The sequence below is a fragment of the Pinus tabuliformis genome, chromosome 6, assembly GCF_031772625.1.
Source record: "Pinus tabuliformis cultivar Carrire ecotype Pingquan chromosome 6, CPIR1, whole genome shotgun sequence".
Classification (NCBI taxonomy): Eukaryota; Viridiplantae; Streptophyta; class Pinopsida; order Pinales; family Pinaceae; genus Pinus; species Pinus tabuliformis.
Genome location: NC_142292.1, coordinates 700750463 through 700822551, shown reverse-complemented (window position 1 = coordinate 700822551; position 72089 = coordinate 700750463). Strand labels below are relative to the sequence as shown.

The 72089-nt window shown below is 36.2% G+C and overlaps 1 non-coding gene and 1 pseudogene across 1 annotated transcript; both read right to left on the bottom strand.

The window, feature by feature from the left end:
• Positions 1-35706: 35706 nt before the first annotated feature.
• On the bottom strand, positions 35707-35779 carry TRNAK-UUU (transfer RNA lysine (anticodon UUU)). Its single transcript has one exon. It is a non-coding gene; the product is annotated as a tRNA-Lys (tRNA).
• A 17976-nt stretch (positions 35780-53755) lies between these two features.
• Positions 53756-56619, bottom strand: LOC149260606 (protein TORNADO 1 pseudogene; annotated as a pseudogene).
• Between the last annotated feature and the right edge of the window lie 15470 nt (positions 56620-72089).

The following is a 72089-nucleotide window of genomic DNA, read 5'->3' as shown; positions in this document are numbered from 1 at the left end:
AACAACCCGATAGACTACTAATTGTTAGGTTTGACCCCTTCAACTCTTAACTATAGTTACACTATGGACTCTTCTAGAGTCTTATTCATCATGATCACATGGATAACCCATCTTCCATGAGTAATGGGGCCTAATGTAACATTCTCTCGAATTATGGTTGTCAAAATAGGAAGGTCAACTTATGAGTGGTATAACATTTACATAAAGACTTTAGTTGAGGCTATATTTGCACCATTGGAGAGGTTTATGTGTGTAGAATAGATAAAAAGGGTGCTTCATTATAGTGACAAAGTGTTACCCCCCAAAAAAATCCATTTGATGCCTCAAAATGCTCTCAGGAGGTTTTAAACCCCAATTTGCTAAATTGCGTTCTACTGTAGAAATGGTCTTGTGAGTTGATTCCTCCACTTTTTTCACTCTAAAAGCAGAAAGATGGATGATAAAAAATATAATGATCCAATCTAAATCACCCTCCTAAGACCCCTCCATCCATGTCATCATGTTCTTCTATTTCAAGTGAGTTTTTATCCTAAGAAGCATTTTAAGAACATTGTCTAATCTTCCTTTGTTGAAACTGTTGGAAATAATACTGAGAGGGGGGGGTGAATCAGTATTATCAGATCAATAAAACTTTTTCAATTTCATACTCAGAAACATATACGCTACTTCAGTTAAGTGAACCAGCGTGTACACGCTACTGTGTCTAAAGCAACCAGCGTATAACCAGAAATCTTATGATTCAGTTAGCTTATCTTCAGTAAATGCATCAGGACATTATTAACCATATTAATAGTAAACAGGTGCAGTATAACAGAACAGATCATCACACAAAAGCCACACACATGAACACCATGATATAAGGTGGAAACCCAATGTGGGTGAAAACCACCTGCTGCAAGTCGTCTCTATCTTTCTTTAATAAGAAACTTCAGTTTACAATCTTTTGTACTGGTGCAGCCTTATACCAGTACGCAGGCTACAACCTGCAGAAGGCTACAACCTTCTCTCGTTTTCCAGACTCTCCTGGAAGGGAGCTCCAACCCCCTTTGCTCTTGTACTAGCTAAGATACTAGTACGTAGGTGCTGGCCTACAATCTTCTTTCCTTCAGGTACCACTTTTCATACATTTTCAGACTGGATATTCCTGAAGCACAACATTACAATCTGAAGACCACAATTCATCCAATTTTCATAACAGATCATTGAAGCACAAAACAACCAATACTAGCATCATCAATCTTTGAATCACTGAACCACTGAAACCCTGTCAAGACCCAGTCACCAGAACACAGAGCAGACTACAGAACTCTGCAATAACAGTCAGACCCAACTGCAACCCCAAAAATTAAGCTTCAAAAGATATACGCTACTTCAATGAAACCAACCCGCGTATACACGCACTTTTACCAAAGACAACCTGCGTACAGATCTAAAAATGATTTCTCATAACTTGCAGCTGTACCAGACATCAGTCATACTCAGAACATAACATTGCGTCAGTATGCAGATCTAAAAATACGCATAATCAACCATATAATGATAGTTCATTTCAAACCATTTGATCCCGATCTATCCTTAGATCTAGTCTTCCATCAACCGGTGTGATCTCTCCTTAGCTTAGAATACTCAGAACATAACATTGCGTCAGTATGCAGATCTAAAAATACGCATAATCAACCATATAATGATAGTTCATTTCAAACCATTTGATCCCGATCTATCCTTAGATCTAGTCTTCCATCAACCGGTGTGATCTCTCCTTAGCTTAGATCAAGCAACCCAGAACCTGCATACTAGATCTCTTTCTTTATCAGATATTCAAGACTTTTTCAATACACTTGCCTAATGATCTTCTTCTCCTTATATAACCTTAGGCCCTTCACAATACCACGGTCCAAAACCATAGTAACACAATACCATCAACTTCAAAACTAGGGATCAACACGTCTGTCGAGATACCTTGGTCCAAAAACATAGGCTCAAGTACCGAGGACTAACTACCACGGACCAAAAGAAAGCTTCTCGACATGTACGCTCTTTTCTGTTCATGAAACTGCGTGTATACGCGACTTCGTATATAGCGAGCCTGCGTATCCGCGACTTAGTATATAGCGTACCAGCGTGTATACGCAACTTGGGCTTAATGAACCTGCGTATATGAAATTTCTCTTCATTCTTGTAGTCTGGACTGAGATCTGTCATCAAAGAGAGTTTCCATCAAGGACAACACCTGTACCGTAGCGCCACACCTGTGCCAAAATGCCAACAATCTCCCCCTTTGGACTTGATGGCAACCCCAAGATGCTTAGAATCATTCTCCCCCTTTGTCATCAAGGGCAAAGGGCTGTGCTCCCAATCAAGAGGGGATACATCAGAAATTTACATATAACAACCAATTACATTACATCATTCATCCTAGGCATAGTGGGGAAACCAACATAGGCCGTTACATGACCTTGACACCATAAAAGAGATATCACAAAAGAGATACATGACATTGAGACGAAAAGTCTAGACCAAGACTTATGAAAGTCACCAGCAGCATCTAATAATCATCTTTTAGATCAGCAACCAAGATTTCCTTCTGTGCTCCTTCTCCTGAAACCAACAACAGTTGTGAACTAGAACCAAAAGCATCTAAATGCCAACAATGCTTTATTAGACTTTAAGCTGCTCCCCCTGAAACTGTGCCTGCTGCACCCCCTAAAACTGTGCCTGAAGGACTCTGGCATACCCATCTCAGACCTTCTCCAACCAGAGTCTGCCCTTGCTGTTCAGAACTCCATATACGCGACTTTACCTGCATAAATCAGCGTATGTACGCGGATATCCCTTATACAACATGCGTACACCAACTTTTCTTTAGAACAGACAAGCTTCAACAGCAGGATGAAGCATCAACTACTCCCAGCTTTTGTCTGAGATATTCAAAAGTCTCCCTGGGCAGTGGTTTTGTGAGAATATCAGCAACTTGTTCTTTAGAAGAAACATACTCCAACTTGACCTTTTGTTCAAGCACTTGTTCCCGGAGGAAGTGATACTTGATTGGTATATGCTTGGTCTTTGAATGCATGACTGGATTCTTTGAAATGCTGATTGCACTTGTATTATCACATAAGATAGAGACAGGTGGAGTGCAAGTGATTTGAAAATCCTGCAAGGTTTGCATCATCCAAAGAAGTTGTGTGCAACAAGATGCCGCAGCCACATATTCTGCTTCAGCTGTAGATAAAAATCGAACTCTGTTTCTTGCTGAACCAAGATACTAATCTGGAACCCATGAAGAATGCACCACCACTTGTGCTTTTCCTGTCATCCACACTTCCGGCCCAATCTGCATCTGTGTAAGCATGAAGAGTGAGATCTGTATCTCTAGGATACCATAAGCCATATTTTTGAGTCCCTTGAAGATACTTGAAGATTCTTTTGACTGCCTGAAGATGAGTTTCCTTTGGGTTGGCTTAAAATCTTCCAACAATTCCTACTGCATGCATAATATCTGGTCGGGTACCTGTCAAATAAAGCAAACTCCCAATCATGGATCTATAAGTTGGTTGATGAACTGTTGCTGATTCATCATTTGCACTGAGGCTGCATCCTGTAACCATGGGGTACATACTGGCTTTGAATCTTCCATGCCATACTTCTTCAAGATCTGCTTGAGGTACTTGGTTTGAGACAAGAAAATACCTCCTTCATTTTGTTGGATTTGCAATCCAAGAAAGTATGTCAATTCTCCAAGTAATGACATTTCGAATTCTTTCTGCATAACCAAGGCAAAGTTTTGACTCATAGCCTCTTCATTGCTACCAAAGATAATATCATCTACATACACAACAAGTATTAGCAATTTTTTATTTTCAACTTTTATATAGAGATTGTTATCTGCTGATCCTTTTGAAAAGCCTTGTTGGTGAAGATATTTGTCCAAACGATAGTACCAAGCCCTTGGAGCTTGTTTGAGACCATAGAGAGCCTTTTTCAATCTGCATACAAGGTTTGGATCATTCCCAAGAATGAAACCATCTGGCTGCTCAATATATACTTCTTCTTCTAAGTCTCCATTCAGAAAGGTTGATTTCACGTCCATTTGAAATACCTTGAAGTTTTGAAAGCTTGAGAGAGCAAGGAACATTCGGATGGCCTCAAGTCTTGCAACGGGAGCAAAGGTCTCTTCAAAATCTATTCCTTCTTGCTGCGCATACCCTTTACAAAAAAGTCTGGCCTTGTTTCTAATTACTTCTCCATTTTCATTCAATTTATTTTTGAAGACCCATTTTGTCCCTATGACATTCTTATCTTTTGGTCTAGGAACTAATTCCCAAGTGTTGTTCTTTTCGATCTGCTCAAGTTCTTCATCCATTGCTTTAACCCAACATTCATCTTTGCATGCCTCTTTCACATTTTGTGGTTCAGTGGAAGAGAGTAATGCCAAATAGCTTGAAGCTTCTGCAATTGTTCTTCTTGTTTGTACTCCTGCTTCTTTCTGCCCCACAATCTGAGATTCTGGATGATTCTTCTGAACATATCTGGATGGAGTCTTATCTTCTATTCTTGTCTGCTCCTCTGGTTCTTCTTGAGATTCTTCTTCTTCTTGAGGTTCTTCTTCTTCATCATTCTGTCTTTGAGGGTAGCCTTCATCTTCTTCGATGTCTTCATGATGAACTTGCCTAGGAATGTATCCCTTCTCATCAACCACAACATTAATGCTATCAACAATTCTGCCAAGTCTTTTATTGTAGCACTTGTATGCTTTGCTATGTGGAGAATAACCAAGAAGTATGCCTTCATCTGCTCTTGGTTCAAGTTTGCCAAGTTGCTCATCAGTATTCTTAATATAACATTTGCTCCCAAAGATTTTGAAGTGCTTCACCGAAGGAGTCTCACCACACCAGAGCTCATGAGGGGTTTGAGTGTTGTTTACTCGGACATTTGTTTTGTTGAGAATAATAACCGCAGCATGTGCAGCTTCACCCCAGAAAGTTGCGGGAGTACCTGATTCATCAAGCATAGCACGAGCCATTTGTTGGACTGTTCTGTTCGTTCTTTCCACAACTCCATTTTGCTGAGGAGTTCTAGCTGTAGAAAATTCTCTTCTTATCCCATGTTCTTCACAGAAATCGAAAAATTCATTCGAGGTAAACTCCCCACCTCTGTCAGATCTGAGGCACTTAATTTTGTGTCCTGATTCATTTTCAACCAAGGCTTTGAAGGATTTGAATTTTTCGAATGCTTCATCTTTGTGCTTCATAAGTCCTAACCAGACAAACCTGGAGAAATCGTCAATGAATAATATCAAATATTCTTCTCCTCGAGGTGTTCTTTTTCTGAATGGACCACATGTATCTGTATGTACTAGCTCAAGAGGCATGCTAGCTGATCCTTCCTTCTCAGGAAAATTAGTTCTGGTTTGCTTTCCAAACTGACATGATTTGCATATGGTGTTGTCTGGAATTTTGATATCTGGAAGATCACGAACTGCCTGATATTTGCATGCTTTCCTTATTTGTGAAAAGCTTAGATGCCCCAACCTCCGATGCCATAGCCAGTGTTCATCATCCTTGCTCAAATAGCATTGTTGTTGTCTTTCTTCAAATATGTATAGATTATTTGGAGTCCTTCTTCCTTTGATCACTGTTTCACCTGTATCAAGATCACGAACACAACATCCATTTGATCTAAATATTACCTCTGTTCCTTGATCGCACATCTGACTGACACTCAAAAGATTATGCTTCAATCCATCAACATACAAAACATTTCCAGCTTTGACCTTCTCTTTCAACGAAGCAACGCCTTTTCCTTTTATGGCTGCAAAGATATCGTTTCCAAAAGAAACTTTCTTTCCCTTTTCTAATGCGGTATATGATTCAAGTTTTTCTTTTTCCCCTGTCATATGCTTCGAACATCTGCTGTCAATGTACCATAGACTTTCTTGACCTTCTGCATAAAAGGCTATCCCACATCTTTCTGGTTGCGGTTCCTTTATTCTCCATGTTCTGACATTTGAGGTTTGTTCCTTCTGAGTTGTCTTCCAGAACCTGCTCCTGCATTCAGAGTCTTCATGACCAAAGTTATTACAAATAGAGCATTCAACTTCATTTTCAAGAACCGAAAAGTTGTTATAAGTCCTTTTCATGGTTCCAGTCATACTTCTTTGCTTTTGAGCTTCTCTAGTCATGATTGTCTTGTAGGCAACACATTGAGCTGCTTTGTGACCGAAGTTATGGCAAGAAAAACATTGGCCATTAAAGAAATTTCTGCGATAATCAGATCTATCATCCAACCGATTGTAGCTTCCATTGACATCCATTCTTGGGGCAAATTGGGAAGATTTTACATGTGGCTGATTGTAGCTTCTGTTTGTCCTTAAGGCAGCTTGTCCCCGAATTTCTTGATAGTCTTTATTTGTTCTTGAGGTAAACTGTCCCTGATTCACCTGATGACTTTTATTTGGCCTTTGCTCGCTCCTCCTTGCTGCATCAAGATAACTTTTGGAGGTAGAAGCTTGAGATGTTTCTCCATTATATCCCAGACCTGTCTTGATCAGAGGAGAACGCTGCACATTGATAATCTCATCCAAGGTTTCAGATCCTTTAACAAATTTAAGATTAATCGCTTTTGTTTTCTCAATCTCCTTTCTAAGACAAACAATCTCACATTCCAATTCTTCAAGATGTTTTTCCTTTTCAGCCAGTTGACATTGTAGAGAATCAATAATAGCACTTTTCTCTTCTAAGCAAACTTTGAGATTATTCATTTCTTCACAAAAGCCTTCTACATCTATAGCATCCATGTAGTCATCATCTTCAAAAGCCATTAAAAGTTTATATCTATTACCTTGTTCATCTTCGTCACTATTTGAAAGACCATCACTATCTTCATGAGTGTAATAGCTTTTCTTCTTTTCATTATGTTTCTTGTTCCATTTAACAGGTTCCTTTCCCTTGTCATTCTTATCTTTGTGAGGACATTTGGTAGCATAATGACCTACTCTTCCACAAGCAAAGCATTTAAAAGGTAACTTACCTCTGAACCTTCCAGAACCCCTTTGAAGATTTCTGAAAAAATTTGATTCTTCTTCTTCATCTACGTGACTTGCTTCATAATAATCTTCTTTGCCTGAAGCCTTGAAAGCAGCTTCTCTTCTGTCTGATGGACCTCCCTTTCTCATTTCATAAGCAGTTAGAATTCCGTGAAGCTGAGACATAGTAAGAGTTCGTAGATTTTCTTTTTCTTCTATTGCAGACACTTTAGATTTAAATTTGGGGGACAATGATCTTAGAACCTTTTCAACCACAATAGCCTCTTTTATTTCTTCACCCAAGTTTTTCATGCAATTAACAATCTCATCTACCCTAAGGAAATAGTTAGCCACACTTTCATCATTATACATTCTGAGAGTCTCATACTTAATCCTGAGAGTTTGAAGTTTAGCACGCTTTACCTGTTCGTCTCCTTCATAGCTCGTGACAATTTTGTCCCATATTTCTTTTGCGGATTTATAGTGCATTACCTTCATGAATTCCGATTGGGATATACATCCCAATAGAGTACTGACTGCTTTCGCATTTGTTTCATATTTCTTTTTCTCGGCTGAATCTATAGGAGTAGCTGAAGGAAAAGTGTAGCCTGTCTCTACGATGTCCCAAACTTCTGTACCAAGAGATTGAAGATAGGCAGTAACTCTTACCTTCCAATAATTGAAGTTTTTCCCATCAAAAACCGGTGGCCTGATTGATGCTTCTCTCTCGTAGTTGCTCATGATGAACGGTCTACCTTCAAGCGATCAAGCTTCTCTGAAGGACCTGCTCTGATACCAATTGTTGGAAATAATACTGAGAGGGGGGGGGTGAATCAGTATTATCAGATCAATAAAACTTTTTCAATTTCATACTCAGAAACATATACGCTACTTCAGTTAAGTGAACCAGCGTGTACACGCTACTGTGTCTAAAGCAACCAGCATATAACCAGAAATCTTATGATTCAGTTAGCTTATCTTCAGTAAATCCATCAGGACATTATTAACCATATTAATAGTAAACAGGTGCAGTATCATCACACAAAAGCCACACACATGAACACCATGATATAAGGTGGAAACCCAATGTGGGTGAAAACCACCTGCTGCAAGTCGTCTCTATCTTTCTTTAATAAGAAACTTCAGTTTACAATCTTTTGTACTAGTGCAGCCTTATACCAGTACGCAGGCTACAACCTGCAGAAGGCTACAACCTTCTCTCGTTTTCCAGACTCTCCTGGAAGGGAGCTCCAACCCCCTTTGCTCTTGTACTAGCTAAGATACTAGTACGTAGGTGCTAGCCTACAATCTTCTTTCCTTCAGGTACCACTTTTCATACATTTTCAGACTGGATATTCCTGAAGCACAACATTACAATCTGAAGACCACAATTCATCCAATTTTCATAACAAATCATTGAAGCACAAAACAACCAATACTAGCATCATCAATCTTTGAATCACTGAACCACTGAAACCCTGTCAACACCCAGTCACCAGAACACAGAGCAGACTACAGAACTCTGCAATAACAGTCAGACCCAACTGCAACCCCAAAAATTAAGCTTCAAAAGATATACGCTACTTCAATGAAACCAACCCGCGTATACACGCGCTTTTACCAAAGACAACCTGCGTACAGATCTAAAAATAATTTCTCATAACTTGCAGCTGTACCAGACATCAGTCATACTCAGAACATAACATTGCGTCAGTATGCAGATCTAAAAATACGCATAATCAACCATATAATGATAGTTCATTTCAAACCATTTGATCCCGATCTATCCTTAGATCTAGTCTTCCATCAACCGGTGTGATCTCTCCTTAGCTTAGATCAAGCAACCCAGAACCTGCATACTAGATCTCTTTCTTTATCAAATATTCAAGACTTTTTCAATACACTTGCCTAATGATCTTCTTCTCCTTATATAGCCTTAGGCCCTTCACAATACCACGGTCCAAAACCATAGTAACACAATACCATCAACTTCAAAACTAGGGATCAACACGTCTGTCGAGATACCTTGGTCCAAAAACATAGGCTCAAGTACCGAGGACTAACTACCACGGACCAAAAGAAAGCTTCTCGACATGTACGCTCTTTTCTGTTCATGAAACTGCGTGTATACGCGACTTCGTATATAGCGAGCCTGCGTATCCGCGACTTAGTATATAGCGTACCAGCGTGTATACGCAACTTGGGCTTAATGAACCTGCGTATATGAAATTTCTCTTCATTCTTGTAGTCTGGACTAAGATCTGTCATCAAAGAGAGTTGCCATCAAGGATAACAACTGTACCGTAGCGCCACACCTGTGCCAAAATGCCAACAGAAACTAGATGTTAAGTTTGATTTTCGAATGTATGATGGTGAAATTAATGAAAAAAATGGATAATTGGATCAAACAACACAAATTCTATTGCGGGATTCATATGATTGTTGATGGAAATGAAAATATCCAACTAGTCACTCTTTGAATGGGAGACACGCAATTAATCTTGTGAAAGAGTATAACTTAAGAAGATCTCATTTGGAACAATAATAACTTCTTCTTGGTAGATTTCATAGTTGTGTTAATGAAACAATTTTATCCATTAGGATATTTGGAAAAATAATAATGGATTGGAAAAACTTAACGCAAGCTAAAGAATAAAGCATTTGGGGTTAAAGAAGGTACTAGTCAAAAGGGTACAATGTTGGGTTGTGTTATATTCTTTCCACGACTAACCTACGTAGTGAACTGGGGGGTTAGAGGGGGGGAGGAGCGCCCCCTTTGTTGTGCCGATTGTGTAGCGGGAGGGTCACAGGGGGGGCGGCAACCCCCCCTGTCCGGGGGGTTTGACGGGGGTGGGTAGCCCCCCTCTACGAGGTCCGGGCAATGCCCCGGGAAACTTTTTTTTAGACCCTATATTACATTGGGCGAACCTACCAATGGTTTTCAGTCCATGGTGTTGGACACGATGGTTTTCGGTCCATGGTATTGGATGCTTTGGCATGTATAAAGATGTATTGTAACATTGAAAGGAACATAATGAAAAATCAAGCTGGTAGTCCCGGTTTTGGGATCCAGGGGAAATCTCTGTGTATATGTGTTTTATGTGTTATGCTCTCACATTTTTTATTTTTTATGTTTTAGAATTCATATGAAAGTAATTTCTGTATGGGGTTAAAACCTACATTTGGTATCAGAGTTGTTTTGGCTTCAAGGGGACGCCTTTGTTGCTGAGGGGTTTCACTCGGGCCTGTGGTAGACCCTGTTCAATGGGAGATCTGCGAGATCGATTTTGGTGGTGAAAGAATATGGCAAGCAGTGGAAAGATAGAGATCGAGAAATTTAATGGTCAGAGTTTTGAGTTGTGGAAACTGAAGATGGAAGATCTGTTGGTGGATAAATATCAATGGATCGCGGTAGATCCAGGTACTAAACCAACAGGTGTGTCCGATGAAGAATGGAAGAAGTTAGATCGGAAGGAAAAGAGCACAATATGATTGTGTGTCTCAAATTCAGTCTTGTTGAATGTATCAGGGGAGGCTACAGCAAAGGCTTTGTGGGACAAGTTAGGGACTTTGTACCAATGTAAGTCTCTAGTGAATAAATTGTTCCTGTGGAAAAAGTTGTATAACCTGAGGATGAAAGATGGAGACTCGGTGACAGAGCATCTGAACGCATTTAATACTGTGGTAAGTCAGTTAGCATCTGTTGATATTAAAATTTCAGATGAAGATAAGTGCATCAGTTTGTTGTGTTCTTTACCAGATTCGTGGGATAGTCTGGTTATTGCAATAGGTAGCAATGCAACTACCTTGCAATATGATGAAATAGTTTCATCCTTGCTGACGGAGGAGACGAGACGAAAAAACATGGAGAGCCAGAATGGTGATGCCTTGTCTGTATGAGGACGGTCTCAGAATAGAAACAAAAATAAGTCATCAAGTGGGAGATCTAAATCTAGGGGGAGATCTAAATCTCTAGGAAAACCTCTAAAGGTGGTGTGTTGGAAATGCGTAAAGGAATGGCACTACAAAAGGGACTGTAAATCTAAAGCTCCTGATAAAGGAAAGGGATCTGATGAAGCTCCTTCTGTAGAGGCGAAAACCACCTCAGATGAAGGTGGGGATGTGTACTTGGCCTCTTCAAGTACACATGTAGATCATGAGGCATGGTTGATTGACTCAAGTGCATCCTTTCACTTCACTCCCCATAGAGAGTGGTTCTACGAGTATGAGAAATACGATGGTGGTGATGTCTTCTTAGGGGATGATAGGAAGGCTAGAATCGTTGATCGTGGAAAAGTAAAGTTGAAGTTGCAAGGTGGAAGAGTTAGAACACTTCTGAGTGTTCTGCATATTCCTGCATTAGCGAGAAATCTAATTTCTGTAAGCAAGCTGGATGATGCAGGTGTAAAAACAGTGTTCGAGAAGGATACCTACAAGATGGTTCGGGGAGCACTGGTATTGATGCGGGGAGTTCGGACTGGAACTCTGTACAAGATGCAAGGTAGCACTATTGTTGATGGGTGCAACAGTTCTATGGTTCCTGAAAGTGGAGTAGAAAATCTAGTGGTCTCTGGAGAGAAGATCATGTTGTGGCATCAAAGGCTTGGACATATTGGAGAGAAGGGCCTTCGAATACTTCATGGTAAAGGTATGGTAGAAGGTATGAGTAATAGCTCTCCGGATTTTGTTTTATGTGAAAATTGTGTATATGGGAAGAAGAATCGAGTGAGTTTCCCCTCTGGTGGTAAGAGGGCGAAACAGATATTAGAGCTTGTGCACAGTGATATGTTTGGACCTGTGAAGGTTCCATCACTAGGTAAGTCTGTGTACTATGTATCATTTATAGATGACTTCTCAAGGAATACATGGATATATTTCCTTAAGAAGAAATCTGAAGTCTTTGATAGGTTTAAAGAATTTAAGGCTCTGGTGGAAAACCAGACAGAGAAGAAGATAAAGGTGTTGAGGACAGATAACGGTGGAGAGTTTTGCAGTAAGGAATTTGGAGAATTATGTGAGAAGTGTGGTATAGCACAGCAGAAGACTACTCCATATACACCTCAGCAAAATGGAGTTGCAGAAAGAATGAACAAGACGTTGATGGAAAGGGCAAGAAGCATGCTCAATGGTGTCGGGTTAGGACAGGAATTCTAGGCAGAGGCGGTGGAGACAGCATGTTACCTAGTCAACAGATCACCTTCATCAGCGTTGGAGGATAAGACTCCACAAGAGGTATGGACTGGTAAGAAACCCTCTCTTTCACATCTGAGGGTATTTGGATGTGATACATATGTACATGTTCCAAAGGAGAAACAAACCAAGTTGGATAGTAAATCTGAAAAGTGCATCTTTATTGGGTATAAGGATGGTTTAAAGGGTTATAAGCTTTGGAACCCAGCAACAAGGAAGGTTGTATACAGTCGAGATGTGGTGTTCAGAGAGGTGAAAGATGTTATTAAACATGAAGTCCAACCAAAGGAACCTGAGAAGATAGAGTTTGAGCTAAAGGAGGAAGAATCAGACTCTACAGCAAAGGAGGAATCAAAAGATGAAGAGCCACAAACTCTGGTGGTAAGAAGATCAGTTCGAGAAAGAAGGCAACCAGAAAGGTATAGTCCATATGCTTTCTATTCAAATTTTGCTTTATCTATTACTGATGATGATCCCAAAACTGTGAAGGAAGCAGTAGATTCAAAGGATGGAAAACTCTAGAAAGAGGCCATGGTTGACGAAATGGAATTTTTGCACAAAAATGAGGCTTGGGATCTGGTGGAGTTTCCAGCTGGAAGGAAACCCATTGGCAGCAAATGGGTGTTCAAGAAGAAGACAAATGCAGAAAGAAAGGTGGAGAAATACAAAGCTCGGTTGGTAGCAAAAGGTTATTCCCAGGTGCCGGGAATTGATTTTGGTGATATTTTTTCTCCTGTTGCCAAGGTAACTTCTATTAGGTTACTTTTATCTGTTGTTGCTGCTTTTGATTTTGAGGTAGAACAGATGGATGTGAAGACAGCATTTCTTCATGGGGATCTGGAAGAGGAGATCTACATGAAGCAACCTGAAGGCTTTGCGGTGAAGGGTAAGAAAGAACTGGTATGCAAGTTAAAGAAGTCTTTGTATGGGTTAAAACAGTCACCAAGGATGTGGTATCAAAAATTTGATACATTTATACGAGGACTTGGCTTCACCAGAAGCAAAGCAGATCATTGTGTGTATTTTAAATTAATTGGTGACCATGTTATTTATTTGGTCTTATATGTGGATGATATGTGGCTGGTTGGAAATGACAAAGAAATTATCCAGGATTTGAAGACCCAATTATCCTCCAAATTCGACATGAAAGATCTTGGTGCTGCAAACTATATTTTGGGCATGGAAATTAAAAGAGATTGGTCAAAGAGGAAGCTCTAGTTAAACCAAAGGAAGTATGTCGAGACAATACTGCAGAGGTTTAATATGCAGGATAGTAAACTGGTGAAGGTTCCTATTCCTGTAGGTGTAAAGCTATATGTTGAAAAATGTCCCAAGACACAAGAAGAGAAAGAGGATATGTCCCGTGTTCCATATGTAAGTGCAGTCGGTAGCCTGATGTATGCAATGGTCTATACTAGACCAGACATTGCACATGCAGTGGGAGTATTGAGCAGGTTTATGTCAAAACCAAGGAAGGAGCATTGGACAGCAATGAAGCGGGTTTTCAGGTATTTGCGTGGCACCAGTGATTATGGTTTGTGCTACCAAGGAAGACCAGGATTGGATAGATTTTTGGATATCCGTGGCTTTGTTGATGCAGACTGGGCTGGAGATTTGGATCAGAGAAGATCTCCAAGTGGGTATGTGTTTAACCTATTTGGAGGAGGAATCAGTTGGATGAGAAAGAAACAATCTGTAGTGGCACTATCAACTACAGAGGCAGAATACATGGTAGCCACTCATGCAAGCAAGGAAGCAGTTTGGTTGCAAAGATTGTGTTTAAGTATGGGGTTAGTAAAGGGAGCTATAAGAATAGACTGTGACAACCAAAGTGCAATTTTCTTGGCAAAGAACTCTGCTTATCATTCAAAGACAAAGCACATTTATGTTCAGTATCACTTTGTGAGGGATATGATAGAAGACAAAAAGGTGTTGCTGGTAAAGGTGGACACTTTGAAGAATACTGCAGATGCATTGACAAAATCTGTGAGCTCCGAGAAGTTCTCTTGGTGTAGAGAAACAATGGGCGTTTTAGGGCTGAAAAAATGACTAAGCTCTCCTGTGGCCCCCTGTGGAAAGGAAACAACAAGTGGGAGAATGTTGGGTTGTGTTATATTCTTTCCACGACTAACCTACTTAGTGAATCGGGGGGTTAGAGGGGGGGCGGAGTCCCCCCTTCATTGCACCAATTGCGCAGTGGGGGGGTCACAGGGGGGTTTGAGGTGGGCGGGTAGCCCCCCTCTACGGGTTCTGGGGCAGCGCCCTGGGAAAAAAAAATTTGGACCCTTTATTAGGTTGGGCGAACCTACCTATGGTTTTCGATCCATGGTTTGGACGCGATGGTTTTCGGTCCATGGTATTGGATGCTTCAGCATGTATAAATATGTATTGTAACATTGAAAGGAACATAATGAAAAATCAAGATGGTATTCCCGGTTTTGGGATCCAGGGGAAAATCTCTATGTATATGTGTTTTATGTGTTATTCTCTCGCATTTTTTTATTTTCTGTGTTTTAGAATTCGTATGCAGGTAATTTCTGTACGGGGTTAAAACCTACATACAATAATATACTCACGAGTTTAGAAAAAGGGCACTAACATTGAACATTCCTCTTCATACATAAGAAACTTTTTTAAAATACATTAGTGAGTCAAATACTCATTTTAAGCATACTATTCTTATGTTTAATATTACTAATATTAATGAATTTTGTGTACAGGAAATTCACCTTGAGTAAAGTAGAAGAAAAGTTAATGATTGTTTCTCCATGGAATCCATTCAATCAAAGGAAGGAAAGAATAAAGGAAAGGAAAAAATGAAAAAAGACAACGAATATGAAGAAGGGAGATGAGAAACATATGTTTACCTATTGAAGTAAGAAATGACATGAGGAGGATACATCTTGGAAACTACATCTAGGGCTAAATCCCAAATGGTTAAGGATAAACAAAATATTGTTGCTACATTTCAACAGGATCTTGGATCAGATACTGGTGATGAAACTAAGATCACTATCATGGGAATAAAAGGTATATATTCTATTTCTATTTCTATTTCATGTACTCATTCTTCAAAAATTGGGATAATACCTGATGAAAGGAAATGAAGTGAATTGTTTCATAAGGGTCATCTCAAAAAACAATAATATCGATATACTTTTTGATAATGGATCACAAGTTAATCTCATTTCCAAGGAAATTTTTAAGAAATTGGAATTGGAAACTAAGCCTCAACTGAAACCATATCCCTTTGGTTTGGTATGTGAAAATGCTTACCTATAGGTGACTATGCAATGTAAAATAAGGTTTGCAATCACAACTAGTTTCATATTTGAGGTAGAGTTTGATGTGGTGCCACTTAAAATTTGTGTGATTGTTTTGGTAAGTCTATATTTATATGATAGGAAGGCCATATTTTATAAAGACAAGAACAAGTATCAGCTTATCAAATATGGGATTAATTTCATTGTGAGGGCTCATCAGATGAAGACTAATTTGCTTCTTGTGAATACATGATAGATGAAAACGCTAGTAAATGAAAGAAATAATCTTACACTCATGTCTACTAAAGATAAGGATAATAATAAATTTGAAGTAATTAAACAATGTGATCTTAGAGATGTAATAGTTAAGATTGTTTCTAACTATGATAAAACGTTTCAAAGTTCACAAGAATTTTGACGTGAAGATTCATTACATGCAAGCATTAAAGATCTAAGCTTACAATGTATTGTTGAGAGTGAAATAGATCCATTGGTTAATGTTGTTCCTATTAAGAAGAGCAAGCATATTGTTGATTCATTCTCATTAGAAACTATGTGTTCATTTTTATTGCTAGTATGTTGTGTATGGTTAGTAGTTGCGATGGTGAATAAAAATGGTCATGAAAGTAAGGGAATGATGGATTATGTCAACAATGTTATGAAAATTTTCATCCTTATTTGACAAATTGTTCTAATAAGTCAAATTTCCATTATTCAAGAACAATGGATGGATATCGAGCAAGTGAGGAAGCAGTACTCTCACTTACTTTCTAAATAAATTAAAAAAAAAAAAATGTGGTATAAAAGCTTTCTAGTGGGAAGGATTGATCTAGGTGGATATTATAACTATTAAAAATTGATGGATTGAAATGCTAATGAAAATTTCTCCATGTTGAATAACTCATCGAGAGCTTTCCAATGACACTTGAACAAGGTCAAATGGGCATCATATGGGAAAGTTATGACCTTCTAAAGTTTCGGTCAAACATGCAAAAAGATGTGCACGACCTGATATGTGGTAGTATGGATGTTGATATGGGACGCTGACCAGACCTTATGGGCACTAATGTCACATTGTTGATTGTACAAGTGACTTGATGTGGAAAGGTGATGCCATATTGTTGATTGTGCAGATGGGTTTCATGTGGCTACCAAATGGACCAATCAGAGGATGCCACATGTCAACCCCAACGAAGTTGGTAGGGGTCATATACTAGTAAAACAATTGAAAAAGGTTCGAGTTTGAACCCCCAACCTCCCCATAAGAAATGCACATAATTTCCATTGAACGAATGACAGACCATTGGAAGCACAACAACGGAATTCATATTTAAAGCTAAAAAGTTATTAATTGTTCAAATTTGGCTTTGGTAGGGATTTGTCCTGCAATCTTCGCCCAAAAATTCAACGCGCCAACCAACACATCGACAAATTTCTTGGTTACCAAGGTCAAATAACTTATATTTAAGATTTATATATTATTTGTTGCCTAAAAATGGATAGATTGTGGGTTCAACCCCATAACCTCCGTGCTTGTAACACAACGTTTAGTCATTGCACCAACAAGTTACTTTGTATGCTGAAACATGGATATTATATTTGAACTGTTAATCTTACTAGTTCGAAAAATCACCAATAGTCCACAAGTTTGACCCTGAGACCTGGTTGATATAAGTCCAATATTTTACCACTACACCACAACATGTAGTTTTGAAAGGATTCAACACTAGTTTAGTTTTATGGTTTATTTATCTTTGTAAATTGAAGAGGGGTTTTAGGCTAGTTCTTGGTAACCTGAGAGTGGGAGGTGGTTTGTAGAATAACAACAACCTTTGTAGCAGATTTGAAGATAGACTTGTTTGTAAATTGGAGTCCAAGTGGATGTAATAAGAATTATTGCATCTTATAATGGATTGGTTCCTCATTGGGAGTGGACCAAGAGACATAGCCCCTGATGGGTAAACTTGGTTATCAACCACTTTGTCTTGCCTCTATTATTTTCTGTTGTTCATTTCATTATATCAACCTTTCAATTTTTCATTAAACTTTACAAATTAAGCTATGTCAATTCACACTTATAATTATTTTACAAGTCAATTAGTAATTTCATATCAAACAATAACACCAAAAAGATTAGAGAAAAAATTATAAGATGACTCATTGGAGGAATTAAACCAAGAATTATTTACTCCAACACCAAATATTATGGGCCAAATAACCAAATAAGCATAAAAACCTAATTCAATACCACAAAACCTAAATCAAGTGAAAGAGAGGGGACAACCTCCTTGTAATAAATCAAATGTACAAGATAATTTAATCTATAAAACTAAGTGTATGTAATATATACAAAAAATAAAACATACAATTATAAATAGAGAGTATAATCAATCATTAATAACAATATTATTAATATAATATCAAAAATGTTATTTCTCAAGAAATAATATTTAACAACCTTTACTAAGTTGAGCTTATGCACTAGTTATGAATCTCCATAGGGTTTGTTTGTGTGTGATGCCTCCCATAATAGATTTGGAGGGGGCTTCTACCCCTCCTCCTCCCTCCAATGATGACCTTAAATTCTACATTTTAGTAAATGCTCCAAGGAAGAAATCCAATACGCAGTCAACTTCCTCCAGGTTCATCAAGCAAATATATCAAATCCCCAAATTCCAATCGCCTTCAGTATCATTCAAAAAAACCACTAAAGCATTTACAAAAATGGGTTTAGTTAGACAATTTAGAGGAATATGGCCCTCACCAACCTCAATAGAGTAATGGGTAGTGAAATCCTGGAAACAACAAATGAAGGGAGAAATGGCGATCTACTCGGTAGCAAAAGGTTTCTTCGTATTTTTGTTCTAGCTAGTGGAAGACAAGGATCTATATCTGATATTTTGAAATGGTCCATATTTGTTTGGGTCAAGGGGCTTGTATCTCAATCATTGGTCTCTCGACTTCGATCCAGATGATGATATCCCCATAATGGTTTTGGTTTGGTTTAAGATACCTAGGTTACCCATGTCTTGATAGAGTGATGATTGCCTTAGAGTTATTGGAAAAAGTTTCTAGAAATTCATTGATGGAGTGGAACCAAAGACTAAACCGTTTGCTTGGACTTGGATTTTTGTAGAGGTATAACTAGAGAAAGGTCTACCTATAGAACTAATTCTAGTGCAATTGGATTACAATCAGTTTCCCTTCGAGTGCAATTTTTGCCACAAATATAGTCATTTTTCCAATGATTGCATAAATATAGAATTTGAGGAACCGAATGAAAAGCCCCAAGAATAATAGTGGGGAAACCAAAAGAAAAAATCAGGAAAAAACAACCAATAGCCAAAGAAGAAATCGCCCCCCCCCCCCCCCCCCCCAACACCCCTCTAAATCACCCTCTAAAAGTAATGCCTTCAAGGCCCTAATGGAGGTGCATGAAGATGGGGAATCCATTCCAGAGATTGAATCTCAACAAGAAACACAAGAAGTTTCAGATTAAGATGCAAAGGGCCTTGTAGTAGGAACCCTCTAGATATACTCATCCCCGAAAATAATCCTATCCTTAGAACCAGGTAACATAGGGGAAGTGTCTGCAAGTGTTAGCACAATTGGAAAAATTCATGTTGGCGAGCCCTTGTGTATCCAAGTGATTGGATGTTTAATCCACTCGGACATGTCTCACCAGCCAAACCAAAAAAAAACAAAAAAACAAAGGGGAAGTACTTTAGTAAATAGTTCAATCCTCATAAAGATCCAAAGGGGGGGCCTCAATCTCAAGGGTGACCAAATATGGATCTACACAATAGTAAGAAGGAAAGGTGGAGGAAAACCAAGATGGTGATCATAGGGAAAAAAGAGGAAGAAAATAAGACAAAGAATTTAGAAATACCATGACAAAATGAGAAAAATAGTTGGGTCTTAAATCAAGACTAGACTCCTTCAAAGGATACTCCCATGAAGAATCAACTAAGAAGAAAACCATGGGAAAGGATGTTGGTAAGTCCTCTCATCTGACTAGAAAATAATGAAAATCATATCTTGGAATTGCAGAGGGTTGGGTAGTGTTGAAGCCCCGAAAATCAGGTCTACAACAAGGGGGATACCCACCTGGTCCGGACCTTGGTTAGCAGCTCCTTTTCCATTTGGTATAGTGGGTTCGACTGGGGATATGGGACCAGTTTCCCAATTTGTGTGTGTGTGTGAAGAATTGATATTTCCTTTCTAAAAGTTCCTAAGTGAGATGCTCTCATTCTAACTCTAATCTAATAACATGCAAATTGTATTCTAATAAATAGAAATATCTAAGTCTACACTAACCTGGGTTGTAATCCTTCTGTTATGCGATCTAAAATGATTTCAAATAACAATCGATAATAAAGATCATTCAATTGCTATGAGAAAAGAATTCAATAAAGATGAACCACTTCGTATAAAAAGTTAGACGAAACAGTTGTGAAAGGCATATCGCATAATAAGCTACTCATACATTAAGCATAAATAAATAGCTATCATCGTAAAAAAGTGCCAAATGATAACTCATGCATTCACGCATCAATATATAAACAACTGAATATGAATATCACTTTTAACACAAAGGCAGAAATAGTTAAGAGATAGAAGTACCATTTATAACTAGTCCTACTCATGAGCTTCAAGCGATAATGATTTATCTCTTCTTAATCCAACATCCACTAAGAGTACAGAAGTGCAACATCAGTAGCAGATATTAAATGCAGATATCAATAAATCCTGTTCCATTCATTCATCAAAACCTCCTCAGAGGGTACAAAAGTGCATGTTCTGGGGATAAGTTTTTGACAAATTTCAGGACCCTTCTCTAAATGCATGAGAAGGGTTTAAATACTACTAACTAAATCTAAAAATAACTTATTACAAAAATGTAGGATGCGGTTTAAATGACCGTCCTCATTTCAGGCAAAATAAACAAAATTAAAACTAAAACTGAATCTAAAATTAAAACTACTAACTAATTATTTCTGTATCTGCTCCTTGAAATCGCATGCGTTCAGCATTTGCTTGAGAAGAGTCGGCTGACCGACTTCCGATTTTAGCTGTGCTGTGAAAACAGAATCGGCAAGAGCTGGCGCCATCTTCTCGGCAAAATTGATGATACATTTGAGAGTCATGCACTGGCTGTGTGGTTTTACCAAGTATGCCCAGTAATAATCCCAATTCAACTTAGTTAATCTTTGGATTGATTCTGCCTTTTCTTGAGCCTTCTGTCTCCAGCCGGTCTCTAGCGTTACTTTCTTACAAATTTCTGGGCTTACAGGTGACTGAGCAATTAGAAGCTTTCCTTTTCAAGAAGTTTTGCCCAGTGATGCGCGATTAGCGCTAGGCGCTAATTGGCGTTAATCGCACATCGGAAACTGCCTATGTTTCTTGATCTGGGCTTCCTTGGTGCGTTTTTCGCCTTTTTCGCGTTTTCTTTTAGCGGATATAAAGCTCAAATTTTGTGACAATAATGATTCCGTAAGCTCTTGACCCTGAGTCTTAAACTGTCTATCTCTGATATCAGCGCTATCCAGTATCCATCTAATCATGTCTGTGTATGGAAGAATTTTGGGCCTCGCCACTATCCTGTGTAAGAACGAACAAGCTAGCTCTGTAATAGACGCCTCAGAAGACCCGTGTGAGCCTGCAGTAGCTGTAACCTCCATCACTTTAGGATTCTCTTCCTCAAGTAGATTATACATGCCTTCCCAAGTAGCAATACCAGCATCTCTGTTACAGGCGGTGTCTGTATACAAGGGTGCCATTTCTTTCTCTTCAGAGCTTGGAGCTTTGCCTTTCTTTCCCATAATATCCTGTGTACTGCTTTGTATATTTCTCTGTTCTTTGTTCCTGCAGTTTACAAGTGAAGTGAGAATAATGATAAGGAAAGGTGACGGGAAAGTTTTAAATGCCGAAGACATATAAAATACACCACCTTACGTGAAATGACTTTTCGATAAGCACAAAACCATATTCCATTAATGACTGGCAACTAACTCATTAATTAGCATTAAAGCGCATAACCAGGTCTCAGTTTATGGAAAATACTTTTTCGAACCACGAGCCCAAAAGATCTACGATGAAGCGATTTTTCGATTTGCTTCGCAATATCGCAGAATCACTCTATCGCTTTGTCGCTTTATCGCAATGTTTCTTTGTTGCTCTATCGCAATATCGCAGGAGCGTGGCATATGACAATTTTTGTTAATCTGTTTTTTGCGAAATGTGATTTGCGATATGCGCCATCGCATATCGGCAGTTTGAGGTTTTTCAACGTAAGTGATTTTTTAGGCATGCGATGCGATAAATGTTTTCTTAATGTGTAGTTTCACATCGCAATCTTGCAATCTTAGAATTCGGCTTGCAAGGAGGTATTCATTATCTTTTTGTGATGCGATATTTCCTAAGGGAAGATTTTGTCTTACCTTATCATGAAACTTAAACTTTTTAGATTTTTCAAGGGTATTTTCCTAAGTTTATGATGGTAAGTTTTATTAAAAAGGAAATACAAGCACTAATTAATTTTTTAAATTTTTTACTAAGGGTCCCCACTTATTTAGTATTAGGAATAACACTAAATAAGAAGGGGGGTTGTTGCTGGCCACAACAATTGGCGATTCACTTGGAAGAACTAGTTATCTCTGCTTTTTCTTTTGGATTTTCTAAACTTCCAAAACAAAAAATTTTCTAGAAAATTAAACTTTATTATAGAAAGACAAAGTACATTATGCTTTTACCTATCAATGATATTTTGTTTCTTCTATTTTCAACTTTGATTATTTACTCCCTCAAGCTAGTCCTTGTATCTACATCAGTCATTACTTGGTTTATAAAGATAAAAACAAAGCCTTCTCTGTAAATCAGTTTTGAATATGCTCATTTGTCGTAGGTAGAGCCTCTACTGCCAACAGGCATTCATAGCCTCGACAGAGTTACCTGTTACCCAGCAATGATCCTGTATCCTACTTAGAGAAATATACGATTTTCAAAGAGAAATCCACATCCACACTTATTGCTTTCATTTCTTTTTACCCTTAAAGAACAATGTCTTGGTTTGATAGCCAATTTATGACACAGTCATTCACTTGATTTATAGCTTTGTTGAACAAGCTGGCTCGTGATGAGACCCCTTGTCTTTTGATTGCAACAATCTTGAGTCATTGCCCTGTTGTGGTATGCAGTATTGGCAAAGTCAGCAAGCTATAATATCTATGATCATGATAAGCCAGCTCATGATGAGACCTCTTACTCTTTAAGTTAAAGTGTATCTTTGGATCATTCTCTGAACATTGTAGTTTCCTAGGTGGGGAGGAAGTCATTGTTTCCTTAAGATGGCTCTAGACGACAATAGTAGAGTTTTTGGAAAGAGCTTTTCTACAGAGAATCTTCATTTTATTATTGATACCTTTCATTGGACTGATATAAACAATTTCCCACTAAAGGTTGCTTTTCATCAAAATTTACAAGGTCGAAACTAGTATCATTTCTAGGCGTAGAGCCTTTAATTGTATCTTTCAATAATAACGATCAATTTTCTAAAAGAATTCTATTTATACAAGTGAAAAAACAAAATCTAAAAGAGAATTTGTGTCTTTTTCGTGAATTCCTAATGTAACCATTTACAACTGGTTTTATTATGAAACTAAAACAACTACTCTACAAAATAGAAGAATGATCTCCTATGGAAAATATTTTTTGAGGATCTGTCCGTTAACAGGTAAAGAATCTCTTTTTCCTGTTAAATCCTGTAACATAAAAGTAGACGGACCTATGACTTCTACAATTTGAAAAGGGCCAAGCCACATTCGTTGAAATTTCGTATGTTTCCCTTTTTCTTCATGAGCCTTGTCCCATTTTAGAACTAAATCTCCCATCTAAAAATCTTTTCTGGATATCATGTTTGAATCAAAAGAAGCTTTCACTAATGCTTGGTGATGAGCATGAGTTATTTTAGCATGTTCTCGTTGTTCTTCCAACTTAATTATTTCCAGCTGCCTTAGTTGTAAGGAAGAAGTTGGTGCTTCATCAATATATTGAACTAAGGCCAAAGAGGGGATTGCCAAATGAGTTGGAAGAACCACTTCTTTCCCATAAACTAAATTGAAGGGGGAAGTGCCGATGGAGGCTTTCTGCATTATTCGATCTGCCCATAAAGCATATATTAAAGACTCATGCCAATTTTTATGATTTGGGTCAATGGTTCGCTTAATAATTCTGATTAAGTTTTTATTTGTAGATTCAGCTAATCAATTCCCCTGTGGATAGTAATTGGCAGAGTATTTAAGCTTGAAACCCCTTTGGAGTGCAAATTCAGTCATCGTATTACCAGAAAAATATGATGCATTATCAAACATTAAAGCAGAAGGCAACCCAAACCTGGTGATTATGAATTGATCTAAGAACTCAATGATATGTTTAGCATTAGCCGTCTTGAGTGGAACTGCTTCTACCCATTTTGTAAAGTAATTTGTTGCTGTAAGGATATATCTATGTTGTTTAGAAGAGTGAGGAACGATCTCACCTATTATGTCCAATCCCCACTGATCGAAAGGTTGTTCAATGTTAACTGGTTGTAGTGGAAAGGATGGTTTCTTTTGTCTCCCAGCAGCAGTTTGACAGACTTGACATTTCCTCACGTAGTTATGTGAGTCTTTGAATAATGTGGACCAGTAATAGCCTGCGCATAAGATTTTATGAGCAGTAGCGTCTCCAGCATAGTGTCCGCCTGCTGGCCCATCGTGGAGTTCCTGCAAGACTTTTTCAGCTTCAGATTTCTCAAGACATCTAAGGAGAACAGAATCATAATTTATTCTAAAAAGAACATCGTTCACTAGCTGATATTGTTTGGCTTTCAACCTTAGAGCTCTTTTCTTGGTATGATCGAGGTTTGAAGGAGCGTATCCATTCTTTAGATAATAAATGATATCAGCGTATAATGACTCAACATCGTTTAGGCTTACCTCGTACATTTGTATCTCTGGAGATGGAATTTCGGACATCAGCGATGCTCCGGCCAGCATTTTGCAAAAGCCTTGACCTTTTACAATACTTGCTGGTTTGATTTCTACGTCATATTCCTGTAAGGCAGTAACCCAATTGGCTCTTTTCTCACCCACATCCTTTTGTACTAGAAGATTTCTTACCGCTAGAAATGGTACTATGATTTTTGTATGTGTTTTGAGTAAAAAAGGTCTGAAATATTTAATTGCTTTGAAAACAGCATAAGCTTGTTTCTCCACATCTGAATAATTTAACTCAGCCCCTTGTAAATTGGAACTGAAAAAAGCAATTGGGGCTTCTACCTTTTCTTGATTTGCTTGAGTGAGTATTGCAGCATATGATCTATTAGAGGCAAATGTATATAAAATAAAAGGATCGGAAAAATTTGGAGTTGCTAAAGATGGAGCATTAACAATTGCTTGTTTGATCAGATTGAATGCCTCATGTTCATCTTGGCCCCATTTAAAGTTTGAGTTCTTTTTAATCATTGCTTGTAAAGGAGACACGATTCTTGAAAAATCTGGAACAAATCTCTTTACAAAGTTAATCTAGCCAAGAAAAGATTGCATGGTTTTCTTGTTGTGAGGTAGGGGTATTGCGGAAATCTCCTTGATTCTATCAGGATCAATGTGAATTCCAGATTTTGACACTATGAATCCGAGAAGTTTTCCTTCACTTAATGCGAAAAAGGATTTTTTCGGGTTAAGTGAAATTCCATACCTTTGACAACATTGGAAGATTTGTTTTAAATCTCTAAGATGATTGTTTCATTTCTTGGAATATACAGTTATATCATCCAAATAGATTACCATTGATTTATTAACTAACCCCTTGAATGCGATGTCCATGGCTCTCTGGAATGTGGCACCAGCGTTAATCAAACCAAATGGCATCTTTTGATATGCGTATGTGCCCCATTTAGTTCTAAATGTGGTTTTTAATTGATCATCGGGATGTACCAACACTTGATTGTATCCTGAGAATCCATCCAAGAATGACATTAATTCTGAGCCCGCGACTGCCTGCAGTATTTGTTCCATGGGAGGCAAAGGAAAATTATCCTTTTGGCAGGTTTTGTTAAGATTTCGAAAGTCAATGCAGATTCTAATGTCTCCGTTTTTCTTTCTAACATGGACCATATTGGAAACCCATTTGGAATGTCAAACGGGAAAAATTATTTTGGCTTTCAATAACTTATTGAGTTCAGATTTGATCTGGTTTTCTAGATTGGGATGGATCTTTCTCAACTTTTGTTGGACAGGCTTTTAATCGTCTATCATTGGAATAGTATTTTGGATGATGGAGGTGTCGTACGTTTTGAGTTCATCGTAATTCCAAGCAAAGACACTTTTGTATTGTCTCAAAAGACGAATATACACTAATTTTTCTTCAGGAGCTAGACCAAGGCCTAAATTGATATTCTATGGTTTGGTATCAGTTCCTAGATTTACTAATTCATAGTTCAAAGTTGAACTTTGGAGTTTTGAATTGGTAGATCTTTTAAACCGATCTTTCAAATCATAAAGGTCTTCTAACTTGACTACTGACTTAGGTATGGCATTGTTAGTGCTATCTTGTTGCAATTGTCGGTCATGTTGGTCTTCGTCAATTATTTGATTGGTGTAGGATCCTTCAGATGTGAGGAAACTCACGATGTCAGGATCGTCGTTGAAAATCCTCCAATTGGTAATGTTATCAGGAATAGATGGTCTAAAAATTAATTCAATTGAAAATCGATCAGGGCTAAAATCTTCTGAAGGAATGAGCTTGGAAGCTACGTTAGCTAAGAGGTCTGCACTAGCATTCTGGAGTCTGGGAATTGATGAAATATTAAATGCTATAAAGTGTTCAGTCAGATCTTGAACTAAAGATTGGTAATGTTTTAAATGACCTGATAAACAATGTATAGTATTACATACCTGTCTAATTACAATTTCAGAATCTCTGAAAACTTGAAGGTATTTGACGTCTAATCCGATAGCTTTGTATAATCCTTGGGCTAAAGCCTCGTATTCTGCGGTATTGTTGGTGCAATCAAATTCGAGTCTGCAAGTTAGCATATTTTTATCTCCCTTTGGACTTATTAACACGCATCCTGCTCTTGCTCCTTCGTTAGACTTAGAACCGTCAAAAAATAATTTCCAAAATAAAGATTTATTTACAGGACTATCTATAAAATTAATACATTTAGAACTATCTGTTTGAGAGAAATTTTCTACTTGAGATAAAACAGAATGTTCTAAGTAAGGTGAGGTATGAGCATTAAAATTTCCTAGGAAAGAATCTACTGAGTAGTTGCCAATGATGTTATTGTTGTATGCTACTGGTTCATTTTCTCCCTCCAGTTCCGTTACTATGTATTTCTAATGTCTTTCCCACTCAACTTTTATTTGATTTGGTTTACCATTATAGGGGAGCCACATGTGTGACCAATCAGTTGCAAAGTATCCATGAAGTTTTTCTGACCAATCTCTGCTAAGAATTAAGCCATAAAATTCCGGAATGTCAGCAACTAAAGTGTCGATAACTTGACATACCTTTGGGTTGGATGACAGCCTTATGGTGACCTGATTTAATTCGCAAATCACTTCAACTTGCGATTGATCTAATTGAACTATGTGCACAGCTGATTTTTGTGGTTGAACGTTCAATTTTGCAAATATTGACTTTGGTAGAATATTCGATGAAGCTCCAGAATCCACTAAGAAATTATGCAAATTTTTATTGAAAATTTCATAAGAAGAAATGGGGGAGTATGGGATCTCGATCTTCCTCCAATTAAGGTGATATCGTTTGGATCAACTTTATTAATCGCATTAGTTGGAGGTCTTCCCATGTCATGGGAAGCTTGAGAGATTACAGCGGCGGGCAAAGGTGCAACTGGTACAGCATGTAATTCTTTCAAAAGTATCTTTTGCTGGTGTTTTAACTTGCTCAATTCGTAAAAAGTGATATTGGCCCTAGTATTTTTCATGTCTTCTATGATATTATACTCCATTTCATCCGAAACGATCAGTGTTTTAGATGGAGTTGATGGGTCTGTTTGGACTGGGCTAGTTTGAGTCGCTTTAGGTGTCGTTTTCTTGGCTGCGACTTTATCCTTAGTCATCGAGCTTGCGCTCTTTGGCTTAGGTGTAGGTTGAGGAGGATCAAGTTGATTTCTACTGCGAGTACTAACCGGGAATGCCTCTTGATCCTCTTCATCTGGGAGGATGAAATCCCACATACCTTGTAACTCTACAACTTCTTCTTCATCGGTATGTTCTTCAATAGCGATTTCCTCTTCTTCTTCTTCAGATTCAACACTTGTAATAGCGTTAGGGGGTTTGGAATCGGTTGAAGGGTTTCTTTTAAAAGCTCTGTATGGCTTTTTAGAAGAAGTTTCTACCACTTGTTTCTTAATGTCGACCATCTCGTTAGACATGGTCTTCAAAACTTTTTGCAATCCTTCTAAATCGAATGGATCTTCGATTGTTTTTTCTTGGGATCTTCCTTGAAAGAAACCTTCTTGGATTTTCGTTCTTCTATCGCGTTTTTCTTTTCTAGGGCCATAATACGTTTCTCTACTGTTATTGCTTCTTTCATATTTTCGATTAAAGTTGTTTTGTTACCCCTATCAACAAAGATTGCTATGTTTGATGGTAAAGCAGTAATGTACCATTCACTTCGCACTTCTTCGCTAGGCTTGGAAGCAGTAGTAATTTTGTTTAAGAGTTTATTGAAACGTGAATTGAAATCTTTGATAGATTCTTTTGGCTCAGCCCTAAGGTTAGATAGGTCGTTGATCAGTGTCGCCGTAGACTTGTCATCACCGAACTTAGTTAGGAATTGTTCTTGGAAAATTTCCCAACTAGTAATAGATCTAGACGGTAATGAGAAATACCATGATCCGGCTGTTCCTTGCAGAGTATAAGGAAAAAGTCGAACAACAGCGTCTTCGTTGGTAACTCCATTGAGATTTATGGATAGCATAAAGTTATTTATATGTTCTTCCGCTAGCATGCCTGCCTCAGGGTTAAACTTAGGCAGCCATTTTTCAGGATGGGCCGGTAGCTAACTCAAGGGCGCAGGCATTAAGATGGCCCCTGGGTTATTACATGGAGATTGGGCCATCGTTGATCTATTAACAGAGCAAAGTGCAGAAAATGATCCCTGTGGTTGAGAAGATGAGGATATTACGACTCCAGATGATTGAGAAGGAGATGTGGGAGTATCGGTGGACTGATGGACAATGATCTGAAGTGGAGGAGTGGATGGTTGACTTCGCGGTGAAGAGGTTGAGATGGATGATGATGATGAAAGAGTCTCGCTATCGGACCCTTTAGGAGATTTCCTTGCTCTCTTCCTTGTGGGTAGAGGTAATTCGGTTGGCTGAACACCAAACTTTTCACTCTTTAATCTGGTAAGAGGATGAGCATGGTTATATTGCGAAATCACGCTACCTTGAGATTTATCAGATCTTTGAGGAGATATAGAAAATCGCTGAAGTTTGTGAATCAAATATTCAACTTCAGGAGGTTCAATAGTAGATTTTTCTGAAATGTCAGGGTTGGTAGCAGCGACTGTTGCTCTTACGACTTCTGGCTCTGGATTTAAAGATTCTAAATGCGATGGAGAAGTCAGGGGAGATGGTGAGGGTGATTTACTCTCAGAATGGTATTTAGATTTAGACTTGCTTTCCATTCACAGTTCGATGCCCTCCTTCTAGCGCCAAATATGTTGAAGCCCCGAAAATCGGGTCTACAACAAGGGGGATACCCACCCGGTCCGGACCTTGGTTAGCAGCTCCTTTTCCGTTTAGTATAGTGGGTCCGACTGGGGATATGGGACCAGTTTCCCAATTTGTGTGTGTGTGTGAAGAATTGATATTTCCTTTCTAAAAGTTCCTAAGTGAGATGCTCTAATTTTAACTCTAATCTAATAACATGCAAATTGTATTCTAATAAACAGAAATATCTAAGTCTACACTAACCCAGGGTGTAATCCTTCTGTTATGCGATCTAAAATGATTTCAGATAACAATCGATAATAAAGATCATTCAACTGCTATGAGAAAAGAATTCAATAAAGATGAACCACTTCGTATAAAAAGTTAGACGAAACAATTGTGAAAGGCATATCGCATAATAAGCTACTCATACATTAAGCATAAATAAATAGCTATCACCGTACAAAAGTGCCAAATGATAACTCAGGCATTCACGCATCAATATATAAACAACTGAACATGAATATCACTTTTAACACAAAGGCAGAAATAGTTAAGAGATAGAAGTACCATTTATAACTAGTCCTACTCATGAGCTTCAAGCGATAATGATTTATCTCTTCTTAATCCAACATCCACTAAGAGTACAGAAGTGCAACATTAGTAGCAGATATTAAATGCAGATATCAATAAATCTTGTTCCATTCATTCATCAAAACCTCCTCAGAGGGTACAAAAGTGCATGTTCTGGGGATAAGTTTTTGACAAATTTCAGGACCCTTCTCTAAATGCATGAGAAGGGTTTAAATACTACTAACTAAATCTAAAAATAACTTATTACAAAAATGTAGGATGCGGTTTAAATGACCGTCCTCATTTCAGGCAAAAATAAAACAAAATTAAAACTAAAACTGAATCTAAAATTAAAACTACTAACTAATTATTTCTGTATCTTCTCCTTGAAATCGCACGCGTTCAGCATTTGCTTGAGAAGAGTCGGCTGATCGACTTCCGATTTTAGCTATGCTGTGAAAATAGAATCAGCAAGAGCTAGCGCCATGTTCTCGGCAGAATTGATGATACATTTGAGAGTCATGCACTGGCTGTGTGGTTTTACCAAGTATGCCCAGTAATAATCCCAATTCAACTTAGTTAATCTTTGGATTGATTTTGCCTTTTCTTGAGCCTTCTGTCTCTAGCCGGTCTCTAGCGTTACTTTCTTACAAATTTCTAGGCTTACAGGTGACTGAGCAATTAGAAGCTTTCCTTTTCAAGAAGTTTTGCCCAGCGAGGCGCTAATCGCGCATCGGAAACTGCCTCTGTTTCTTGATCCGGGCTTCCTTGGTGCATTTTTTGCCTTTTGCGCGTTTTCTTTTAGCAGATATAAAGCTCAAATTTTGTGAAAATAATGATTCCGTAAGCTCTTGACCCTGAGTCTTAAACTGTTTATCTCTGATATCAGCGCTATCCAGTATCCATTTAATCATGTCTGTGTATGGAAGAATTTTGGGCCTTGCTGCTATCCTGTGTAAGAACGAACAAGCTAGCTTTGTAATAGACGCCTCAGAAGACCCGTGTGAGCCTGCAGTAGTTGTAACCTCCATCACTTTAGGATTCTCTTCTTTAAGTAGATTATACATGCCTTCCCAAGTAGCAATACCAGCATCTTTGTTACAGGCGGTGTCTGTATACAAGGGCGCCATTTCTTTCTCTTCAGAGCTTGGAGCTTTGCCTTTCTTTCCCATAATGTCCTGCGTACTGCTTTGTATATTTCTCTGTTCTTCGTTCCTGCAGTTTACAAGTGAAGTGAGAATAATGATAAGGAAAGGTGACGGGAAAGTTTTAAATGCCGAAGACATATAAAATACACCACCTTACATGAAATGACTTTTCGATAAGCACAAAACCATATTCCATTAATGACTAGCAACTAACTCATTAATTAGCATTAAAGCGCATAACTAGGTCTCGGTTTATCGAAAATACTTTTTCGAACCACGAGCCCAAAAGATCTGCGATGAATCGATTTTGCGATTTGCTTCGCAATATAGCAGATCGCAACATCGCAGAATCGCTCTATCGCTTTATCGCAATGTTGCTTTGTTGCTCTATCGCAATATCGCAGGAGCATGGCATATGAAAATTTTTGTTAATCTATTTTCTGCGAATTGCGATTTGCGATATGCGCCATCGCATATCGGCAGTTTGAGGTTTTTTTCAGCATAAGTGATTTTTGAGGCATGCGATGCGATAAATTTTTTCTTAATGTGTAGTTTCGCATCGCGATCTCGCAATCTTAGAATTCGGCTTGCAAGGAGGTATTCATTATCTTTTTGCGATGCGATATTTCCTAAGGGAAGATTTTGTCTTACCTTATCATGAAATTTAAACTTTTTAGATTTTTCAAGGGTATTTTCCTAAGTTTATGATGGTAATTTTTATTAAAAAGGAAATACAAGCACTAATTAATTTTTTAAATTTTTGACTAAGGGTCCCCACTTATTTAGTATTAGGAATAACACTAAATAAGAAGGGGGGTTGTTGCTGGCCACAACAGGTAGTAAAAGGAAAATTCAAGTCATGAAATGTTTAGTGTAGGATGCTTTCCCCCCCATTCTCTCATCCAAGTGACAAAACTTCCATAGGAAAAAATGCTTATTGTCATTGATATATTCTGGAAAAATAGTTTATAGTTGCAAACAACTCCTCTGGACATCCATAGGACTATGCATAGTATGGAATTCAAGACAATTAAAGTTAATGAGTCACCTTGTTCTTAAGAATGTTATATTGATGATTTTGGAACACTCAGACACAGTGTGTAAAATAAATATTTACAATATATACGCCCCAACTATTTATGGAGAAAATAATGCATTTTGGAATGCTTTGAATACATTGTATCCAGAGGATTTCCACCATCAAAGCATTTTAGTTAGGGATTTCAACACCATCTTAGATGCATCGGAGATAAGAGGGAGAAATACAACAAGGGACCCTTTTAGAGAACACCTGGAGGACCTTCTCCAAGATTGGGAGCTGGTGGATATGAAACCTCATAACAAAAATTTCTCTTGAACCAATCAAAGGACTAGTGCCCAATTCATAATTGCTCACTTGGTTCGATTTTTTATCCAAAGAGACTAGTTTCTGCAGGGGTTGTTTTTTCGGGCATAAACTCTTATCAATGTGGCCTCTGACCATAATTCCATATCTCTAGTTACTTCAGAACAGTAGAATCTAGGGTTGATCCCTTTTAGGTTGAATCAGTTATCGCTCTAGGAAGAGGAAGCAGTCTAAATAGTTTCGAGAATATGGGATATGTATATTCTTGGATCTATAGCCTATTTTTGGGAGGAAAATATAAGACACGTTAATAGAGCACTCAAAGAATGAGGAAATATTGATTTCTCTTCTCCAACATCTAAAAAGAAAGAGATCCAAGCCAACCAAGAAGCTCTAGCCAATGACATGGCCCAGAACCTAGTAACAAGAGCACATCTCCTCCTGCAAAAAGATTTAGCCTAAGAAATATTTTTTCAAAATAGAGAGGAGGAGAAGGAATGAAGAGTGAAATTGAGAAGCCTTTTTCTCTGACAAGGGGATAAAATAAAGGGACAAAGGAATGGTGAGAAAGTTGGACTTGGCCAATGCTTTGGATTGCGTTTTCCATGCATATCTCTTTGTGACGATGACCAAATTCATATTTAGTGATAACTTAATCATATGGGTTAAAGCATGCATTAGACACCCTAGATATCCCCTTTACTAAATGACTGACCAATAAGTTTTTTAAAGGATTCGATAGGGCTTATGCAAGGATGCCCTCTTTCACTTCTCCTTTACATAATTATAGGTGATTCACTCAATAGAAAATTGGATGTAGAAAGACTCAGAGGAAACCTTAGAGGACTTTAGATAGCGAGAAACACCAGACCTATAAGCCACTCTGAATTCGTAGATGACACATTGTTGATGGGATGAACCTAAAAGGTGATAGCAAAAATGTTTCAAAAAATTCCTAGATATATGCATGACAACATCTAACGGATAAATTAACAAAACAAGGGCCAAATATTTGGGGGGAGTTGCCCATACCTAGTGTTAAGAGATATTTCCTAGGTCATAGAATTCCCCTTCTTGGCTAAATGGAAATAATTTAGATATTTGGGTATCCCCATCTCAGAGGGAGATACCCTACAAAAGGAATGGGATGGATTCATTCTCAAAATATAGAAGAAATTTGAAGCATGAGGGACAATGTTGGCTCAACCCGGTAGGGAGGATAATGTTGATAAAATTTATTCTGGCCTCCTTACCAATTTATCAATGTTCAAGACAGTCTTCGACTAGTCTCAAAAATAATTTGAGTATCTTTCTCAAAAAATACCTATGGCATGGTGGGAAAGGCAACGAAAAAAGCTGCACATGATAAATTGCAAGACTATAAGAGCGCAAAATTATCATTGGGACCTTGGTTTAAAATATCCCCATTTGCTAAATCTTGTGTTCATAGCCAAGATTATCTGCGCCTTCTCGAGAACCCAGGTGGGTGGTGGCAATCTGGTGTTATGAAAAAATATTCAAAGGCTCCTCCAGTGTTCACCCTTACTTCTTGCTCTGGTCCAAAAGAGGTTCAACCATTTGGAAAATGATGTCAAGTAGTGACCCCTCTCATCTTGAATCATCTAGGTTGGTACGTTAGAAATGACAAAGAAATTAGAATTTGGGAGGAGTCTTTCAATCATACAAGAATGATCTCCTCTCATGAGGATCTCTCTGATCTCAAGGAATGGATGACGAATCAAGGATGAAGCACTTAATTAGCTGGCATATCACACTAGAATGAACAAGGCGAAGTGTGGGATGTGTGGAAACTTTCAAAAATTCTTGAGTGCCTTGTTGACCAGAGAAATAAAATCCTAGCTTATATCAATGGAGTTTCCCTTGTGCATGTGGATCAAAAATACACTCGTAGTTGGAACAATTGAGCCAAGGATATCAAGTGAAGTAGGCATATGGAATTATATTGTAATAGATCTCTCCAGCCATTCCCTCTCCACTTTGGAAGGTAATTTGGCGGGTTGAAGTTCTCTCAAAAATATTTTTTTTTTCTACTGGGAATTTAGATATTTGGGTAGCAAAATTCCATATTGCAGAGTTTTGCTTCGATCCAAGATTCCATCAGTAGACTAAATAAAAACTCTTGTGAACCCAATCGAACCCATCACAAGAACTCGGGGTATCAAAGTCAAGGTCTTGGAAGATGATAATACTAGAATCTCAATTTGGGGCGGGTCAGCATGAGTTCCATGCTTTTAATGATCTCATGTTCCCTAGTCCCGGGAGCCCATCTTTCTTTCCCATAATTTGCAGCTTGATCAAAAAATCAGACAACAGACAACCCAAAAAGCTTCAAGAACTTGAAGAAGATATAGTATATTGGCTAAGATTTATTGTTTCTAATTCCGGAAGAGCAGTAATCTTTCTCACTCATGTCACAGTTCACTCATATTGATAAAACTTCTGAAAAGTTCAAACTGTACTTATCAGTGACAATGCATTTACAGGCTTAGGGGTCATTTCACTTTCTTTGTTTAATTATTCCCAACTGTATATACAGTGGATGCAAGGTCATCTAGTTGAGTGAATAAGGTTCCTCATCATGTGTAGCAAACAACCAAAACAATTTTAGAAAGGGTTCCCAAAATTTACCGAGTATGCGATGACTTAAGAGTGTTGTTGTTCAATTGGAAATCTGAGCATTCCAACAAGCCAGTTATGAGATGGGAAGAGTTTGCTCAACTATGTGAAATGAAGATTCCATCACTGAGAATATAGTCTCGCTATGATCACCACACAAAGGTTGAAGAGAGGCGAAGAGCCATAACATGCTCTTTGCATAAAGCTAGAGAAATCATCTATTTTCAAGAGCTTCATTCATCATAGTGAACTGTGAGTGGTTTTGTGAGAACCCAAGTGACCTTGTGAATATTTATTCAGAGCACAAGAGCAGCTCGCACGCTAATCCTAATCAGTGAACTAATCAGTGAAAATTTACCTGATTTATATTGTTATATGAACATAATTGATGTTAACTGTTTACACGAAGATTATCTTGTTGTATGTTAAAGTTATCGAACACTTAAGTCGATCCGAGTAATTACTGGGTTAAGAGTAATATTTGATGTGTGTAATTAGTTAATTTACCTATTCAGGGTCCGCAAAAGTCAGTCGAAGACCTTCGCAGAGGTCTAGAGACTGAGTAAAGGAAGTTACATCGATATTGAGTGTGGAAACTTGGTTCCATCATCCCTCCATACTGCTTCGGGTGAGACTTCAGTCCGCACTCCGCGGATTGATGCCGAAAGGGCTAGTAGTGTAGGGATTTGTTTGGTGCAACTAATTCTGAACCTGGGTCAAGACCCACTAAGCCAAAAAATAGTTCCATTGCCGGGACTTGAACCTGGGTCTCTCAGGTAAAAGCCGACTAAGCCAAAAAATAGTTCCATTGCCGGGACTTGAACCTGGGTCTCTCAGGTAAAAGCCGAGTATCCTAACCAACTAAACTACAACGGATAATATAATAATTAAAAATTACATAATTTATAATTTTGTAATTACACAAGCCAAATCGATATAATATAATATAATAATTAAAAATTAAAAATTACATAATTTAGTGATAACTTCATCATATGAGTTAAAGCATGCATTAGACACTTCTAGATATCCCCTTTACTAAATGACAAGCCAATAAGTTTTTTAAAGGCTTCGATAGGGCTTATGCAAGGATGCCCTCTTTCACTTCTCCTTTAAATCATTATAGGTGATTCACTCAATAAAACACTTAATTCGATTCGAGTAATTAATGGGTTAAGAGTAATCTTTGATGCACGTAAGTAGTTAATTTACCTATTCAGGGTTTGCAAGAGTCAGTCGAAGACCTTCGCGGAGGTCTAGAGACTGAGTAAAGGAAGTTACATCAATAAGCCATAAAGGCTTATCGACCTACGTGAAGGCATATTTAGGGCACAAAACGACATCACGCTGATCTCTAGGTGCGGAAAAACTTGGTTCCAGCATCCCCCAATACTTCTTCTAGTAAGACTTCAGTCCTCGCTCCACAAATTGATGCCAAAAGGGCCAATAGTGTAGGGATTTGTTTGGCCCAACTAACTCTGAACCTGGGTCAGGACCCACTAAGCCAATAAATGGTTCCATTGCCAGGACTTGAACCCGGGTCTCTCATGTGAGAGCCAAGTATCCTAACCAACTAGACTACAACGGACAATATAATAATTAAAAATTAAAAATTACATAATTTATAATTTTGTAATTACACAAGCCAAATCGATATAATATAATATAATAATTAAAAATTACATAATTTAGTGATAACTTCATCATATGGGTTAAAGCATGCATTAGACACCCCTAGATATCCCCTTTACTAAATGACAGGCCAATAAGTTTTTTAAAGGCTTCGAGAGGGCTTATGCAAGGATGCCCTCTTTCACTTCTCCTTTACATCATTATAAGTGATTCTCTCAATAGAAAATTGGATGTAGAAAGACTCAAACAAAACCTTAGAGGACTTTAGATAGCGAGAAACACCAGACCTATAAGCCACTCCGAATTCGTAGATGACACATTGTTGATGGGATGAGCATAAAAAGTGATAGCAAAAATGTTTCAAAAAATTCCTAGATATATACATGACAACATCTAGTGGATAAATTAACAAAACAAGGGCCAAATATTTGGGGGGATTTTCCCAGACCTAGTGTTAAGAGATTATTCATTACTTGGAATCAAATAAAATATGACCTAAAACAAGGTTTAAGCTTTTCAAAATTCATAAGAGTAAGAAAATTTTACAGTTTTTGAAATTAGATGACTTATCCTTGTTATGAATGTTATTAGGTATTCCATGATAAATTGGACAACAAAGAGTGATTTTTCCAATTCAAATGACCAATATATGCAATTTTGGCTACAAGTAAAACAACTCTATGTAATTTCATGTTGCTCGAGCCAAGATTCCATCAGTAGACCAAATAAAAACTCTTGTGAACCCATCACAAGAACTCAGGGTATCAAAATCAAGGTCTTAGAAGATGATGATACTAGAATCTCAATTTGGGACCTTGCGGGTTAGCATGAGTTCCATGCTTTTCATGATCTCATGTTCCCTGGTCTCGGGAGCCCATCTTTCTTTCTCATAATTTGCAGCCTGTTTAGAAAACCAGACAACAAACAACCCAAAAAGCTTCAAGAACTTGAAGAAGATATAGTATATTGGCTAAGATTTATTGTTTATAATTCCAAAAGAGCATAATCCTTTCTCACTCATGTCACAGTTTTCACTCATATTGATAAAACTTCTGAAAGTTCAGAATTGTACTTATCAGCGGTCCAATGCATTTACAGGCTTAGGGATCGTTTCACTGGCTTTGTTGAATTATCCCCAACTGTATATACAGTGGATGCAAGGTCATCTGGTTCAATGAATAAGGTTGCTCATCATGTGCAGCAAACAACCAAAACAATTTTAGAAAGGGTTCCCAAAATTTACCGAGTATGCAATGACTTAAGAGTGTTGTTGTTCAATTGGAAATCTGAGCATTCTAAAAAGCCAGTTATGAGATGGGAAGATTTTTCTCAACTATGTGAAACGAAGATTCCAGCACTGATAATATAGTCTCACTATGATGACCCCACAAAGGTTGAAGAGAGGCGAAGAGCCATAACATGCTCTTTGCATAAAGTTGGAGAAATAATCTATTTTCAAGAGCTTCATTTCATCATAGTGAACTGTGAGTGGTTTTGTGAGAACCCAAGTGACCTTGTGAATATTTATTCAAAGCACGAGAGTAATGCGTGCGCTAAGCCTAATCAGTGAACTAATCAGTGAAAATTTACCTGATCTATATTTTTATATGAACGCAATTGATGTTAACTATTTACGTGAAGACTATCATGTTGTATGTTAAATTTATCGAACACTTAAGTTGATCCGAGTAATTATTGGGTTAATAGTAATCTTTGATGCGCGTAAGTGGTTAATTTACCTATTCAGGGTCTAGAGACTGAGTAAAGGAAGTTACATCAATAAGCCATAAAGGCTTATCGACCTGCATGAAGGCAAATTTAGGGCACAAAATGGCATCATGGTGATATCTGGGTGCGGAAACTTGGTTCCAGCATCCCCCCATACTGCTTTGGGTGAGACTTCAGTCCGCGCTCCGTGAATTGATGCCAAAAGGTCCAATAGTGTAGGGATTTGTTTGGTGCAACTAACTTTGAACCTAAGTCAGGACCCACTAAGCCAACAAATAGTTCTGTTGCCTGGACTTGAACCTAGGTCTCTCAGGTGAGAGCCGAGTATCCTAACCAACTAGACTACAACGAATAATATAATAATTAAAAATTACATAATTTATAATTTTATAATTACACAAGCCAAATCGATATAATATAATATAATAATTCATAGTTAATAATTAAAAATTACATAATTTAGTGATAACTTCATCATGTGAGTTAAAGCATGCATTAGACACCCCTAGATATCCCCTTTACTAAATGACAAACCAATAAGTTTTTTAAAGGCTTCGAGAGGGCTTATGCAAGGATGCCCTCTTTCACTTCTCCTTAACGTCATTATAGGTGATTCACTCAATAGAAAATTGGATGTAGAAAGACTCAGAGGAAACCTTAGAGGACTTTAGATGGCGAGAAACACCAAACCTATAAACCACTCTGAATTCGTAGATGACACAGTGTTGATGGGATGAGCCTAAAAGGTGATAAAAAAAATGTTTCAAAAATTCCTAGATATATACATGACAACATCTAGCAGATAAATTAAAAAACAAGGGCCAAATATTTGGGGGGAGTTGCCCAGAGCTAGTGTTAAGAGATATTTCCTAGGTCATAGAATTCCCCTTCTTGGCTAAATGGAAAAAATTTAGATATTTGGGTATCCCCATCTCAGAGGGAGCTACCCTACAAAAGGAATGGGATGGATTCATTCTCAAAATACAAAAGAATTTCAAAGCATGAGGGACAATGTTGGCTCAACGCGGTAGGGAGGATAATGTTGATCAAATTGATTCTGACCTCCTTACCAATTTATCAATCTTCAAGACAGTTTTCAACTAGTCTCAAAAATAATTTGAGTATCTTTCTCAAAAAATACCTATGGCATGGTGGGAAAGGAAACGAAAAAAGATACACATGGTAAATTAGAAAACTATAAGAGCGCAAAAATATCATTGGGTCCTTGGTATACAATATCCCCATCTGCTAAATCTTGTGCTCAAAGCCAAGATTATCTGGCACCTTCTTGAGAACCCAGGTGGGTGGTGGCAATCTGGTGTTACGCAAAAATATTTCAAAGGCTCCTCCAGTTTTCACCCTTACTTCTTGCTCTGGTCCAAAAGAGGTTCAACCATTTGGAAAATGATGTTGAGCAGTGACCCCTCTCATCTTGAATCATCTATGTTGGTACATTAGAAATGACAAAGAAATTAGAATTTGGGAGGAGTCTTTCAATCATACAAGAAGGATCTCCTCTCATGAGGATCTCTCTGATCTCAAGGAATGGATGACGAATCAAGGATGAAGCACTTATTAGGTGACATATCACACTAAAATGAACAAGTCAAAGTGTGGGATGGGTGGAATCTCTCAAAAATTCCTGAGCACCTTGTTGACCAAAGAAATAAAATCCTAGCTTATCTCAATGGAGTTTCCCTTGTGCATGTGGATCAAAAATACACTCGTAGTTGGAACAATTGAGCCAGGGATATCAAGTGAAGCAGGGATACGAAATTATCTTGCAATAGATCTGTCCAGGGTAATTTGGCAGGTTGAAGATCTCCCAAAAATATTTTTTTTCTACTGGGAATTAGCGCACAAAAAAAACTTAACAACAAAGAACCTTCAAAAGAAAAGAATTGTTGGTCCTTCTTGGTGTGTCCTTTTCCGATCTCACATTGAAACGACTAAGCATCTCTTTCTCCATTGTGATTACCCTCTCACTACTTGGAAGACATCATTCTCTAATGTAGCTCATATCACTTTCATACCTTTGTTATGGAAAGGATTTTTCCCGCACTAGAAAAATTCCTACCCAAGCTCTCTTAATGCCAAAAATTCCGTGCACAAAGTATGGAAAACTTTATCAACGTTTCTATAGTGGAAGCTCTAGTTAGCAGACAACGAGGTTATATTCCGATCAAATGGAAACTTTAGGTCAAATGGCTTACTAAGCAATGTAACTGTCACTGGAATCCTTCTCTGAAAATAATATTCCCCCTCAGCTACTAGAATACCTCTTCAAGGAAGAAAGGAGTTAAATAAATGATCTTAAAACTAGTACCCAGTCGTTGTCCAACATTAAAAAACCACGAGGGCCAACAAGAGGAATCCTGCGACTCTCAAACATTGATTTTGACACTTGGCTACTGGGATGAGAAACTCCTACGCTTTCTTTTAGGAACCTCGAAAAGCAACCAAAGGGTGGTAGGAGCAGGTGGAGTCATCACTTTCCTAGATGAACAATAAAAAACCACCTTTCCTTGGGGATTAGGAACTTCCACTAACAATAGAGCAAAACAATTTCCTCTATGGATGGAGATGACGCTAGAAATTTCCAAAAATTTAAAGCAACTCGAGGTGATTGGGGATTCACATTTGGTCATCAACCAATTAATAAAAATACAATATGGTACCTTTGCCCCTTCTCACGGGTTGTGGGCATGAATCAAGCTATAGCTCATTTGTTTTAATAGGGTGGAGGCCTTTCATATCTTAAGGGATCAAAATTCCTTAGCTAATTTTCAAGCAAGTGTTGGAGTAAGGCTACAAGAAGGAGTGTTGAAGAGAGGGACCACCCTATAACGGGATCCATCGACCAAATAGATGCTCTCGAGTTCCATAACTCTGTATGTTTTGCTTAGATAAAAAACTTTCAAACATATTTTGTAGAATCTATAGTCACCGAATAACATGTAAAAGAACTCATGGGATCCTAAAATATCTATCAACTACAACATATAATAGGGCTTTTATATCCCTAAGTAAATACCACTTAGACTTTAAATTTCTCTTAAACTTTATAACTATAATTAAATAAAATATTTATATTTATAACTATAATTGAATAAAAATTCAACTTTTTTTATAATATTATTTGTTTTAGTTAAAAAATATAAATAATAATAATAATATTTAACATGTTAACTCAAAATTAATTCTAAATAATATACCACTTCTATCTCCATTAATTAATACTTTCGACATTTTCCTTAAAATATTATCCTTCATATTACGCCTTCACGTACAAAATACTAATGAGTAATATGTTACAATTTGTGCTAACTCCATTAATTGATTTTTCTTTAATACATTATAAATATTAATATTAGTTTCTTTTTTTTAATGTCAAATTAATTCTAAATTTTGTAAATAATTTTCTAAACATTTTATTTCTTAATAAATTATATGAGTTATACCACTAACAATTAGTGATATAATATATTTGATTTGGAATATGATATATTTGATTTGGAATATTGTTAAATTTCTTATCAAAAAAATTATAATAAAAAAATACATTGACAAATTATATTTTGTTTTTAACGAAATAAAATAGATTCATCTCAATTGATTAAATTTAAAGATAAACATTATACTTTTTAATAGAAATTTAATTTTATTAAAACTTTTATATTACTACTTAATCTCGATGGAATATTTGAGGGAAATTTTTTATGGAGTCTTGGAAGGAAGACCAATAATCAAGTTGAGATTGAGGGAAATTTTTTATGGAGTCTAGGAAGAAAAACCAACAATCAAGTTGAGATGTATGTTCTCCTACAAGGTTTATGCATTGCTAAAGGCAAAGACATTAAAGATATCATTGTCCTGGGAGACTCGTTGCTTACGATCCATTATCTTATTAATGGGAGCAGTCTAAAGGATAACTCACTTGCCTTGGTGCTTCAAAGAATTAGAAAATTGGTTGCATACTTTCATACTAAGGAGTCTTATCATATTATGAGAATCAATAACATGGATTCTGATTTGCAAGCCAATAAGGCCTGCTCTCTAGAAGAGACTAAGTAAGAAATTAATGGCTCTAGTAGATATTGTCCAATCCCCTAAGGCTATATGGACCCTAGGATCTGGTTTCACCCTTGGTCCCTCCCTTACTTAGCTAACTGTATTTTTGGCATTAACCTTGGTCCGTGCTCCCTATCTTATATTCCCTCCTTTATCACACCCCTTCTATGCATTTCCCTCCATAATCTCTGCATCTATTTTGAATGTTCAAAGGTTTGGTATCAAATTTCGGCTATTATCTCCCATAACGCGGTATTGTATAAGAACCATTGCCATGCATCTGTGTCTCCCTTTGCCTCACATGCTTGTTGTTAATGTGATCATCTGCCCCAACCTTGAAAACCTCGTCCTCTCAAAATCATGGCGACTCTCTCAGGAAGGTGTACCGAGAAATTTCATGTTCAGCTAACGAGGAATGTATGTATTGACAAGGGAATGAGCGATAAATTTAGCTTTCACCTTGGTCCTCTTCCATTCATGTATGAGTTCGCATTCCATATTGCTCCTTCATCTTCATGGTTTCTTACTCTGTTTATGGTTATGTCTCTGGAATTAATTGTGGCATCCAGGGGTTCAAATTTCTAGCAGCTTTCTGAAGAGCTCTTCTCCTAGTTTCAGTTGCTCCTCCTTTGTGTGGCGATATTGTGGGTTAGGCACTCCATTTCTTGGGAATTTTGGAGGATGAGACTCACTAGTTCTTAAGCCACCCCGCCAACACCTAGGCTCCCCAATTCTTACGCCCTCGAGCAGGTTTGGGCTCTAGTGTATGAAGGTAAATCTTTGTTCCCTGTTTTCAATTTCGAACTTTGTAATCTATATGGCCTAGATGGAAATTCAAGTAAAGAAGGCTACTCTCTCTACACTTTGGGTTCCAATTCAAGTTTATTGAAGAGGTTTGAAGCTCTGCCAAACATCACCCTAGCAATATCATGGTCTCCCTTCAAAAGAGTTTTGTGTATGTTTCTAGTTCATTGGTCATGTGGTAATTCTGTGAATTTGTCTCATAGTCGAATTTAGACACCTACTGTGGTTTGACAAAAAAATTGTATGACTATTGTTGTTTCATCTACGCTTGGGGTATCAATAATTTGAGGTCTTAGATGGTTCTACCTAAATTCCCTTGTTCCCAAATCCTTCTACCTAAATATATTTCTCCTGAAGCCATCTTGGGTCGGTCTGGGTGGTGTCCTTATGGTATTTGTATCTTTTCTGGCCCCTTTCCATGTGCCCCAATGAATTCTGACACTAGTTCAGAGAACTCCTCAGTGACAAGCTCTTGCTCACATTATTTGTCTACTCACGAAGCTCTCCATAGGGCTAACTATGATTTGCAAGTTAAAATTTTCCAAATGTATCACTCACAGTTGGAATTCATTGATAAGATAATGGCTCTCTAACATTAGATCTCTCACCTGGTGGATGAAGTGGATGCACTTCAGGGCATAATAATGGATTGTAAACTCAACAGAAATATTCCTAAAGGCCAAGATCAACTCTAAGTGGACCTAGGCGAGCGAGACATTGATCTCAACAAGCTAGTGACGAAAAATGACTAAAGTTCATGTTGATGACTGATCACTTTATGTGTCTTTTCTCCTTTTGTGGTTTTGCAAACTATATATAATTGGGTATATAGTTAGTCTATTGGTGTCTTTCCATGTAATGGGTTTGTGGTCACTTTGAACTATGGTCTATCCTGAAAATTGGCAATGTAATCCCCGAGTATTTGCTGCAACTGGACTTAGACTTAATACAAAAAATCATTTTTATTAAAAAAAAAATTATATTAGATGGTTTGAAATAAATGAATATATTAATTTAAAATATGAAAACAACTTTATGTTATTTTTATGTAAATCATATGAATTCACGTGTGAAAATGAACGAGATGAGAAGCTATAAGATGAATTAAAAACAAGAAAGTTTGTGTAAAGAAAGAGATAATGACATAATCATCTATAAAGTAGATAATGTTAGGGATGAAAAAATGATGGCAACCACCAATATAAAAATGAAAAATGGATTATTAGATTTTTTTTGCAAAGAGAATTGTAAATTAAATAAGTAATGAAAACAACACATTTCTATTATTCAAGCTTGATAAAACCACCCAATGCAAATTAATCATTTAAATTCTTGAAAAAAAAGAACTTTGCGATTTGGTGCTAGCAACTTTGGTATTTTAGAACACCAAATGTCAATCCTTGGGTCACCTCTCAAAAATGATGAACAAATTCAATAATAAATTTCAGATTATACCTAGCTTACTAAAGGTTCATGTGATGGTTTTATTTTGTGAACCACTAAATCGTGTGAAGCAATCATGGAAGTAAAGAGTTCCAATATAACTCAAATTTTAAAAGGGGACATGAAGGAATTTGGAGATTGATATGTAATTATAGGGAAAAGAGAGAATGAAAGAGAAACAAGTTCAAGAAAGCAAGCTAAAAGTTGGGACTAAGCATTTTAAGTGAAACTAGTTTGATAATCAATACATACAAAAAAATTTGAAATTGTTGTATATAAAAATGTTAAAGCAACAACTAATAATGTTTAAATGGAAATAAACTAGGGAAAAATAGTGAAGTCGTAGTTAAATTGAGGCATGCATTTACCTTCACCATGATAAATAAACATTTCGATTTTCATATTGGAAACACATCAAGAATGTGCATAGGATTATTTTTAGTTATTTTAACTATGTTTACCATTAAATAAATAAAGATGTTTATTTTTAATTATTTTAACGATGTTTGCCACTAAGTAATCAAAGATACAAGCCCCAAGGGTTAGCTCAGTTGGTCAAAATCAGTGCCTCGCCATCGGGAAGTCACAAGGTCCATTCTCCCCGAAGCCCTTGGGGTTAGGCCTAGCTAGTGGGTCGCAGGGCTAGATTCCCTTCGGGGTCGATCAGCCCAGATTTTTCCGTGGACGTAGCACCACCCGTTGACCAGGGTGTCTATGAACCACACAAAAAAAAAAAAACAAAAAAAAAAAAAAAAAAAACGAAAAAAAAAAAAAAAAAAAAAATCAAAGATACTAATAAAAGTAGAAAATTGAGTTATAAAATAATTATTAATGATGAAACCACTAATGCCATTAAGTGGTGCATGAAATAATGTTGTCTTTAATTTTGATAAAGAAATTTCTAATTTTAAATATATTAATAGTGATCTATTGATATTATTTTTTATAAATAAAATATGAATCATCAAAATCTAAATTGTAATGTTTTTGCGGATTAATCATATCATTGAAAGTGGCTAAAAGATCACAAAAATCTTAGATCTAACATCATCATAATTATTAACACATATATTAATTTTTTTCCTATTTAATTATCATATTTTAGCTTAAACACTTGTAATTTTTATATCAAATATTTATTTTTTAATAGTTAATTATTATAAATAAATTTTATTTGAAAAAAAAAAAAACAAATATTAAAGCAATGCTCATTTTCAAAACATTCAAAATGCAGAGCATACTTTACATAAATATTCCAATGGTTACTTGAGCATAATTATACCTTTAATGAATTGACGTGAGTAGAGCTCAATCAAGTAAGGGCTTTATAACTAGCATTTGCACCAGATGCTGCAAAGGAAATGCCATAAGTCGGTAGCGCATATGGAAGAAGAGCATAGATGAAAAAGAATGTGATATGTTAGGTGATCTAACTATAGCGAAATTTGAATGAAAAAATAAATCTTAATGTTAAATGTAATACAATCAAACAATCTACTCAAAATAAAGGCATGCACAACTTCCTTCCCAAGTGCTCAATCGAAGAGCTTACTTTCATTAAAAATTGCATCCCAGACCGGACCTTTGTCTTTCATTGCCTCATCCAAACTGAACCCTTCACCCTCATATGGTAATGGTTCCAAATCAATTTTTTTTGCAAGTATTTCTAGTGGCATTTCCATTTATACAAGTCTCCATTAGTATAATCAAAGGCCTAGTTCTTTTGATAAGGATATGTGGCAGCCCAAATTTCTTGTTCTGCAATCAATTCTACATCAGATGCATCCATAAATTATTCCCATGAAATATTGTTAATCCTTCTTTATTCTTTGCAGCCTCAAATACAATATCCTTGAGAGTGTAGTACAAATTAGGGACAGGTAGCATAGGAAGCTCTTCACAAGGTGTCATGGTCTTCATTTCTTATGTTTCTGACCTTCAAGAAAATCTTCTAAACCAAGTTTGTTCCTTTTACTACCAAATCCAGAAATTGCTAGTAGACCTTGTCTTGACTTTTGGGCTTTGATAAGTACATGGATGTTGAATTTATTGTAGCGAAGTTGATGGGTTGTGATGACCCTTAAGTTGAGGGAAGTGTTGTATGTGCACTTGGGCAATACCACTACAGAGAATGCATTAGTCATACTTGTTGCTCATAGAAACTGAATCATGCAATAGACTTGCAGTGTCTACAAAGAACTTCTCGAAGGAAACCCAGTGAGTCCATAGAAGAATACCTTGACCTTTTTATTACACCTCCATATGCAGTTGTAAACTTTCTAGAAAAACAAAATATACAACCATCAAAAGGTGCAGTGCTGGTATACAGAATGTTGATTTGATAGAGAATATGATATAGGAGAGAGGAAGGGAAACAAATCTTAATGCTCAACCAAAGGATATTCTTATACTCTCATCAGCAGTACCTTAGTATGTGGAAGGCCTTTGCGACTACATGCTAGTTGTAGTAAGTAGAACGAAGTGTCAATGTGAAGATACAGATGGTAAGAATGAGGATCTCAATATGTTGGAGATGAACGCATAAGTTCCAGATATGCATCCATTTTTCCCCCAAAATAGAAACACAAAGGATACTTTTTTTGGCATTTAGGTTGGTCATTTGGCTACAAATTTGTGAATATGGAGAGCTTGTGTTGTGTTTTGTCCATTGTTGAATAATAGATGATATTGTGCAAGAATAAGGGGTTAGGAAGTTCTTCATAGATCAACCACAATGTCAAGCTTGAATTTACTATGAACAGTAACACATAAAAGGGATAAATGAACACAAAACATGTTTTGTCACCTTAATGTCCCAGGTGTACCAACAATGATATCCACACCTCTATGCAATGCATATTCCTGTGGACCATAGGGAGCACCTCCATATACAGAGGATGAATGAAGGCCAACTGCTCCAACATAAACCTCAAAGTCAACATGGACCTACATTACAAAACATTTCTTACATGGAATTCCTGAAGTCACAAGCATAAAGAAATTACAAATGAACTTTTTGAACAATTTCAATATCAAGTCAGACTGCAGATGATAGACAAAGCTCCGGACTTTTTAAAAGGTTACCTGTTTTGCAAGCTCCCTTGTTGGAACTAACACAATCACACTGGGGGGCCTTCCATAGGTTGTATTCCTACCTTTGGCATTTGGACCATTTTTTAACGACTCCACAATAGGAAACACAAATTCCAATGTTTTACCCTGAACAAATTCATGTATACATATCAGTAAATATGATATTGATTTAAATTATAAAATCTAGACTTCTAGTTCAAAGAAAAGATTTATCATTTAAGAGTTTAATTGATTATCCCTCACTGAAAAACTTGAACAAAAAATAAATCAAATATTGTCTTAAATTAATTGATGGATGCTCAAACCAGATGAGCACACGCTGAACTTGATATTTTAGTCTGAACAACAACTCTAGACTATGAAATAATTAGTAACAAATCAGGAACCACAGAAATCCAGGGCTCTTTATATGTTTCTCCCAATAAAAAATTATCATTCCCTGTTTTGTCCCTGTGTATAATCCATGCAAAAAGTGAGAAATTGTTGAGCATCTATAAAAGCTAGCTAGTCCTGACTCCTCACACAAAAGCTAATGCACGTCATGACTATATTTGACATATTTCATATCATTTTATCACTTCCAGTCAATGCATGCAAGCAACACTTTTCAACACTTGACATTACAATGAAGCAGATACATCTCACAACTCGAGGAAGCTACCCTTTTGCTAAGATGCTGCAACTGGGCGGGTATCCTAATAAACCAAATTTCACCCACAAGACATTCACCTTGGTGGGGGGCATAACAATGCCCCCACTTTACCAACCAACCAAGCAACCAAATTGTAGATTTTGGCTTATGTTTTAATGGTAGACAGGTGGGGATGTTTTCATTTTATTAGCATACTCTTTAGTTAACTATTTTGATAATTTGATATGTTACCAAAGGAGGAGATGTCAATTTGTTCTTTAAAATTCATATTTAATTGCCATTGGAGGACACAGATAATACTTAGTGAAAATCATCTCACCCATTTTATATCTTAGCCTTTAGAAGAGAAAAGCGACTATGAAGTGTCTGCCCATGACATTTGTGCACAAACAGTATACAAAATATATTGAATTGTCACCTTAATGCACCCAGGTGTACCAACAATGATATCCACACCTCTACGCAATGCATATTCCTATGGACCATAGGGAGCACCTCCATATACAGAGGATGAAGGAAGGTCAATTGCTCCACCATAAACCTCAAAGTCAGTATGGACCTGAATTACAAAACATTTCTTACATGGAATTCTTGAATTCACAAGCATAAAGAAATTACAAATGAACTTTTTGAACAATTTCAACTATAGAAAATATGTTGTAGGTTAACCTGATAATCCAATATAAATCAAAGCAAATACTATAACCTACTTCTACTTTCAATTTACGGAAGCTTAAAGATCGAGCTGAACAATATAACTAGAAGAAGAAGAATCAATGCACAATACACATGAAAATACTTCGGGGAAAGCCTCAGCTAAAAACCCCACTATCTGTATTATCATACAAGGTGGAAATACATAGGATTATACAAAGCCTTAGCTCTCACAACTAGCCATCTCTCAGTACAATCCTCACAGATGATCAAAAGCAATCTAGACTTCTCACAAGCCTTCTCCTCTGCCCTTCAAACCTCTTATTTCCTTGCGCATTTTCTCCTGGATGATCCTCCTGTTACCAAGTGGAAGACTCTCAACCAAGTGGAACACTAATCCTCCAAAATTGCGTTGATCCTCAAGGATGGAAATCCTTCTACATGCATGAGTTTCCTTTATAGGAAAACACATGAAACTAATAGTACACTGTCCTTGACATTAATCTTAACTGGGTCTTTCCAGAATAGACATGCATGAGTTTCTGATGGGAGAATCTTCAGTTAACTGAGTAGCACTAGTTGGATGCATGCTTGCATCAACTGACTAATAACTCTCTATTAGTTCCTCAAATAGTTTGGAATTAATTTAACTGGACTTAACTCAGTAAACTGAGTTAACTAATTACAACTCAAATATAACTCAACCTTATCTCCTTGATTTAAGGGATAACTTCCTTAATTTAAGGGATAACTCTTGCAAGACGTCAGAAAGACTTCTAACTTCAATTTCTCCAACTAATTAATTCAAAATGAATTAATTAATCTTTTACAAGTTGTTGTTAAGGCTAAATTCGAAATTCACAATTTAATTCAAGGACAAATTAAATTGGAATATTCTAGATTCTATTTTTATCATTTCTTGTTGTTATTTTCAACACTCCCTCTCAACAAGAAAGGAATTCAACTCGATCTCGATCGTGTACCTATGGAATGTTATGCATGCAACACTTCTCTTTAGTGTTGTTGCTCCAGCAACTCCAGCACAAAAAATAAATAAATAAATTAAATTAAATTAAAATAAATAAAATTAAAATTAAAATAAAAATTAAAAATTAAAAATAAAAATAAATTAAAAATTAAATTAAATTAAATTAAAATAAAAAATAAAAAGTAAAAATAAAAAATAAAAATAAAAAAATCCAACCTGAATCAGTATGATGCATCTGTCATCAAAGTCTCTGACTGTTATTACCTCTGTCAACTGAAAACTTTGCACCTTTGCGCCCTTCAGTATCTGACTGCTCTAGCCTCTGTCACTTTGATCTCTGACTGCATCAATCCCACTCGTTCCTCCTGCTACTATGTACTTTGGGCTCCCGTAGCAAGGTACGATCCATGAGATAAAACCTCTCAATGGACCCTACCCAATTTCAGCCTTCTTGGGACTATCACTTCACATTGCCCCACCTCACACCTGGAGGTATGGCTACATGTGATCCCTCTGCCCACTTGGACCAAAATCCCCCCCCCCCAATGGAGGTATCTGCATGAGTGGATCTCTTCACTCGGTCTCCTCTCTGCTTATCCAATTGTGGCTCCTCCAGAATTGTCTGAGACTTCTTCTGGGACTGCATGTTGAGATGTAATTTACTCTCCCTCTCAACCACCAAGTCTCTAACATTTTCCTTGCTCCTCAAGGCTTTGCATGCATCTTGAATCTCAAGAGCATACAGGTTCTTAACTTGTGAACCGATCTGTTTCACCTGTCTCGTGGTGATGTGTCTAAGGAAAACCTTTCCCTTACTAAAAAACACATCATAGCCATGGTCTTCCAATACCGCGACTAATGTTAAGTTCTTCTTCAGTCCAGGCACATACTTCACATCTGTCAAGGTGATAGGAGCTCCATGCTCCCTCTAAAAAGCAATCGTGCTCACTCCTAAAACACTGTACCTTTTGTCGTCAACCATCTCTATGCGCTTCTTGAGGTCTTTCTCCTCCAAGGCACTGAATAAAATTTTATCACTGGTCATATGGAATGAGGCTCCACTGTCAAGATACCAAACACAACCCATCATCGATGACACCATGCATGCGATGAGGGTAAAGTCCATTTCGAACTGAGACGCTAATGCCTCACCTTCCAATCCTTCCAAGGATCCCTTCTTGGACTTCTTCGATGGGAAATTAGTCGCATAATGTCCCATCTCGTGACAATTAAAGCATCTCACTTTAGACATATCACTCTTCTTCCCTCCATAAGAAGAACCATAGAATGCCATTGATCAACCTTGAAGTATGATATGAATTCGATTTTCACCTGCAATCTCAAACTTCAAACTTTGAATTCTCTTCCCAGCATACTGTTCACAGCTCCGATACGATGTAGAATTTTCTACACATCCAGCTCTGATACCATGTAGAAAATCTGTTGTAGGTTAACCCGATAATGCAATATAAATCAAAGCAAAATACTATAACCTACTTCTACTTTCAATTTGCGGAAGCTTAAAGATCGATCTGAACAATATAACCAGAAGAAGAAGAATCAATGCACAATACACATGAAAATACTTCAGGGAAAGCCTCAGCTAAAAACCCCATTATCTATATTATCATACAAGGTGGAAATAGATAGGAATTATACAAAGCCTTAGCTCTCACAGCGAGCCATCTCTCAGTACAATCCTCACAGATGCTCACAGGCAATTTAGACTTCTCACAAGCCTTCTCCTCTACCCTTCAAGCCTCCTATTTCCTTGCTTAATTTCTCCTGGGTGATCCTCTTATTACCCAGTGGAAGACTCTCAACCAAGTGGAACACTAATCCTCCAAAACTGCGTTGATCCTTAAGGATGGAAATCCTTCTACATGCATGAGTTTCCTTTATAGGAAAACAAATGCAACTGATAGTATATTGTCCTTGACATTAATCTTAACTGGGTCTTTCTCAGAATAGACATGCATGAGTTTATGATGAGAGAATCTTTAGTTAACTAAGTAGCACTAGTTGGATGCATGCATGCATCAATTGACTGATAAATCTCTATTAGTTCATCAAACAGTTTGGAACTAATTTAACTGGACTTAACTCGGTAAACTAAGTTAACTAATTACAAATCAAATATAACTCAACCTTATCTCCTTAATTTAAGGGATAACTCTTGAATGACTTCAGAAAGACTTCTAACTTCAATTTCTCCAACTAATTAATTCAAAATGAATTAATTAATCTTTTACAAGTTGTTGTTAAGACTAAATTCGAAATTCACAATTTAATTCAAGGACAAATTAAATTGGAATATTCTGGATTCTATTTTTATCATTTCTTCTTGTTGTTTTCAACGTCAATATCAAGTCAGACTGCATATGATAGACAAAGCTCCAGACTTTTTAAAAGGCTACTTGTTTTGCAAGCTCCCTTCTTGGAACTAACACGATCACACTAGGGGCCCTTCCATAGGCTGTATTCCCACCTTTGGCATTTGGACCATTTGTTAACGAATCCACAATAGGAAACACAAATGCCAATGTTTTACACTAAACAAATTCATGTACACATATCAGTGAATATGATAGTGATTTAAATTATAAAATCTAGACTTCTAGTTCTGAGAAAAGATTTATTATTTAAGAGTTTAACTTATCCCACACTGAAAAACTTGAACAAAAAATAAATCAAATATTGTCTTAAATTAATTGATGGATGCTCAAACCAAATGAGTACATGTTGAACTTGATATTTTAGTTTGAACAACAACTCTAGACTATGAAATAATTAGTAACAAATCAGGAACCACAGAAAGCCAGGGCTCTTTATATGTTTCTCCCAATACAAAATTATCATTCCTTGTTCTGTCCCTATGTATAATCCATGCAAAAAGTGAGAAATTATTGAGCATCTATAAAAGCTAGCTAGTCCTGACTCCTCACACAAAATCCAATGCACGTCATGACTATATTTGACATATTTCATATCATTTTATCACCTCCAGTCAATGCATGCAAGCAACACTTTTCAACACTTGAAATTTCAATGAAGCAGATACATCTCACAACTCGAGGAAGCTACATGTGTTTGGTTCTGTTTTCTTCATTCCATAGAAGGATTTTATGGTTCATTCCAAGTCTTCATTGATAGAATCTGATCCAGATGATATCATGTTGGATTTCTAGAGATTCCATTTTCACAGGGAAATAAAGGAAAATCCCTGGTTATTGGCACAAGTAGCCATCTATGAAATTTCTCCAATAGTTTTTCTATTTCAAATATGGAAGACCTAGAATGTAGTCCTGATGATGAAGGAGAATTCAGGACAGTTCTAAGAGGCTTAAATATTGCTTTACAAAGAGAGATCTGAGAGTTGATTATCCGGAGAGATTCCAAACTAGTCATTGAAGCATTGTTGGATAATTAGAGTGAACCATATGGAAGCATTCATTTTGTTCCTTGATGCATTCCCTATGTTCCTTGCTTTCCATGAACAAAGGGATATGTTGGAGACATAAGCACTGTATCCCCATTTGCATGTAATAGTCAAGAATTTCCTTGGGGAGATAGATAGATAGACAGACATGGGGGAGTGATTACGTAATGGCTCACAATCTTCAAGTAGAAGCTCTTTCTTACAATCCTGAATCAGTTTTCCTTAAATGGATAAGTGGGTGAATCTAACATATTATGCCTTGCACCCCAGGGAATATGATATCCAGCTTCAACTCTATTCGAGGTTGAGCAGTAAACAGGACATGAGATCTCTGATATCTAGAATAAATCAGTCGTGTCTCCTATTCTTCTCCGATCCACCTAGATGCCATGTTTGTGGCTTGTACCAACCTTCCTCTAGTATTGCAGGTATGAAAAGCTTCAAATTGTGATTGCCAGGATCTTGTTCATAACAGAGTTCTAGTTTCAACATCATGCTCACAAGGTCACTTGGGTTCTCACAAAACCACACAGTTCACTATGATGAAATGAAGCTCTTGAAAATAGATGATTTCTCCAGCTTTATGCAAAGAGCATGCTATGGCTCTTCGCCTCTCTTCAACCTTTGTGGGGTCATCATAGTGAGACTGTATTCTCAGTGCTGGAATATTCGTTTCACATAGTTGAGCAAACTCTTCCCATCTCATAACTGGCTTGTTGGAATGCTCAAATTTCCAATTGAACAACAACACTCTTAAGTCATCGCATACTCGGTAAATTTTGGGAACCCTTTCTAAAATTGTTTTGGTTGTTTGTTGCACATGATGAGCAACCTTATTCACTAAACCAGATGACCTTGCATCCACTATATATACGGTTGGGGATAATTCAACAAAGCCAGTGAAACGATCCTTAAGCCTGTAAACGCATTGGACCGTTGATAAGTACAATTCTAAACTTTTCAGAAGTTTTATCAATATGAGTGAAAATTGTGACATGAGTGAGAAAGGATTCTTCTCTTCTAGAATTGGAAACAATAAATCTTAGCCAATATACTATATCTTCTTCAAGTTCTTGAAGCTTTTTGGGTTGTCTGTTGTCTGGTTTTCTAAACAGGCTGCAAATTATGAGAAAGAAAGATGGGCTCCCGGGACCAGGGAACATGAGATCATGAAAAGCATGGAACTCATGCTGACCCACAAGGTCCCAAATTGAGATTCTAGTATCATCATCTTCCAAGACCTTGATTTTGATACCTTGAGTTCTTGTGATGGGTTCAACTGGGTTCACAAGAGTTTTTATTTGGTCCACTGATGGAATCTTGGCTCGAGAAAAACTCTACAATATGGAATTACATAGAGTTGTTTTACCTGTAGCCAAAATTGCAGATATTGGTCATTTGAATTGGAAAAATCAATCTTGGTTGTCCAATTTATCATGGAATACCTAATAACATTCATAACAAGGATAAGTCATCTAATTTCAGAAACTGTAAAATTTTCTTACTCTTATGAATTTTGAAAAGCTTAAACCTCTTTTTAGGTCATATTTTATTTGATTCCAAATAATGAATAATCTTCCTCGTGGTCATTGCATGATCGATCTATCTATCTATAGTTGTTTTTAAGTATTATATATAATATATTATCATTCTCCTCACTAAATATTTCAACAATATATAGAAGTAGATTGGATCGTTGCCTTTACCTTTGTGTATAATGAGAAATTGATTAAGGGTGAATAGGGAAAGTCATAAATCTTGCCTACAAATTCTTGTCCACAGAGGAAAACTCTAGCAGTTTTGGGCACTATCATGGGCATGTCTTCTAGAAAATCAATTTGTGGCTCGGCATTGGCATTTTGTCCAAGTCATTGGTGAACACAATCAATTTTACCAGAGGCTTGAAGCGGAGTTCCATTCAGATCAATCTCTTCAAGCCAGGGATTCACCTACAATGTATCCATAATTGCTTCAAGTATTGCATCTCCTGCAACTACATCCCTTCAAAGACAGGGACTTCAAAGCTACATTTATTTGAATAGCTACAAGAATTTTGATGAAATCAACTGCGCCCATGCAACGATCAACATTTATAGCAAATTTTAGCAAACTCTAGTTTGTGGAGATCATCTGCACCAATGCACTTACACCAGAACTACCCATTTTAGTCTGAGGTCCCCCAATGGATAAAAATTTCATAGAAGTATTTGCTTGAGGCTGGCCTGGTTTGAACCTACTAAGAGGACAGAGAAAATGATTAATTCCTTCTCCTCCCATTGGATTTCATTCAAGTTGCAAGGATTGCAGGGTATGGTTCAAAAACATAGCAACTTGCAGAGTATGGTTCAAAAACATAGCAACTTGCAGGGTATGGTTCGAAAACAGGGCAGCTGCAATGTTAGATTGGATTGTTGACTTTACCTTTGTGTATAATGAGAAATTGATTAAGGGTGAATAGGGAAAGTCATAAATCTTGCCTGCAAATTCTTGTCCACAGAGGAAAACTCTAGCAGTTTTGGGCACTGTCATGGGCATGTCTTCCAGAAAATCAATCTGTGGCTCAGCATTGGCATTTTTTCCAAGTCGTTGGTGAACATGATTAGTTTTACCAGAGTCTTGAAGCGGAGTTCCATTTAGATAATCTCTTCAAGCTAGGGATTCACCTGCAATTATATCCATAATTGCTTCAAGTACTGCAACTCTTTTACATCCCTTCAAAGACAGGGACTTCAAAGCTGCATTTCTTTGAAGAGCTACAAGAATTTTGATGAAATCAGCTGCACCCATGCTACGATCATCATTTATAGCAAATTTTAGCAAACTCTGGTTTGTGGAGATCATCTGCACCAATGCACTTACACTAGAACTACCCATTTTAGTCTGAGGTCCCCCAATGGACAAAAATTTCAGAGAAGTATTTGCTTGAGGCTGCCTGGTTTGAACCTACTAAGAGGACAGAGAAAATGATCAATTCCTTCTCCTCCCATTGGATTTCTTTCAAGTTGCAAGGATTGCAGGGTATGGTTCGAAAACAGAGCAGCTACAATGTAGGAAACACCCTTATCACTCATGCCAGTGTTTGACATATTCAGATGTTTCAGAGTCTTGTTTTCTTGAAGGACCCTCCTAAACTCTTGAGCACATTTGGAATTGATATGATTTCCACTTATATCCATATTTTCTATAGTATTATTTTTGCAAAGAGATGTCATTTGAAACATAGATGTCAACCTTTTGTGTTGCTTGGGATATGTTTTGAGCTCCAAGATGGATATAAATTGAGAACAATGAGTCCAATGGTATGCTGGGATCAGAAATGTTAGGATTCCATGCACATTTTCAGCTTGCAGAAGATCCCATAAGAAACTCTTTCAACTTCAAGTCATCATGAATGAAGATTTCATTTGGGGCACTTAGTTGGATATCTCCAAAGCTTGTGTAAGCTGGCAATTTACTGCATCATCATCAAAACCTAAAATACACCCTAACTTAACCACCTCACATAAACCTGCAAATTCGTGTGGACCATAGGGAGCACCTCCATATACAGAGGATGAATGAAGGCCGACTGCTCCAACATAAACCTCAAAGTCAACATGGACCCGCATTACAAAACATTTCTTACATGGAATTCCTAAAGTCGCAAGCATAAAGAAATTACAAATGAATTTTTTTGAACAATTTCAATATCAAGTCAGACTACAAAGTTCCAGACTTTTTAAAAGGTTACCTGTTTTGCAAGCTCCCTTGTTGGAACTAACACAATAACATTGGGGGCCCTTACATAGGTTGTATTCTTACCTTTGGCATTTGGACCATTTGTTAATGATTCCACAATAGGCAACACAAATGCCAATGTTTTATCCTGAACAAATTCATGTATACATATCAATAAATATGATATTGACTTAAATTATTTGTAAATACCTTGTTTGTGGTTCCAGCACTAGAACGAGTCTCTCTAGTTCTGAGTTCAGTGTTTGTTTTATAATGAATAAATATCTAATGACACATAGAGGCACCAAGATGATCGGCTTGAATCTTCACTATGGCCAGCCCAAAACGTGATAAAATCCTTTCCAACAAATAATTTCACATTTCGAAGAAGAATATCCATTGACACTCGAGTCGAATCCTGAACGAGCAATATATGACATCAGAGGTTTAGGCCGAGGCCGACAATCCCCCATTGATGGAACGCTCATCAGATACTTCAAAAAAATATATAATTTCTCGGAGATATGATGTTTTGCAATCCAAAGAATATAAGATCTAATTGGTCATAATACCTACTTGCCAAAACGTGTAATAACCTCGCCTTTGGTCAGCATAAAGAAAGAATTTTGTACCATCCCCCGTCTGCCAAAACTTGTTGGGAAAGTTCAATGGTTTCATTTTCCGCTTCCGTTGCATAGCCTCGACAGAGATTTGCAACAACTACCCCATATACAGTGTCTCCAAATGGGGCTTACGCTTCTACAGTAAGATCTCATTTCTCAGAAGCCAAGAGTACAAATTATGGGAGATTAATCATAATGGTGCCTCAGTTTTATAGAGGCCCCTTGCTACAGAGAACCTTCGGTGTTCAGATGGTGCTGAAAACCCTGGAGTAGGAACGCGGGTCAGTCAATCGCAAATGTTTCAAATATATTCAACTGTTCCAACCACCCAACTACCTCCCCTTGATCAAATGATTGACAATCATCTAACACATAATCTAACGGTTCGCAGTGATGACAAGTAACTTCTAGGGGAGTTCTTTTCAGAGAAGAAGGCCTTATCACTTAATTACCTTTTTATCACTTGAGTGGGTACAATTCTTTTGAAAAGTGTTTCTGAAATATTCTTATATATATATGGTCATTAATTTTTTCCATAAAAGAAATTTCGGCCTTTCTTTAAAACTGTGAACAATTACATCAAATTTACCTATCTTATGATTACCAACAAGGACAACCAGACAAAGGCTAAAAAAATTATTGACTAACCTATAATCATCATCTTAAAAACTTGTGTAATATGAGGAAAACATCTAACAAATCCTATATTTTTAATTACAGAAAAATCTTTTCAAAAAATTAGAGCTATAAACAACACAAACCAAAGAGATCTATTGTATAAAATCAAAACAGATAAAACATAAGTTATCAATAATGGAGAATCATCGAGCAAGATCCATTAGGAAAATGGATCCATCTCCTTCACAATAGTTGCAGTCTTTTCCGCTCTTCCAATAGGAAAATGGATCCATCTCCTTTGCAGTAGTTGCAGTCTTTTTCGCTCTTCCAATAGGATAAGTCCTTCCTCCAGCTGTAAAGTGTTTTTTGGGTAGAAGATCTGCTTATTGGTTCTACTCCTTCAGAATATGCTGGAAGATTATACTACGAAAGAGGCCTTTTAGATGGTTGATCTGATTCATCCAATATTTTAGGGAGAGGACATTTAGATGACCCTTTCTAGCGAGCCAATCCACAATGCATTTGGAATCCCCAAATACATGGAAAGAGGAAATATTTAGTGAGGCTACAATATATAATATGATTTGGGTAGAGTTGATTAGGGAGAGGACATTTAAATGACCCTTTATAGCGAGCCAATCCACCACACATTTGGAATCCCCAAATACATGGAAAGAGGAAATATTTAGTGAGGATGCAATATATAATAGGATTCGCGCAGCAATCAACTTTGTTGTGGTATTTCATCCAACGCTTGAATTTAAGCATATGTGGAAGGATACATTGCTCAAGAGAAGAAAAATAACACCTCGCCCCACAGACCCCAAATTAGAATGCTCCATAGTCCGAGAAAAAACTCATGACTTGAGCCAAGATGCCATGAATTGCTACAGATCTACCCTCAAAGATAAATTTATTAAATAATATCATAATTTAGATTAATTTTTATATTATGATCAAATATATCTAACATAATTGATATAATATAACATTTATAATATAATGGCCTAAATTTTACAATAAAATTGAGAATATTTATTTAGAAAATAATAATTTTTAATTTATTTATTTATTTTATAAGTTAAATTTACTGTTTATTTAAATTTTAAATCTTATAATTTATATAATATTTAGTCATAATATTTAACAACACAACCATCATATATATATATATTATTGATCATTTTTAATATAAATGTTAATCTTCAATCTAATCTTTCTTATTTGTAATAATTTTATATAATTTTATATGATATTTCAATATGATGGGATCAAATTATATCTATAAATTATATATTTTTATTTATTAAATTAACTTTTAAGGTTTGTAATAATTTTTGGAATTTCACATGCGAAATCAATATAATATAATATAGTAATTAAAAATTATATAATTTATAATTTTGTAATTACACAAATCAAATCGATATAATATATATAATAATTAAAAATTAAAAATTACATAATTTATAATTTATTTTATTAAAATGAAGATTATTTAAGAAGATTAAATTTTACATTTCACTATGGGTTTTAATTTGATTAACTAATTTGTAAATAAGTTGGGTATAACTATTTCAATTAAAGTTTCAAGTTTATTTTTCTTTAAAATAATTATTCTAAATCTTCATTTTTTGAAAAAGGAAAATTTGAAAAAATCAAGTGTTGTTTTTACAGTGATATAATATTTTCTTGAATACTACAATAAAACAATTACAACATGTCTCTAGAGATTTAAACCCAATACCGTGTGCCACTATTACACTATCCATAATTGAGAAAACAGATAATACAACTATTTTATAAAATGTCACCACTAGATTGATTACAACATGTCTCTAAATACTTAAAATCCTTTGAAAAAAATAATTTTTTTTGATAAATTTTTTTAATTAATTTAAAAGATAAAACTAATAATTAACCATAAATATTTCTATAAATTAATTAAAAATAAAACTTGCACAAATATCACTCTAGCTAAAATTCTTTCACAAAATAATCATTCCTAAATATTACTAAGAGGTAAGTCAACCATGTTTAATTTTTTTCTCTTATATTAGTAATTTGTACTTATTCTTGATTTGTACTTACTCTTAAGTGAGTTTAAAATATCTTTATGTGGGACGAATGAATTAATTAAAAATAAAACTTGCACAAATATCACTCTAGCTAAAATTCTTTCACAAAATAATCATTCCTAAATATTACTAAGAGGTAAGTCAACCATGTTTAAATTTTTTCTCTTATATTAGTAATTTGTACTTATTCTTGATTTGTACTTACTCTTAAGTGAGTTTAAAATATCTTTATGTGGGACGAATGAAATTCACAGGAAAAAGATGTGGACACTTCGGTAAATGCAAAAGGATTTTATTATATCTCATGACAAATCCCATAATGTGGGTATGGTTCTCTTTAAAGTTTTAGATGTCTCTTTAAAGATTTCATCTAAACTGGTAAAATTAAATATGAATTTTGGATCCATTTTTTTTCAGCACTTTATAAAAAGTTTATATTTTGACAACCTTATATAACTTTTTCTCCCAGTTATATCACAAACTCAAAATGAACAACATTGAAATCTAATTAATCTAATGTTTCAAAGTCAATTTCTCCATCCGTTATAATTCCCCACAATAATAATTATTACATATAAAAGAAAAAATTCACCAAAGAAAATTTGTAAGAAAAAAGTTACATTAATGTTTTTTCATATATATCTCTATTTTATTTCTCATTATTTTTCTCTCTCATAATCTAAGGAAAAAGTTAAGGAAAAAGTTATAGTAATGTTTTTTTCATATATATCTATATTTTATTTCTCTTCATTCTTCTTTTTCATAATCTATATTTTTATTGTTACTTTGTTTTATCAAAGATTTTTGTGGTCAATGGATTTGTCTTTTTAAATTTAGAAATACTATGGATTTGTCTTTTCAAATTTAGAAATACTATGTTAAATTGTTTAGAAACTTTCACTTTATCTTTATCTTTATTGTATCTAACATCTTATCACTGTGGTCATCTTTTTCTTTCATGTTATATATTTTTAGCTTTTGTTTTCAATTAAGATTTTTGTAATCACTAGATTTGTCTTTTGAAATATTGTGTTATATTGCTTAAGCATTTTATCTTTATTTGTATTACTTGGTATTACTTATGAAGGTTAATGATTTGAGTTCTATTATCTACATTCTTTGTTTCTATTTGCATTGTTTTGATCAACTATTTTGTATTGACAAAATCATTTTTAATTAAGACGTCTGCAATAAATAAATTTGTTGTTCCTTATTACCTAACCACTTAAGTTCACATATAGTATTATTGACACCGGGATGTTGAGGAACTCACTACTAGTAAATATATATAACAATCTCATATAGATGATGATACATCATTAATTAATTTGTCACTGTTGATATGTGACAAAAGACTATACAATAATAATTATGCTTTAAGGGTTCACAAGCTTCCACATAAATTCAATGAAAAAAATTACCAACATTATTCTCCAACTAAACAATAATGGATTCTTTTTTCTTCCTGCTTATGGAGGTCCAAGTCCTTATAGTTCTATCTCAGTACATGCTAACTTGACATAATTCACAAAAACAAACCTTTAATAAATTATTATTTGAAGAAAGTAAATATGAAAATGATTTTAACTTTAGTGTTTAAAGGTTCACAAGCTTCCACATAAATTCAATGAAAAAAATTACCAATATTATTCACCAACTAAACAACAATGGATTCTCTCTTCTTCCTGTATAATTATATCTGGGTACATGCCAACTTGACATAATTCACAAAAACAAACATTGACTAAATTATTACTTGAAGAAATTAAATATGAAAAATGATTTTAACTTTAGTGTTTAACTTCAGTTTTTCAATTTTATTTTTTTATTTTTTTGGTAATCAGGTTCAGTCTAGGTCGGGGCCAAACTGCTTGTTGGTTGGAAGAAGATCAATCCACCCATGATGGGATCTTTGTCCCAAGAGTTGTACGAGGCTAGATGTTTAACTTCATAATTAGTAAGCAAAACCTAGTTTTAGGATGTTTGTCATAATAAACTCTAGCACATAAGTCTTTATATGAAAAAAGTATAAATTGGATTATTTCAACAAGCTTAATAGTTTATCAACATTTTAGAAAAAATATTTTTTGTAAATTAAAGTATTTAGGGTATACATTTTAGGGAAATTGATTTACAATATAATTTTTGTAAATTAAATATTATATTAATACTTATAAATGTAAAGTAAAAAAATAATTAAGCATATTTTTTTAAATTAAATATAATATTAATATTTATAATGGTAAATTATTTAGGGTATAAATTTTAGTGAAATTGATTCACAATATAATTTTTGTAAATTAAATATTATATTAATACTTATCAGTGTAAAGTACCTCAAGTATACTACTACTTGATTATGTATTTTTCAAAAAATAATATTATTTTAATATTTATAATTGTAGAGTATTTTGAGTATATTTATGTTTGTGATGAAAGCAAATTTTTAGAGTTAAATATATTTGAATTAAAATATTGTTTATAAATAGATAATTTAATATAAGCCTTGAAAGTGAAAATGATATATATATATATAAATAATCTAATAAAGTATTAGTTTTTTTTAGTAATTTAAACCTTTTCATTTTGGAATAGGCTTCCCAAATTCCATCAAGATTGTTGTCATTCCTTTCGTGCCTTGGCTTCTTAGATGGTCTGCCTGCTGCCATTGTTGTCTATTCAATGACACATTCGCCTTATGTTTTCCTGTGAGTTGTTCCCGTGGGTTTTTCTTTGGATGCATTTTTGTTTTTGTTTCTGCCATGTTGACAATCAGCATTAGCTTTTTTGAAGCTTAGGTTATGCCATCACCACCTTGCTTTGAATGCATGATCTAAGCTTGTTGTTGGGCTTTAGGGTGGCTATTTGAATGTATGTAGGTCACTTTAGGCCCTATATGATGTTGTTAGGTTTAAATTGTTTTACTTATGATATATGCATGTTGTTCTAGGAGATTTCTCCCTTAGATCACAAGGTTTTTGTATGACATATGCTCTATCTTATTTTTCCTCTAACCAGCTAAAATGCATGTTTCTATTCCGATATTTCAATAGTACACTCTTGTAGCGTATGTGTGAAATGTAACTTCATCATTTTATTATGAATGAAATTACGGGTTTTTTTCCATGACAAAAAAATCATATCTTTTTGGAATAGTTTATTGTTTGTATGTTTTGGGGACAAGATTTTCAATATGCATCATTAAACTTTATTATCTTGTTCGGTGGAAATGGAATAAATTTTATTAGGTTTTACCAATTTATTATATCTGATTTCACCTTCTCAAATGTCTACATATCACTGGAAAACTTGTTGTTAGTTTAGACTCTTTTGCATCATAAATCTTAAAATAATTTTTTATATGCACTATCATTTATATTCCCTGACATTCAATCTATTGTGGTCGTTCTGATTCCTCCTCTGCAGTAGATTGATGGAATGATAACTATTTTGATTGTGCCTTATCTTTTTGGTAAACTCTATTCCCAGTGAAAGCTTCTACAAATATTAGGAATGGTTGTTGCAAGCTTTTTTAGTCTATCTAGTATCCATAGTTTTTGCCATAATTTCATTCTCTATTTTTTATAAATAAAAGAATAATAACAAGATATTATTCCTTTTGTTGTTTGTGTCGTATGTAATTCTTTTCCATTTGAGATAGATCTTGAAATTTATGTTGTTGTTCATAGTATTTCTCTAGGAGTATTAGTAAACTTTTATTTAGTCTAAGTCCTTGTTTTATTTACATTTATTGTCAGAAACTACATTGTGGGTTTCAAATGTTCCCTTTTATGCACCCCTTGTTTCACAATTTCTTGGAACATACAAAATTCTTGGTTTGGGTCTCAGATGCACCAATGCTATACTAGACACATTTATACCTTTGATAATTCGGGTATGCCTTATGTCTTGGATGCACCTATACTTTGCTAGACACATTTCTATTCTTGATAAATTTGATATGTCTTTGTTCTCGCTTTTTTGAATATGGAATTTGGTTGTTGTAAGTTACTATTGCTATTTAATAGATTATATTAATGTGGATTTTTTATTTGTGAATGTGAATAAAAATACACTATGTTTGCGGTATGCACATTTACATGCATTCATTGCATGTATATTTCTAATAAATATAATACTAGGGTTCTATACTCATTTGTTGAGAAAAACACTTTGTTGTTGACATTGTCTATAATCATTACTACTTGGCCTTGGAGTTGAAAACCCTACAAGACAAAAGTTAGACAAACTAATAACAATGGGATAGAGGCCCATCGTCACCTCAAACATAATCTTACTCTTTACATACTTTCACCAATGGGAGGAGTCCTAGTAGGAAGGAGATCACTTACAATATATATTCTAGGTATGAGGCACATAGTGATCAGACTAAAGCTCATTTGAAATAGAGGATCAATAATGATTCAAGGCTTCCAAGAAGCAAAACACACTCAAAGAAAAGCTCTAGAGATCAAGGTTCAAGACCCAAGGTTTTGAGATATTCAACGAAGAAAATTGTTCACAAGGTCAAGGCCAAAGAGAAATGGTTTCTTGCACTGATAATAAAATTTTCCAAGGCTTGTGAAACCCTCAAGAAAGTCCTCAAGTTCAGGGAGAAGAAACTAGGGTTTCCCTCTTAGGGAAACACCTAGGGCAAGAGATTTTATGGATTAAATTTGAGTGGATACTGACAAAAATGATAGGTCATGTAGTCAATAACTACCTCTTGGTGTTTATGCTCTCAAACCACCAAAATCCTCCTATCTAAAATTTCACTCCAAGGCTTAGTTTTGCTTCCTAGCCTTAAAGGGACCAAATTCGAGAAGAGAAATTTATGGAAAAAATTTAAGGTTGATCAAATTCCTAGTGGAGTCCAGGATGTTTAAGATAAGCCAAATTCCTTCTAATGAGGTTCAAATTTGATGCCCTAGCCATCAAAATTTCAACAATTACCCACTTAATTTAATAATGGATTTTGATGGAGAATAACAAGAAGTACTCCACTAGGAACATCCATTATGTTACAATGAGTAATGCATAAAACATTCATCTAAATATTCTTCAATAAATTGGTCTTCAGCAAACTAGGGCACATAATTTCAACCTAGAATCAATAGTTCCATGCACTAGACATTTAAGAAACATATATTCAACAAAATATTCCACTTACATCATAACATGCAATATATACTTCCATTAGACCAAGAAATATCTCCAAAGAATGTCAAAATTAGCTTCCATATATCAAAATGCATAAAGTATCTCCAAAACCACCCACAAGAAGCAAGTGTGAATTCTCCAAGAGGTCCAAAATTGTAACAACCCCAGGTTAAAAGTTCATGTAATAAAGTTAAAAAGGACAAAATAAGACCAAGGTCATGGGACACTTATTCCAAGCTTAATGTTGGGTAAAACATCCTAGTGGGCATCACTTGTTGTTTATTATGGCTAAGGAAATTGGCAAAGGCTTTGGAAAGGAAAAGTGGCAATTAATTGACATTTATTTATGAGAAATAAAGGAAATTAGGAGAAAATGTAGATGAATGGTTATGGGTTGCATGTGAGGATGAAATTGAAGGAAAATAGAGGGGCAAAATGAAGAAATTAGAGACATCAAAAATAAAAGGCCATTGGAGCATCAGTTTGGGTCCTTTTGTCAGTATGGTTTTGGAATTGGTTTTAGAGAGGTGAAGAAAACCAAGAGGAGGAAGCAAGCAAGCAAAAAAAGGAAGGAAAAATAAATAAAACGAAAGAAATGATCAAGCAAGGAAAATTTGGATCAAGAAGCGTCAACAGAATACTTGTAGGTAACAAGTTGCATGTCTGATTTCCTAGCTGGTTTGTGCATACATGTTATATGCATGTGTGTATTTAGTTCTCTTGCTATCATTGGAATGGGTTTTCCTAGGTGTGACACTAATTTTAACCTTGCCTTTCCATTTTTGGATAGCCATAGTGTGATGGGATTCATTCTTGGTCGAGCTTTGGATTGGCAGAATGTTTTGGATCCAGGTGAGGTAGTCTAAGTAAAAATCCCAAGGGTTGGGGGTGGAGATTATTTTCTCCAAGAAGCCCTCAATAGATGGGTGGAGACAGGAAAATTCCTCAAGGGATGTTGAAGGAATTATGAGGCATCCAATTTTTTTATTTTTTTTATTTTTTTATTTTTAATCTCAAGACCAGTTTAGGTGAGATCACAGTAGTGTGAGGGTGGAGGTGGTTTAACCTTTAGATTTCCTTGGTGGTTTATGTTTTTGTTTTCCCGTGAGATACCATATTCATGCTTGGAATATGGCAGGGACTTGATTGGATGAAAGAAATATTTTGGTTCAAATCAATCTATGGTCGGGTGGTACGTGGAAGTCCCTGACTTGGTTGGATTTTGCATATGTTAATAAGAGCCATTTTCCTCTTATATTATATGAGTAAATGTACTTGTTATGATGTGGATTTGATGGTTTTTCTATCTTTGTTATTTATTTGGTTATATGTTGATTATAAGAATGGTTTTATAACATATTCCAGTCATGGATCTTATCATGTTTTGTTTGGTAAATGAAAGTTTATTGAATGCATGCCCTAATAGATGTTATTGTAGTGATAATGAGAGGGCATTAGACCTTCTTGATGATTCTCAAATAAGTATTAGATCCCCATGTTTAGATATGCATTCATGACTTGTAGATTACATTTTCTCAATGTGTTTGATGAAATGACTGTCATGGTTAGACCTGGTTAGGTCAATTCCTTGATCAAGTTTTGTATGAATGGATATTTATTGATGTTATTTATCATTCTGGAAAGTTTTATCAAGTTTTGGGCAGGGTTCTGGACACTAGCCTTGAAAAAGTGGCTCAGATTCTGGGGTCACATGCTCAGAACTGGGAAATCTATATTGCAGTCGTTGGGAAGCAGGGTTATCCATGTTACTGTAGGATTACAGTGATTGGATTTACTTTTAATGGGAGCAACTAGGGGTACAAGTTACTAAAAGAGAAATTTAACTCCAGGTTTGGGCACTTGGAGTGGTTTTTTAGCTCCTAGGGGTCCTGTAGCACCCAAGGGAAGTCAGTAAAGTTTTGGTTTGTTGATTCCACTCACTTAATTGTACATAGGAGGTTGAGTCATGTCATAGTATCCCTAAGCTCATGTTTACCCTGCAAGCCCGGTGAAAGTGGGTAAATGTGGGAGGGGTGGTTGTAGATTGGTATCAGAGCAAGGTTAAAACACTTGAACCAGATGGGCAAGGTGCATGTTGTTAGGCATGCATTGTCATGGTAATGGTTGTCATGCATGAGGTCATTGTATGTAGTTTGTATTATCATGCAATATTTTAATATATTTATATGATTACGATTATACATGTATCATGCTAATTTGGATTGATTTTGGAAATGAGATAGCCTCCCTTGAACGACATTGAGGTATGATTTTGATTATGGTATCTATTTGGTTAGCTGACATGGAATACTTGTAAGAAGAAGAGAATCATAGATAGCAAGTGAAATGGTGGACTACAATTCACGTGACTCTCCCTCCCTAGGGATCAGTTTGGCAACAAGAAGATGAATACTCTCCTGGTATAGCAGATACATTGATGACTCTTAGGGAAGAGATCAAAAGTTGTAACGCAGAAAATGACAAGTTGGTTGAGACTCTGGAAAGGCTTGCAAGGGATGAGGAAAAGAAGGCACAGGTCAATGCAATGATCCTTCAGATTTTGTCAAACTTGCAATGACAGGGACAACTAAGAATTAGTCAAGAACAAGAAGAGAAGACAAATGGGGCCTCTATAGCAGGTCTTGGTTAATATATAGGTTGGATAGAGGGGACACGATTAGAGGTGGAAAATCATTGGATACACCTAACAAGATGACTATTATGTATGGGTGTCATTCTAGTTCGTCATCTAGGAGACATCATCACCATCATCACCACCATCATCCTTATAGAAGGAGTGGGTACTTGCCTGAGGAGTTCAAGAAAGTAAAGCCTCCTACATTTGATGGAGAGATGAAGAAGTCAAGTGATGCAAAGGCATGGTTGTTTGGGATGAAGAAATCATTCAAATTTCATAACTATTTAGAGAACATGAAAGACAAAATAGGTACCTTCAGTCTCAAAGAGAAAGAACATATTTGGTGGGAATGTGTGAAGAATATCAAAGGAATTCGAGAAGAAGATTTGATTTTGGATGAGTTTGAGAGACTCTTTAAAAATAATTACCTATCTAAAATATATTATGATGACAGAGCTATTATTATCTACAGATGGGTTCTATAACAAATGATGAGTATACTAGTAGGTTCTTGGAGTTGTTGAGGTATGTGCCTTACCTCAAGGATCAGGAAGAAAAGATTCAAAGGTTCATCAGTGGGTTTCCAATAACATATAGAGATCGGATTGAGTTTTATGAACCCCGCTCATAGCAAGAATCCACCAAGAATATCAGTTTTCTACTTCCCCTTATTGTCCTTCTTCCTCTTTGAACACTGGCTGATGTAGTAACAAAGCTCACCACATACGAAGCACTAGAATTTCAACATATATTTCTTCTTCTTTTCTCCCTTTGAGTCTTGTCCCTGACTGGGAACCTTCTTCACTTTACAACTCGCACAATACATCTCACACTTTCTCCAACATCTGTTAACGATGACTGGAAAATCACTCTGGAAACACTAAGTTTCCTCTACAAAAAATAACACGACATCCTATGCAAATTCACACCCTGCGATTATAGTTTGCACTGGACCCTGTAGGTCACACTGGATCTCGTACTGGAAATTAAAAATTGATCTAAAAATTCTTTCAGGTGAATATACTACCTCCCTTTGTCTTCTAAAGCTATTCACACCTCCTCTGGAAAATAGATCTGGTAACTGGAAATGCAATTACTATTTGAAATTTGTGAACTAGGTAAAACAGTTATTCTTTCTATTTGCTTCAATTTTCTTTCTATAAATAAATAAACTCTTATCTGACTTAGAGAATAGTGGAGAAATGAACCCCTTGTGTACTTTCTCCTCCCAGACCTGCATTATTTTTCTATTGCAAAACCCTTATGATACAAATCTCTATGCTAGATGTACTCTGCAAATCTCTGATTTTCTCACCAGAAACCCTTTCCAACAACCTTATTTTTTATTGTTACTTCTTTGAGACAATTCGCACTTTTCCTAGAACTAGACTGGGAATCAAATTACTACCTCTCTTCAGTTCGCATTGCCTAACTGCCCTACATAGATCTAGTTTATGGTGTTTTAGATCTCCCTATGAACTACACAATCCTTTCTTCTAGAGGTGCCTCTCGTATGATCTTTACTACTCTGATACCATGTGAAATTTCCATGATTGTAATTATTGGATATTATTCTCCTAACTTGATCAATTTATTTGTCTTCTGTAAATTAATATTACAAAAAATAGTGAATAATTCACAATTTCAATCTTCACAAATAAAACATTGTAGAATAAAAAATAAGGAATTGAGAAATATGCACAGACACAAAAATATAACATCATTATTTTTGGACAAATGTCCATGAAAAACCCCCGAAGGGAAAAACTAGTGTAATAGACGAAGGTTTTATTATTATTCAACAATTTGAGAGTACAATGAACTGGTTTCCTTCCACTTGAAAACCTCCGGAAAACACTGATCTCATAGGAAAAACAATCTGGAGAATATTTGTCTCCCTCTGCTACTTGATCTAGCCCTCTCTCGGCAACTCGCACCTCCGGGCTATTCGCACTACCTGGATGGAAATGCACACTCCTCTCCATAAATTCATATAGACCCAGAATCACCTCTTAACAAGTCGACATGCCTCCCTATTCCTTTAGAATCCACTCTCTCTACCTAGGAAACATATTCGACCTCTAGCAACCGAAATGTGCTCCCCTCTCGCAACTCACACTAGTTATACCAACCTCCTCTGTATATGAATTTGGCCTCCTCTTTCTGTCTCCAAGATAGTGGAAAATATTTAGGAAATCTCTTTCAGAATCCTGCTTCCAAATCCCTGTTGATCGCCCGCCTTTGATGCTTCCCTAGCTTCAACCGCGCCCTTGCTGAATACTTGCAAGTTGGTAATTGAACTGCTCAACTCATAACTAATTTTATGCCTTCTCCAAACCCTTCAACCTGCTCCTATAATCTCTCATTGGAGTTTCAATGACCACAATCACATCTCAACCGATGGATAAGATCATCTTGACTTCATTAATTAACTTTTATGGAAGTCTATAGAGCAAAATCAAACTTTCCAAATTAATTCACTTCAATTAACCACTTTTCCTAAGTTAGACGTAGGACATATTTAATTATTGGCTAATTAATTTAATTGAGGTGTCTCTAATTCTTATCTCGCGTAACCTTTTCTTGGTTTTGGAGATTTAGTGTTCCTTAGACTCTTAGACATCATAGGGACTAGAACACCTAAAACACTTATCTGTCGCTACCAAAATCTAAACATACCATAATTGTTATGGGCATAGTAATATTTCAAATTGGGATCACCTTCAAATATCTAGCTAAACCAAGTCTTGTAAGTGTGTTCCCTACCTTGTTAGAGGTTGCTAGGTAATCATCCCTATTAAGTGCTTTTACTCACCAAGGGGAGATGACATTTCTAAGGTCAACCATTCAATTCATAGGTGTTAGTGATAATAAATAACAATGGAGGGGAGAAACCTCATGGTCAAGGGCCATGGGAACTAGCGAATGAAGGTCCACATGTTGAGTGTATAGATGTAATGGGGGGAGCAATCGTGGAGGTAGGAATATCCGTTTCCTCGGCCTACTTTTTCCACCAATGTTGGTGCGCCTTTTACTTGTTTTTGATAATGCTTTTATATGGGGCACAACTCAACTGTCCAAGATTTCTTTTATGATATAGCATTTATTTACCCCTTTAAGATGAGCCTTTTTCTTACTCATGTAAGGGTTTCTTATGTGAAAATTTCAAGTCTCAAATTCTTATTGCAGCAGTTGGTATTATTTCTTCTAATTGTTAATTGAATTAGCAGTTTATTGCTATGGAAACAACGAAATAAACAAAAATGCCATGGAAAATAATAGCGCTGGAAACTGAGAAATATTCTAACACACACACATAAAAATTAACACAATTATTTCTGGACAAATGTCCCCAGATAAACCCAATGTGGGAAAACCAATGCAATAGCTAAGGCCTTTAATTATTAAGCAATAGTGAAATTATCTGAGTAAAATTTGGATGCTAAAAACTGGCAATCCTGTAGAGAAAATACTGGAAAAAAATTATCTAAGGGAAATCACCCTCACTCTGAGCAATCCCGACACTTGTCTTCCTTTAAAATGTTAGTCGTCCAACTGGGTCTGCGCAAGCTTTACGTCACTTAGATGTTGCCTACCACACATGTTTCCTAAATCGACTTCCAATCTAGTCATCTTTCCTTCTACTCACTGGGAAAATGCTTCTTCGACACTCTGGAGCCCTTTCCTAGCCTTTGGAACTGAAAAATTCTTCTCCTCAGCTAAAATTGAACTACCCTTTGAGGGTTTCTGCTACCTCTACACAACCTCCTAGATAAAATCTCGGCCTCTCTACAAAGTACTCACCGAATGTGGAAAAAATATTCCTCTAACTTCATTGCCGCTGCCCC